This window comes from Helianthus annuus, chromosome 9, assembly GCF_002127325.2.
Source record: "Helianthus annuus cultivar XRQ/B chromosome 9, HanXRQr2.0-SUNRISE, whole genome shotgun sequence".
Taxonomy (NCBI): domain Eukaryota; kingdom Viridiplantae; phylum Streptophyta; class Magnoliopsida; order Asterales; family Asteraceae; genus Helianthus; species Helianthus annuus.
In genome coordinates this window covers 142,944,490-143,016,578 of record NC_035441.2, presented here as the reverse complement: position 1 = coordinate 143,016,578, position 72,089 = coordinate 142,944,490, and the positions used below count along the sequence as shown (strand labels likewise).

Here is a 72,089-nt window from a genome sequence, read left to right as displayed (position 1 = left end):
GTGCTTTGAGTTTGGAATGTAATGCAGGTATAAGATTGTCGGGTTCATGAAGAACTTGTAGGATCGCGTTCGGCCCTGTTTGAGTCGATCAGAGAAATTCCTATCCAAATCAAGAGGCGGAAACTAATGATTTGGTGCTATTCTAGCCGGATTCACTTTAATCTTGCTGTTTTATTGATCAATAACTCGATTGCACATTCAGACAGCACTTCGACAGCACTTCGTGGCTTGTCGGAAGAAAAACACCGTAAACTATGTGTTGTGGTTCGCTTGAAGTGACACCTATTTATAGTTGAGTTGGTTCGCTTACACGTACAAGGACATATAAGCGAACCTACATCATGTATAAACAAGCGAATCTATGATGAACGCACAAGCGAACCTGATTTACTTTGACACAAAAGCGAATCTAGCTTGTGACACATAAGCGAAGCTTATACAAACTCATCCTTCTAGGGCTTTGTGTCACATCTAACCTATACAACATTAAGACTCGATGAAAGACGTAGTCGACAGACGTAAGTGCACCAACAAACTCCCCCTCGGATGTTGACGGAGTCTTCGAGTCTTCACAAATGTCAATCTACAGCCTTTATCAGTCTTCGATCTTCCTCTGAAATATCTGTCATTGCAAGAATCCTCGTTCTCTTTCTTCATCATCAACAAACTCCTCTCTCTCGAATGTTGATCCGGTGTCTTCAGACTCCCCCTCTCAAACAGCTGGGATCGTAGTCTGGAATTCACAGCTTCATTCTCAGATCTTGCATAGGCTTCCATCAGGTTCAAGATCGATACCTGACTCCATTCTCTCTTAGAATTATTATCTGGCAAATGTTCACCTGCACAATCTCTATCCAACCATAAGTTTCTTTAAAGATTAAGTCTTTTCAACAATTTAGAAACTATGCTGGTAAATTCAGTAATGATTTTGCATTTAGGATCTTTTACTCGCTTTTTCAAACAAACTTAACACTTTCAAGTTCACTCTCCCAAACCTGTTCTTCATGTTTAGCACTTTGAACTTTGAAAATCAGCTTTTCAACACCAGTTGTCTAAAATCTTTTTGGATTTTCTGAAAGAAATAAAATGCAGAAATAAACTATTTACAGACAATATTTTTGTGAGTTCGTGCAAGAGGATCATATCAGTTATGAAACATATCACTAACACCGTTAAGCTTTAAACATTTTAAGTTCTAAACAATTTACCTAGATTGTCAGTATGATTGTCCACTGAAATTTTCACACAGACTTCAATTGATTCGAGATACGATATTAATGTTTTAGAAACTAAAACTTAACTGTGTATCACTCCACTTGAATATACTCCTGTATCCAGATCTCAATATTCAGTCTTACAGGTGAGTATACCACAGTTGATATCTGTAAAGGGGTAATGTGCGAGGGCCGTGAGAGCTCAGGTCGATACTTCCGTATACGCAGAGAGATGACGGCTTCGACTTTTGGTGGGTCCCCTTTAGAGGATCTTTTGTTACAACAGCAAAGATTATCAATTTTATTGTTTAATCAGATTGCTGAGGGTGAGCTTATATTTCAAAGCTTTTTGCAGAAAGTATTATTCGGGGACTAGGTCAGTATTTCCATACAGCAGAAGTCCGGGAATAATACCCCAGATATCACTGAGTATAAAGACCTAGTATCTCAAAATACGGGACCTTTCAAACAAGATTTCGGGGGTTACCCATATATCCAAGAATAGTTACCCACGAATTAAGCAAGTTCGAATCTAGGTTTATATCTCGTTTCAATTTACTAAATGTGCGAAAACCTACTGACACATCCACAGTAAGATTATTTATCACATTTTAACTTTACATTTCTTTAGCATGTTGTGATAGTCCACTGATGTACTATCATTTCCTCTTTTATGCAACAAGAACTCATTTTTCATTATATCATGTTTTTGTCTTTTTCAAATTTTCTGATGTTTTTGGATTTTCTAAAAAATTCTTACTCCCCCTAAAATTCAAATACATCTAAGAAAAATTGAAAACACACTGTACAAAACATGACAACTGGTATCGAATCGCTTCAATTCTCCATCCGTTTGGCTTAAACAATCAGAACTCCCCCTTACAACAAACTATTTTCCCATAATGATTTCAAAACACTTAAGTTTGTTTTAATCAAAATGGTTTTTCCGGAAAATAAGTTTGTAAAATTGGGGTACAAATCATCACATTGTTTTACCAATCTTGTGAATAATAGTTAATTCAAGTTCAATTCAATGACCCTGATTTAACCACATGTAGAAACAACTGGTTCACCTTCTGAATCACTAAGCATTTCAAACCTGTTTTTCAACCAATTACCATCTGTTGGTTGAATTCTCAAAGTGCCGATTCCTACTCCTCGCTTACAAACCTGGGAGTTCCGGCAAGTCCTGTAAAATCTCAAACACAGATTAAGAAGGATGCCGATTCATGATCCACGATTACCAACTTGGGATCTCCGGCAAGTCAGGTTTTATTCTTTGAAAAATATATCCACCCAAGCCTGACCTTCCTTGGGTGTAACAACATCTTCATCTTTTCTTTCAACAGACTTGTAAACACGTCCTTTGGAAGCATAAAAATCTTTGATGCTTTTGGCCTTACCGTTGACCATTTGTCCAAAGATACGTTTTACATTTCCGTTGAAAGTTTTTTCAACATCGAATTTTTTCTTGTCAGAATAAAATTGATTTGAAATATCAACTTTTCCAACTTTCTTCATAAAATTTTCAGCACGCAACGGTGGAAAATTTTCATCGTTCATGGTTGGAACTTTCCTTTCAATCTTTTTCTCAACACGTGGCTCCTCTGATTTTATGGAATCAGATTCATCACCAGAACTAGTACCTGAACCTTTCACAACCCATTTTTGATTTGGCACATTAACTTTTCTTCTTGAAGCATTCTTTGAACATTCTCCTTTCTCAAAAGTTGAATTTTCAAAACCAGTAAACTTCCGGGTTGACAGTTCAGTCTTCTCGACAACTTTCTCTTTCATTTTACTAGAGACTTCCTGTTTAGGCTTGAATGTCTTTGGACAATCCTTCGCCACATGACCAGCAATCTTGCACTGAAAACAAGTTCTCTTCTCAATCTTCTTCGGAACTTCATTCTTCTTCAGTTCTTCTTGCTTCTTGGCAAGGAATTCCTGATTAGACTGCTTTCTGAATGATTGTTCTTTTTCAGCTTCTGACGTTTTTCCTGAAACAAACACAGTTTTTGGTTTATACATTTTTTCATTTTTATAGTTTTTCGGTGGAACAAAACCTAATCCTTTCTTTTTAAAATTACGATTATGGTTTGGTTTCTTTTGGAAACTATAACCACAATTGTAACCCATTTTCTTGTTGATTCTTTGTTAATCTCTTGAAGTGTATTGTTTAGGTTTTCCGATAAGATTTAAATCTTTTATTTCAGAAATATTAATTTCTGTGATTTTGAAAACCTTTTGAATCATTTCTAATCTGACACTTCTTATTGGAAAACTCTCATCAGAATATAATTTGTCAGAACCTTTCAAAGTATATGCCACTTTGACCGATTCATCATTCAAATTAGATTTTGAAAGTAAAAACTCTTTATCATAAACTCGTTTGTCCTTTTTATTTGTCGGCTTTGACGAATCAGACACAGACTTTGACTCTGGTTTGGACTCCGGATTTGACTCCTCACTGTCATCTTTATCCAACACTTGATCGACCACACTTTTTATCAACTTTGACTCATGATCAGTGTCAGATGACGTGTACGTGACATCAATATTTTCTGGAAAGTTATCCGATGGCCCTGACTCCCATTGTAAATTGATTGCTTTATTGACTCTTTCGGAATTTGGATTTCGAGGTGAATATCCATTTTCGACCGGGGGCGGACATCTATTATAGACCACACTTGATTTCTTACCAGAAGTTTTCACTTTTTCTTCATCTTTTGTCACAGATTTCTCTTCTTCAGACGTCTTCACTTCTTCAAACGTCTTCAAATTCTCCACGACTGGATAAATCCTGTCAACAACAAAAGAAGAACATGAGTAGCTATCTAATAACTTTTTAACTTTCTCAGTTTCTATCTTTTGCGTTGCTAACTCCAACTCGAGATCAACACATTTCTTGATATGAAAATTCGCATCATCAAGCTGTCTAAGATACGCTATTTTCAATGTGTTCATAGCCACAGCTTGTTCAACACTCGAATCTGTATACTTGTTGATTTCTCTGTTCATTGTATCATACGATTCTTTCAACTTGTGAATATTGTGCAACAACTCATTGTTCTGCTTAATAAGCGAATCACAGTTCATGCACTTTTCTGGAACTTCACTTGGTTCTGCATCCACTTTAACATCAAATTCAGGAACCTCTTTGACTGTCCTGTTTGGTTGTAAGAATTCAGCTCTTCTCTTTTTCTCAGCTTTAGCTTCAGCTTTTAATCGCTCTTCCTCTTCCTCCTCTTCTTCAAGCTTCCTTCGTCTTGCTTCAGCAGCTTCCATGACTTTCCTGTTTCGTTCTGCACATTTCAAATCATAACCATTAGCAAAGAAAACATTTAAAGTGTTTTTGGACATCTCTTTGGCCATGAGATCTTTATCTGGGCAAAAATCATCCCAATTGAAGCCTTCAGCCAATTTTTCGTCATCTTGTTCTGCTAGACACACTTTGCTGTTTGTTGGAAGATACTTATCCCATGTAAAATTTTCATATTTGCCTAGACATGCTCTTTTTGAACTATCTATCACATCTCTTCCATGAGCAGTTTGTGCCTGATGTTGTGCTGGTGGTGTGACTTGGTGATAAATCGCCTTTTTGTGATAATCGTTGTTACCAAAAGGATTTTGGGCTTCGGTAGCTTCACGATTTTTGCACTCCCTCTTGAAATGCCCCTTTTCCCTGCAACAAAAACACGTAACTTTAGATTTATCAAAGCCTAAAGTTGAAACATTTGCATCAAGGAAATCATCTCTTCCCGTAATTTGTTTAAACTTTTCAGCTCGTCTTAGCACGCTAGCCATACACCATTTTATATCCATTAATTCCATTTCTTCAGCATCGATTTGATCGTAATCCTCTTTCGTGAGCATTGGATTACCAATCTTTCCGGCCACAAAACTACTATAAGACTCAAGAACCATTCCCAACAAAGACATTTGATTTTTAGCTATCTCTTCAGTGTAATCTTCATCATTTTCAATACTAAGAACAATGTTGCACTGAAGTTTTCTTCTATTCTTTGTTACAGATATGTTAGGATCGAAAGATGAAAATCTTGTGCTGCTTGATCCTTGGGATGACTTCTTTTCAGGAGAATCTTTAACACTAAAAGCAGTTTCGATCTTTGGAGAATGATTTGTCGATCCAGTAGCACCACTCTTGTAGTACAAGCTGATATCCTGTTCTCAATCATAATTTTTCATCCTGGCAATCTTTCTCTGCTCCATCTCCTGAGCTTCCAGATGCTTGATGAAATCTCCCAATGTCATAGCCTTGTAGTCTTTTCTATTAGATTTCAGCATCATCAAGAATGTTCCCCATGTTTCATGTGGAAGCGCATCTGCAAGTTTTTCAATCAATTCATCAGTATCTTTCTTATCTCCAAGTTTTGACATGTTTCTCACCAAATTACAATATCTATCAATTATCTGCTTGGTACTTTCATTTTTCAATCCCCGAAATAAGTCAAATTCTTTCTTCATGAGAGACATCTTATTCTTGAGCATATCATCACTTCCCGTAAACTTTGCTTCCAATTCTGTCCAAATTGAATACGCAGTTCCATCATGTTGAAGCAGTATCAAGATATCTTCTTTTATCGTTTGCTGAAGCAGACTCACCATCAATTTCTCATCTCGATATTTCTTTTTATCTTCAGTACTCATCTCTCTAAGTGTTAACGGAGCACCATTTGCAACGTTGTTTTTTGTGGGCCTAACATATTGTTCCTCAGTGTGTTCCCATGCATCAAGATGATAAGCCTCGACCTAATTTCCAAAACGTTCAGACCACACGTTATAATCATCAATATCCATGAGTTTAGGCGGTTTCTGAGACGTTCCCGTTTCATTTTCAATCAAAGCGCTTTGAGTCATTGAGATCGGAGTTGCAAAAGCGTTATAGAATTCAGTGTCCATTGTTCAGATTTTACAAAATTACACAACTTTCAAGCTTAGGCAAATTGTTCACTAAAACAAATCTGTCACTATGAGCAAGATTACAACTGTCCAAATAAGCGAACCAATCAAGTGTCGTATAAGCGAAGCTATCACTATATTGTCACTTGGAGCGAACCAGATGAGCGGATCAATGAGCGAATCAGATAAGTGGACCAGTCGAGCGAACCTATTCAAAAGATGTTGTTGGAGCGGACCTATCAGGTAGCTTGGAGCGGACCTGATTGTTTTTGTAGCGAACCTGTTCCTTCGAGCGAACCTGTTTGAATTTTCAAGCGGACCTGAATGTTTTTGGAACGAACCTGTTCCTTCGAGCGAACCTGATTGAATTTTCAAGCGGACCTGAATGTTTTTGGAGCGAACCTGTTCCTTCGAGCGAACCCACTCAGAATCTGTCACTAAAAGCGAACCAATTAAATTGCTGATGTCACTGTTCGAACAAGTACGTACGAGCGAACCCCCTAAAATCTTAACTTCTAGGTTGATTTTATATCTGAAAAGTTCAAGGGTTTACTAGTCCATGATTCCGAGTGCAGTGTGTGATTTTGAGCCGCTTTTACCGTGAAAATTTTTGAAAATATGAAGAAAGTGTAGAGAAATAGATGAAATCGAGCTAAAATGGCAAGAACTCCTCCTCCTGAGCTCTGATACCACTTGTAGGATCGCGTTCGGCCCTGTTTGAGTCGATCAGAGAAATTCCTATCCAAATCAAGAGGCGGAAACTAATGATTTGGTGCTATTCTAGCTGGATTCACTTTAATCTTGCTGTTTTATTGATCAATAACTCGATTACACGTTCAGACAGCACTTCGACAGCACTTCGTGGCTTGTCGGAAGAAAAACACCGTAAACTATGTGTTGTGGTTCGCTTGAAGTGACACCTATTTATAGTTGAGTTGGTTCGCTTATACGTACAAGGACATATAAGCGAACCTACATCATGTACAAACAAGCGAATCTATGATGAACACACAAGCGAACCTGATTTACTTTGACACATAAGCGAATCTAGCTTGTGACACATAAGCGAACCTTATACAAACTCATCCTTCTAGGGCTTTGTGTCACATCTAACCTATACAACATTAAGACTCGATGAAAGACATAGTCGACAGACGTAAGTGCACCAACAGAACTGAGACAGGATTTGGATTAAGGATATTTAAGATATACGCTTGGACAACTCCAAGTTTACTTCATGGAATGCTTTATGAACTTCTATTACATAGTTTGATGTTGTGCGATGTATTAATGACTAACGGTTATGTATGTGGTGTCCATAGGTATCGTACGGGTTTTCTCTACCACTAGCGAAGTGAAGCAGACATAGATCGAGTTGAGAGCAAGGATTGTACGGGAAAGAAAGGTCACACAGTTTGTTTTTAAATAGGTCATGAAGCCTTGATATAATGTAACATTGTGAATCCTTTCTAACGAATTTTTTTACAATTTGTAATTGAGTCTTCATGTAATTAATATGACTTTTTAAAAACGAATTTTTTGGGCTCATATTTTCCGCTGTGTCGTATTTAAGTTCTTACAAGTTGGTCTTACAGGGAATTGTTCATAATACGAACGAGTCATGCCCGAATTTTGTTAAATAATAATATGATAATATTACTTTTTCGGATTAGGAAATCTGGGCGTTACAAAACCTCTTGTGTAACTATAAACATTTTTAAAGATCTTTATTATGTTAATTTTTATATTGGAATGTTCCGAAAAAGAATTAAACAAAGGTATGTATTTAGAATTTATAAAAAAAACCACTAACGAACACAAGTAATTTAAAAAAAACAAACTAAGTTTTAAATAAAATATTGTAATAAAAAATTTAAAAAGAACAAAAAAAAAGAAATGTTTATATGTCGGTAAGTAATTGGTCGTGCTATGTGAGAATTTTGCTCTCACGAGCATGACCAACCCACACATGTCACCGTTCATTGTTCGGTGACGAATGACCGTGGGAGGGGGGGGGGGGAGGGGTACCCATGGCCATGAGCCAACATGGCAGTCTTCTCTCTCACACTCATAGATACTTACAAAAGTGAAGTTGGTACTTGGTACTAATAATATCTTTTCTTTAGATTTTTTTTCCGCTCTTTTTTCCAAACATTATTTATAATACAATATTTTTCTTTCATTTTGGAGGGGATGCAAAAGACGCCAACAACCACAAACACTTAGCGTGCGAGCATACTAGAGATAAATTGTTAGAAAATTAACTCTACGATATAGATTAAAGGTTACGTTACCACTGAGCTCGTGTACCTTTCATTATCTATATATATTAATAAATGAGATGATTTGGGCCATTTGTCATTGAATGGTGGAGCAATTTTGCTGATTTGGCATTCTATGGTTGAGTAGAGGGTGATTTTGGGAGGGAATCAATATTACATAAACTACACAAATTTGGACACGGGATCCGGAAGACTACGGGTTGGGTCGGGCTTTTAATTTTGGATCCTTTATATTGCTTCTTACTCCCATTTTCTTTCTCACGCTTCATTCCAAACCCTAAATCATTCTTTCAGCCGCTTCACTCTACATCTAGTTCAAATCAAACTTGGATCCATGGATTATTTTAAATGAAGAATCTAACTGATGTTGGTAATCGTATTCAAAGATTTTCTTTTTCTTTTGCCGAAATATCCATTGATTCTTCTTCCGTCGTCGGCGCCGCTCTCCGGCCTTGTGGATACGCCTCTTGTGAGCCAACAAGAAGGAAACATCGAATCGCTGGTTAAATCCATGTATGAAGGTATTAGTGTTTGGATTTGTTGTAATGATGTGTTTTTGTTTGACCTAATTTTAGTTTATGCGATTGTTGATTGAGTATGATTATGATTAGAGTAGCTCGACCTGTTAACGTTGCGAATGTTTATGAATTATATGTTACAATTTTTAATGTGTGATAATTATTTGATAAATTTGAAGCATTGTGGTTACTGTGTTAGGAGTTCTATGCAATTGTATGTTAATAGTTGTTGATATTGAGTATATAGAGATAAAGAGGGTTTTTTTATGCTGGTTAATGTGTTAGCCTAATATAATTTACCTTTGACTATTAGAATCTATTTTTCATCCAGCTTACATCAGAATTATACTCTATATTCGATTTGAATTCATTATACTGCCTATGGCATTTGCCAAATTTTTTTGTATCCGATTTTCATAACTATTGTATGCTAATAAAATAAAAAGACATGTTTTGAAATATTGTTTTGTTTTATAATTGTTTTGCTGGAATCTCGGTTCATAATTTCAATTTTAGTCTGTTGGATGATGATTTGATGAGTTTAAAGGCTGTGATGATCAACTTGAATGCGTCTGAGTGAAATTGGGCAAAGATGAGATCGTCCGCATCTTGGCAGGGCAACCCGGATGGTCATGTGGTTTCACATGACAAACCGTAAGTATGCAGCCATGGCGGATTTATCCACTCTGTTTGATTGTTTACAAATCTGAGCCTCATAATCGTTTTGTAACATCGACAACAGTACTGGTATACATCTGTTATTTGAGATGACGATGGCGGAGCTGTGGCGTCGTCTTCTCAGTGTCGTTGATTGGTCTACCCCTACCTACAAAACAGAAGACAAGGAATCCGGTGAGACAACGCAAACTAGGGTAAGCCTCGATTCAATTGTACACATTAAATAACTAAAAACTAACACTTTTAAGTGATATATTTAAAACAGGCTCGGTTTTTCCTTCAACAACATGTATCTCGGGTCAGGGATTCTCATTAAACGGTAAAGATTGCTTCTTTAGGATGCTACTTAAGTTTAGTAATTTTGAGCCTTTTTGTATTATTTATGTTTTTTAATCATTGTTTCTTTTGAACTTTAGGAAATTTGTCACAGAGATTTGAAGCTTGAGAACACTCTCTTATCTGCATGGTTTTGTCTGTTCGTGCCGATGATCAAAAACCCGTTTGCCTAATTCGCCATGGCGGCTTCTTCAGGTATGAATTTCTTGATTTAACTATGGCTTAGCAGCAAGATTGACCCTACATTTTAGGCTTTCAAAGCAGCAGATTCCCCAAATTCAAGGTCAAGTAGATCTTGAATCCGCCGGGAAAGTTTGATGTGAAGTATGGTAAATACGCTGGTATATTCGGGCTGTTATATGTAGGTATTGACAGCGGGATGATTGATGATTGCAGCTGATCATTAGAGCTCATTGTATAAGTGCTTTTTTTTATTTTGCAATGTTGTAGTTCGCTTCAGATTACTCTATTATAAATAATCATAGTCTGAGTTGTGATTTAAAATTGTTATTATAAGGATGTGTGTGGATGTTCTTTGTGTTAGTTTTTTGCATATCTTTTGTTTTTAGTGGTCTTTTGAGAACAAAAGAATGCCTTTAATGTTTTATCCCATTCGCTCTCTGTTCGTTTCACACAAACGCCGCTGGTAAACCCCCTTCTATTGTTGCTCGCCGTTGTTATTTGAGTTGGAGACTACCGCCGCCTCCGATCCGCCCTCTGTCGTCGATTAACAGATCATGGACCCCACAAAATCTTTGAAATCAATCGCAAGGTATGTATTTTTTATTCGAAACAATCATTGGTAGCAAAATTTTTATAGTGTCTCATTCATTTTATTAAATTAATTCGATCATTTAGTCTAATTCACAGGGTGTTTCACCTGTTAAAGCCACATATTCGTCGAGACGAAGTTGAAATGCAACAATTTGTCCTCACTCCAGTGTATACTTCATGTGGTAAACTCTGCATTTCATTATTTTATTTTCTTTCATACAGCTTCTGAATCATCTACCCCATGTCACCATAGTTTATAACAGATTATGTGGGTAGCCCATTTGCTGATGAATATAGCTTATTTATAACAGATTATGTGGGTTCCCCACGATTGAGTTAAGTTCCGATCTTTTATTTTGTTTGTTTGCTGCCTTTTCTAAGTATTAAGGTTTCTGATTTTTAGTTTCATCTGAATCGTTGGTGGTTAAAATTTATTTAATTGTCAAAGTCAACTAAGTAAAGGGGTTTAGTATATGTAAATCTTTGAATGATATGCTTTTTAAACTAATATGTGCCATTAAGATTTTTTTTTCGGGGTTGTGATGAATATATCTAATTTTCCTAAAGGCTATGACTAACCATGATAAACTTGCGCATACTTGGTTCAAGATTATTGATAAAGTGAAACTATATTTGTAATAATTATGTATACGGGTTATAAGTGACTAGCCTATATTTAATCATCAATCTCTTTTATAAAGTTTTAACCTTTATCTCCAAATCGTTCACATTTCACAGGAAATTATTGAAACAAAAATAAGCTAAAGGGTTGTTATTGTATTCTAATGCAGGGAAGCCACCATCTACTTACCACATGTTGGAGCATGTTTATTTAAGCAAAAAAGGCTTAAAGCTGGCGATTCTGTTTTGTTTGTCAGGTATTTTCTTTTCAAAAGATTCAAAATATGGATTCAAATTCATGCAGCAAGTTTGATTTTACATGTAATTTAATATACTTTTTTTTCTAAATATTATACAAATATCTAACATGTTTATCTATGAACACAAGGGGCAAAATGGTAATATTAGATTTAAACAAAAGAGTTATGATGTACTGCAAGATATGATAATAATAGGTTTATAGCATTTTTATACTTAATACTTTTATTAGAAAAGTAAAATGATGCAACATTCATAGACAAGAAACTAAGATGACTAAGATCATGTGTTCTATCTTATTACTGGCTGAGTTATTTAATCACTAAATAATTTTCTTTATATTGTTTATAGATAAGTGAATCAGATTAGATCAATGTAGGTCGTTTTCAGTTTTAAGCGGTTAGAAAATATTTATTTCAACCCGTTTACGTAAGAATGAGCAGGGCCGTCTTCGAAATTCTTCGAAAATATATGGGCCCTGTACGGAAATAAAATATGGGCCCCAAAAGTATAAAATTTTTAAAAAGAATACACAAAAAAGTTTTAAATATATGAAAATGAATTCAAATTTTGTGGAATCACACGCACATGTGGACAACGAAACGTAGAAAGAAAACACGTTGTGGGGGTAAATTAAGAAAATACAGAATAGTTATGTCGTAACTTTAAAAATCGTTATTTACGATCATGTAAAATAATCGTAACCTATCCAAATTTATTTTCGTACAGGGCCCACTTATTTTCATAGAAAAATGAAACTCACAAAACTAATTGCAAATTGAATAATATTTTAAGAAATTAACATAAATAATCATTTTTAAACTAGATTTGAGAACTATGATTCCTATTTTGATTTAATGTAACACAAAATTAGACAATTAATGTCATTTGCATTTAATATATAGGTATCAAACATAAAGAAAAAAAATCAACTAAAAATGAAGCTATCAAGATTAGCACCCAAGATCTACTTGCTAATAAAGTGACATGGGAACCACTAGACCATGCACCTTATCATGTCATTTTCCAATTCGTTACTTATATATTCTACGTTTTACAGCGTAACTTTATTAAAAAAAATAAATTTGTTGGCCCCCGGAGAGTTTGGGCCCTGAGCCATCGCCTATCCCGCACCTCCTCCGAGCCGGCCCTGAGAATGAGTCAATTTGGGTTATGTTACGCGCAACGGGTCAAATTGGTAGATTTATAAAAAAAAAAATAGCTAAAAATGTAACGAGTCAAATGGGACTGGGTCACATGGGTAAACTCTAAAACTTAGCTAAATACTGATATGGGTCACATGGGTAAACAGTGGTTAGCCTCTATAAAATCCTTTTAGAATGGCTTTTGGTATGTTATTAATGTTTTTTCTCATGATTATTTGCAGAGATGCAAACATTTTGAGATTAGTGGACACAAGAAGGGCAAGGAAACTTTATTATTTTTTTTTTTTACTTGGACACCCACTGTTTAGTGTTTACCCGTGTAAGGAGTGAGGTGATGCCCTACAAATAAAAACTCACTCTTTTACTTTATTTGTTTCTCTTTTGCTTTGTTAGGTGTAATATTTTTCCATGTTTTTAATAAGTTTTGTGGTTTATGAATGCTGGTCTTTTTGGAGAAATGTCGGTTTTTATCTAAAAGAAAGAAAAACTACACTTTCATTTTGAGCATATGTCACTCTCCACATGTGGTTGGTCAAATAGAAACTCACTCGGTGATTTCATTTAGTATTTTTAATCTAGAAATAAGACTCAAAATAGTTTTTAACTTATTGAAATGAATATGTGAGAGAGAATTTTATATACTATTAGACGATGCACAATCCAACCATGGATCAACAATTGAAACTGATTGATTTGTAACATATTTGCATAATCTGTTTATAGATTGGGAGATCCAAAAGGAAGTCCCTTTGAGGTTAAAAGTGTTATTTTATACTTTAATTGTTTGTAAATTAAATTTTCCTACTCAGAAAATTTCCGGGTGATAACCTAGTGTTCTATATGTTTAAACATGAATTTATAATCCTCAACTCATTTTAGGTCATTTCATGATTGTTCCTTTAAAATTTCACTTTGACGAAACTGAAATTTGTGAAAGAAATTTGAACTTTTGATATATTTAATTGATTATACTCATATTTGGTTTGTAAATTTATTAAAGAAATTGAAATGTAGTGTGGCACAGATGGTAATGATGTTGGTAGTAGTGGTGGAGGCGATGAAGATGACAACAATTGAGGCAGTTGTAGGGGTTGGTAGCAATGGGGACGACAACCATAGTCGTGTCGTGCCGATGGTTAGAAAGTGAAAATTTTGAATTTATTTGGTCAAATTTATTAATTATTTGAAAGCGATATTGAATTCATAAGTGATGTATTTCAATTCGTTTTGTTACGTTCATTTATTATTCAAAAGGGATATTGAATTCCCAAGTGAAATATTTCAATTCATTTGGCTAAATTCATTAATTATTTGAAAGCGATAATACAAGATATTCACTTCGTCACTTCAAGGAATAAGAGGAAATTTATTTTTGGTTACTTTTATTTTACACTATGTTATAACCCCGTGTATTACACGGGTTGAGTGAATAAATTTATATATTAAATAATAAAATATTATATCTTTAAAAACTTCCTTTATTGCACTGGTTGAATAAATATAATTTTATATATTAAATAATAAAAAGTTATATATATATAAGAACCATATTGTACGGGTTGAATTAATGTAATTTTATATACCAAATAAAAAAAATTATATCTTTAAAACCACATGTATTACACGGATTGAATAAATGTAATATTGTTTACCAAATAATAAAATAATACATCTTTAAAAAACCTCATTTATTACACGAGTTAAATGAATGTAATTTTATATACCAAATAATAAAAAAGTTAGTAAATGTAATTTTGTATAGTGAAAATAAAAATATTTAATATATTAATACAAAGTTTGGTTTTCATGATAAATAATTTGTTTTATTTAAAATGTTTTAAATTAACAATTTACAATTTCCTACCTTTGGATTAAAAATATGCCTCCGTTATCTTTCGTGGAAAGATTGGGTTGGTTTCAATTTATAAGTCTATACTTTGTTTTTTCTAGCTTCTTGCTAGTTTTTGTTCTATGATAGTTGCTGTTAAAAAAAACAATTTACAATTTCGGATAATATTTTATTAGAAAAATGGAAGAATGGTATCCGAAATTTAAAGTAGGATAAAATTTAATATTAGCTCATTATTCATTCATTTATTTAAATAATATAAGATAAGTTTGGAAGTGAGGCGAGAAAATCATAAAATAAATACCTACAATGAACGACATGTGTCACACATTAATGTTTTATTATATAGTATAGTATAGATAAAAGTTTATATTGATATAAATAGATTATTTTGTTGTAGCAAAATTTGTTAACGAAGTCTCAATAAATTTAACTCATTATTTAAAACTCCGTAAATGTATAAATGATAAATAATATTAGTTAGAGTAAATTACGATTTTGGCCCCTGTGGTTATATCACTTTTACCCTTTTGGCCCAAATTTTTTTTAACATCTGAGCTCTCAAAGTCTTTTTTTCTAACCCTTTTGGCCCCTAACACTAACCCCATCCATTAATTGTTAGGGGCCAAAAGGGTTAGAAAAAATACGTTAGGGACCAAAAAGATTAGAAAAAAAGACGTTGGGGGCTCAGATGTTAAAAATTCTTTTTGGGCTAAAAGAGTAAAAGTGATATAACCACAGGGGCCTAAATCGTAATTTACTCTAATAAATAATATTATAAATGAGAAGTAGATTAAACTATATAACAAATATCCATAAGAATTTAAACTAAATAATATTTAGTAGGAGGATTATCTATAATTAATTAGAAAAGATTAAACTAAAATAATACTTATCTATAAAACATGGCCTAATATGATGATAAGTGTCACAAGATGGTTTCTTTTTATTTTACTATATAATAAAAGAAACCATATTAGGACACTTGTCATCATATTAGGTCATCTCTTATAGATAATTATTATTTTAATTAATCTCTTCTAATTAATTATAGATAACCCTTCTATTAAATATTATTTAATTTAATATCATATATTATAGATAACCTTGCTACTAAATATTATTAGTTTAATATCTTATGGATAATTATTATTTAGTTTAATCTCCTTCTCATTTATAATATTATTTATTTGAATTAATTATATTTAAACGTTTTATTTAGTTTGGTATCAAATAAATTTTACGAAACTTAAAATAAAATTAACTAATATTATTTATCATTTATACATTTACGGAGTTTTAAATAAAGGGTTAAATTTATTGAGACTTCGTTAACAAATTTTGCAACGATAGAATAATCTATTTTTATCACGAAAACCAAACTTTGTATTAATATATTAAATATTTTATTTTTACTATACAAAATTACATTTACTCAAACCATGTAACACATGATGTTTTTTAAGATATAACTTTTTATTATTTGATATATAAATTTAGATTTATTCAATTCGTACAATACACAGGGTTTTTTAAGGATATATATTTTTTATTATTTAGTACAGAAAATTATATTTATTCAAACCGTGTAATGCGCATAATTTTAAAGATGTAATTTTTTATTGTTTGATATATAAAATTACATTTATTCAACCCGTGTAATAAATGAGGTTATTTAAAGATGTATTATTTTATTATTTCGTAAACAATATTACATTTATTCAACCCATGTTATACACGTGGTTTTAAAGATATATTTTTTATTTGATATATAAAATTACATTTATTCAACCCATACAATATGGTTCTTATAGATATAACCTTTTTATTATTTAATATATAAAATTATATTTATTCAACACGTAAATTATACAATAGGTTTTAAAGATATATTGTTTTATTTATATAAATTTTTGTTCAACCCCGTGTAATACGCGGGGTTATAACCTAGTTATATAGTATAGATTCACGCATTTCATAAAGTTCCTATTAACCATTAACCAAACTAATAAAAACAAAAGTTAAACTACAGTTTTAACGATGGAGTAAATCCAATTAACCAAACACTAAGCAATAGATCTTAATTTCTTATTTTATTTTATCATAGATGCATTATACATAAAAAAATATTTTTTGATCACACTTTAAAAAAATTATACTTATAATCTATACACTATCGATCATTCTTTACGGAATAAAATCAGAATCAGATAGAAGTGAATTAAGTTAAATTAATATTATTAGAAGGTGGAGTGAAGGTTGGAATAATAGATCTCCGATTGGATTTTTACCATAACTAGTATGAGTAGATGTAAAGATAGCAGCGGCGGCATCCACGGCGGTCCTACTGCCGTTGATACTCAGACTGCCGATGCCGGCCACCCCTTTTCTTATTAAATTAATTTAATTTGTTTTCTTCAAACCGACCATTTTTTGTTATTTTTTAAGACAAGGAGGCATGAGGCAGTGGGCGTGTCAATTGTTTCAGATTTTCAAACCAAAACCTAGTATAATAATTAAACCAAACATTTTTTTAAATATATTTTACTGTTGTCAAATTAACAATGTACATTTGTTGCCACTAGTAGACATCAAAATCTTTTGTTCACATGTTCTAGTCTTCCAATGTTCCATCATACAAAAGAATAAACTCCTAATGAGTTTTGACCAGGAAGATTCCATGGTTTTATAATGTTACTATATATTTAGATAACAACTAGTTAAATTCCACTCGCGCGTTGCGGCGGGGACCTAATGACTGCAAAATGCGTGTTAGCAACGGCAAACAGATACCGAATACCGAATATCAAAACATAAATAAATTTGTCGTGAAAAGGATAGTCAATCAGTCCTAAAAGAAGCGATTTTAAATAACCTAATATATAATAATAGGGCCCACACGTCCTACACGTTGGAAATTCGGTTGTTTTCAGTTCAGTTATTACGGTGCTAACACGTTAAAATATGGATGAGCTCGGTATCGGTAACGGCGCCGAAAGTACCGATCCGAAAAATCATCGAAATAAGGTACCGGCACCGAAAATGCTCGGTACAATACGGTATGGTATTTGAAGGTAAAAATCAATAAATATAGGTATGGTGCTAGACTGGTGTCGAATCGAAAATAACGATTCTGAAAATGTCAAAATGTGGGTACCAAATTGGTACAAAAAATGATTTGGTATAGTAAATTTGGTACCGATACGATATCGGTTTGATTACAGGATTTGATACGATTTGCTCATCAATAATCTAAATATCAAGTTAATTTTACATGCTACAATTCATTAATTACGTAAAAAGACAAAAAATAAAGCAAAATAAGTTGTTGTGTATATAAAACCTCATTCAAACGAAATACAGTTTACTTACTGTGTGTATGAAAAGTAATCTAAACTGTGCAATTACTTGCATTGCTACGTTGCTACAGGATTTGATGAGTTCGGTACCAACCGGTACCGAAAATACCGTTACCGAAATCCCCAAAAGTGGGTATCGGTACCCAATATACCTGGTACAGTACGGCTTGATACGGTCGGTACTGGTATGGCACCGGTATTTGAGGGTAAAACCCGATAAATACCGGTGTCGAACGGATACCGAAAATACACTCAGTTTGATAAATTTGATATCGGTACCAGTACCCGATACTATTAATTCATTTCTATTTTTATTATTGTTAATTAGTTTCTTTTTTTTAATATTTATTTATTTTTATTATTGTTAAAACCCGATAAATACCGGTGTCGAACGGATACCGAAAATACACTCAGTTTGATAAATTTGATATCGGTACCAGTACCCGATACTATTAATTCATTTCTATTTTTATTATTGTTAATTAGTTTCTTTTTTTTAATATTTATTTATTTATTACTGTTCATTGAGTTCGTTTTTTATTATATAGGTAAATTATGTTAGCTTAAATGGATAAGTAAAAATATATACATAGTTTATGAATATGAGGTAAATATCCGTATTAAGTTTGTAAATCATTCCTACACGATTCTTACATTTAAGAAAATCAATTCAAAAAGTAACGGACTCTCTATCTTTTTTCAATGAAATACGATTTTCTAAACTAGAAAGATATTGTATGTGCAACCATAAACTAACAAGTCTCTTTGATATATAGTTTTACTACCTATTTCGGAGCTTGTCACGTCGACAATTTATATTAATATCCTTTAGTACAGCCCATGGCTTTATAGCCTAGTGGCATATTAGAGGTGGGATAAAACTTTGGGACCAATAGTTCTTGGGTTCGATTCCCACAAGGGGGGTTTTCTCATATTTATTGGGTTTCCTACTGAATTGGTGTATAGGCATTGCCTAGTGGAGATGAATATGATCAGGTAGTTCTGCTGGTGACACTATGATACTCCAGTAGTCCGTCAGTGATTCAAATTTGCGGTTAAAAAAAATCCTTTAGTACACTGTAATTAGGATAACTGAACACGACAAAAAAAAAATTGGCAAATGAATAAAAGAAACACAAAATTTAACTATTTGTATTGATATCAAAGTTGTTACAAAGGGAAAAGTTTTTATTTTTCGTAACATTTGTTTTCCCTAAAATTATCAGAGATTTGGCAATTTATTCTTGCTTTAATGTCCCTAGCTTAACTTAAAGCACCCGTAACGATTAAATCTTTATGGAGCTCGTAATGTTATTTTTCCTAGAGTAAGAATTTGTTTAAAGAGTTAAAACATCAAAATTTGTAATCCATAAGTTTTTGTTGTGAAAAATGGGTTTATAGAAGATGCCTTTAGACTATGGGGTATGGGGCTTGGGTTGGGGCGTGGGTTGGGGGAAAACGCTCAAGTCACCATCCCGGGTGGGCTTGGGTTGGGGCATGGTCCTTGGGGCTTGGGTTTGAAGCCGGGCATGTGGCGGGTCTAGCAAAGTGACATGGCGGGCTCTTAATGGCCAAACCAAACTAGCCGTTGGCCAACGGCTATGTTAAAAAAAAATATTTTTTCACTATAAATATCACACTTCAATTCCTATTTTTACCACATTCAACCACAATACACTCCACATCTTCTATAATCATCTTCAATTCTCCTTCTACAAAACGAAAAAATACATCCTCATAACTGTGGTTATGACCCGAACAACCCGTTTGCATTCCAAGAAAATAATCCTAGCCCACCACCCAATCGTCCAATGCCTCGTCCATTTTTCATACACTCCCCTATGCCCCTTGAAGCGAGTTATGCATCGTATCTCGGGAATCGTGTGTTTACTAACTTCCCACACACCGACGATTCGATACCTACCCCGTTTACACAAACGCCCATCAACCTTTCACCAACCTCCATCGACCTATCAAAAGGCGCGCTCAAAAATCAAGATCGGGTACGGCATCGCTTTCAGCTGAGAGTTCGGGCTCGCGTAGGGGAATATACAGCGATCAGTTGGATGACATTGCATGCAAATTAGATACATTCAACGTATTCCAACAACAAAGGGCCGAACTTCGAAAGAGCAAAGATGCTAGAGATGCCCTGAAACAAAAACGGGATGATTTGAAATTTTTATTCCAGCCCATTGATCACCTAGAGGGTGACGAGTTGCAACTAGTCTTGGAGACGAGAGAAGAAATAAAGAACAAATATAAACGTTAGGAATTTTTTTATGTAATTTTCTTTATTTAAAAATATTAAAAAAAATAAATTTGTTGTTTTAAAAAATATTCAAATAGCCTAGTGGTTTGGGTCAGTCCAGCGAAGCCCACCAAACCCACGCCCCAAACCCCCGCTCCACCATACCGTCTTCAATGTGGGTCAGCCCAGCGAAGCTCCCAAGCCACGTGTCAACCCATGCTCCAAACCCCCGCCCCACCATACCCCACGGTATTAATTTTATCTTATTTACGAAACATTAATAAGATTCTTTTATTGTTAGATTTTTATAACCATTAGAAAATATATATATATTTTTAAGGAAATATTTATGTAATAGTAACCTTTAATTGTAAGCTAGTTTAGTGGCTAAAAAAGTTACCAGCGCCGTCTTCGAAATTCTTTGAAAATATGTGGGCCCTGTACGAAAATAAAATATGGGCCCCAAAAGTATAAACTTTTTAAAAAGAATATACAAAAAAGTTTTAAATATATGAAAATGAATTCAAAATTTGTGGAATCACACGCACACGTGGACAACGAAACATAGAAAGAAAACACGTTGTGGGGGTAAATTAAGAAAATACAGAATAGTTATGTCGTAACTTTAAAAATCGTTATTTACGATCATGTAAAACAATCGTAACCTATCCAAATTTATTTTCGTACAGGGCCCACATATTTTCATCGAAAAATGAAACACACAAAACTAATTGCAGATTGAATAATATTTTAAGAAATTAACATAAATAATCATTTTTAAACTAGATTTGAGAACTATGATTTCTATTTTGATTTAATGTAACACAAAATTAGACAATTAATGTCATTTGCATTTAATATATAGGTATCAAACATAAAGAAAAAAAATCAACTAAAAATGAAGCTATTAAGATTAGCACCCAAGATCTATTTGCTAATAAAGTGACATGGGAACCACCAGACCATGCACCTTATCATGTCATTTTCCAATTCGTTACTTATATATTCTACGTTTTACAGCGTAACTTTATTAAAAAAAAATAAATTTATTGGCCCCCGGAGAGTTTGGGCCCTGAGCCATCGCCCATCCCGCATCTCCTCCGAGCCGGCCCTAAAAGTTACCGATATAAACAATTACTTATATTTAAATCTCTAAAATAGCAACCGCAATGCAAAGGGCCATGGACCCATATTGCTACATCACTTGTTCGGAAAACTACAAAAACAAAATTGGCTTTCGCAACGCAAGAGGTCATAGTCTCATATACCACCCTTTCTTCTCTCTCCTCCCCTCAAATAAAACCTACAACCTTGGGCTATGCATGGTCCGTGAGCATGAACCAGATTCACCCTCTTTCTTCCACATCCACAACTTTCTTCCACATTAGAGTTCTTAGGGTCAAAGGCCCGATTATTGCAGAAGCTCTTACTTTTTGTAACACTATGCACCTTTTAAATGGACATAACCCCGAAACCTTTCGTTTTCACCTCTTTAACTTCATGTTTTTTAGTTTTACAAGAATATGACTCTAAAAAAATATTTATGTTGAAAATCTTAAACTAAATGTCGTGTACGTTTGAGAATTAGTTTCACCTACCTTTAATTTAAAGAAATCGAATAATAACTAATATTCCTTTTACCTTTGACTTAGTAGTTTAGTGGTATAGTGTTTGTCCTCACACAAATAATAACTAGGTGTAAATAATGTTGCTAAATAGAATGCTGCTAGTGTTTCCTTTATCTTTATCAACAAATTTTAAACTGTTGATATGGATAAGTGAGATAACTTCAGCAAGTGAAGATATTTAAATACGTTAAATATCTAATTTTAAACTGTTGATATGGATAACCTCATAATCCTTATTGCTATAAAGGTTGTAAGAGTGTCTTCCTAAAGTATATGGTAGCCTAACTCGAAAAATTAAAAACCTATACGAGTCTACAAATTTAAATTGTCATTAGATTGTCATGTTACGATACTTCTAAATTAAGTAACAGATTGTCACAATACCCTAAAGTTCAAAATGGATTTGTGCAAATCTTAAAAATCTATTTAGCCCATAATTTTAAAATAAATGTTCACTAACTTTACCTTCTACGTATTTCACAACATAAATAATACAACTACAAGCCATATATAACACCAAAACAGCATCCATCAAAATCCCCCCCCCCCCCCCCCCCAACTGGATATGATGTTCCTCTAATTTGTAATAAAAAATTTAGCTAAATATAATGCTGCGCCAATTTTTACCAAAATAATAACAATAATAATTAAAAGTAACAGTATAATATACCTTATTCATATTTGTTTTCATTTGGGCTGTTATGACTACCCAATGCATTTGGGCCAAGTAATGGGATGTATATTCGGATATGCGATCATGTATGACTAGGATTATAAATAAGTCTAGGGACTCAAGAGTTACTGTTAAAACAATGGTATTATGATGATCCAATAACAGAAACAATGTTAAAACAATGGTATTATGATGATCCAATAACAGAAACAACAAGAACAACACAAAATAGCGACAAAACAAGGTGACAAAATCTTATTTAACCCAAACCAAAAAAGTGCCCCCCAAACCCTAAGATCTTACAATCGTAAGATCAATACAAAGAGGAACGATACAACCAGTCTTGATGATCATCCACAGATGATCATCTATACCAACAGTACAGAAGATCTCTCAAACAGATGAGAGCAACAGCCAAGATACAACAGAGATCTTGATGAACAAACCCTAGATCTAAACACAAAGTGAAAGTGGAAAAACTGAGCAGCGATACAACTGAAGAGAGAGAAAGCCTTTATATACTCCAGCTCAGGACAAGTTCAACTTTGCACCTATAGATCATCCAGTTGACAATAACAACCCCTGAAGTTACAACAAACCACCTTCAAAATATCTGGCCCATCAATCTGTTGTAACAACTTCAACAAACATAACAATCAGTAAGACCCGGCCCATACATTTGGCCCAATAAATAATATAGCATAACCCAATATGAATGAACAGTCCAGTGTCTTTCAACAGTTACTCTTGGTTAAAAGTTTAAACGAGTCAAGTTTTAACGAGTTCAAGCTCGAGCCTAGAATAGAGCTCGTTTAGTTATCGAGCCCGAGCCTAAATTACAAAGCTTCTTTAGGTCCACGAGCCCAATTTTTTATTCTTTTTATATATAATATACTAATGATGATAACCTTAGCGAGCCGAGCTTTGGCTCGTTTAAGCGATATTAAAGCGAGATCGAGCCGACCTTTTAGCTCATTTGAGCTTGTTCTCAAAATAGTTCGAGTCGAGCTTTGTGTTTTTCTCGCGAGCCGAACTTGAGCTCAAATAAGTAGGCTCGAGCCGAGCTCGAGCTTCATAAAAAATGACGAGTCTGTGTAGCTAATGCTAGGTGGGTGTGGTTTAAAGCCCTATGGGCTTTATTGTGCCAACTCAGTAGTCAGCACCACTCATATGAGGGCTTTAAAGCCACTTCCTTTAATATCCTTATAATAGGATAAATCCTCTTTAAAGCCCCCTATTAAATCGACTGAGGAAATGGAAGAGGTTATGGAAACTAGGGGGTTATCGGAAAGTGAAGAATGGTCTTACGTGGAGAACAAAAAAGTTATTTTGGAAGTTGATAGAAGAAAAAACCTAGACATGAAGCAACGGTCGGGGAAGAAATGGGCGCTTGATGGTGACGAGAACACAAAATTTTTTCCTCTATATTATATAGAATGTCCACATATATAGGCTCCAATGTAGTAGCATTTTTGTTGTTTCTTCTACATCTATGCGATCCGTATAGACCCCCTAATTTATCAGTTAACCACTTGTTTTTTTTAAGAATTATGGGGGTCTATACGGATCGTATAAGTCTATTACCAGTCATATAATGGTACCAAGGGCAGAGCTTTTAAGCGGCAAGGGGTGCACCCGCCCCCGCCAAAATTTCAGTTAGTAATGTAATTTTTCTGATTTTTTTGTCCAAAATTTTTAAAATTATATAGGTCCACCTCCGCTAATTATTTTGCCTAAAAATTCCCTGCCTCTATCAAGTTTATTGTCCAAAAAGTTATACATATTTTCGTATTGAGTTACAAAAAACATGAAGAATGGGGCTATTAGTATTTTTTTTATAGTTGTTTTTAAACTTGAAGTGACTTTAAATAAAGTCTGAAACTAGCTTTTATATAAATGAAACTTGAGGGTTCAAATTTAGTTTCTTTTATGTGTAAGAACGGGTGAATGAAGGTTATTTAGTTTTATTTGGAGTTATTGTTGTTTGACCCGACCCGACCCGAATCGAACAGTCGACCGAACATATAACCCGAAACATAGCGAAAAGAATTTTTTTTGGGTCCCATGACTTTCCGTCCCCACGAAATTTTTGTTCAAGCCCCGCCACTGAATGGTATTATACGACCCAGTTTTGACCTATACGATGCGTATATGGGTAAAATCAAAATTTCATAATTTTAGGTTTTGCCTATTTTGACGTATTTTGTCATTGCATGTCGTTTTTTGAAGTATATGCTCTATACGTGTCGTATTGGTGACGTTCGGTTATGTGTGGTACCGTATTCTATGATTACATGTCATTTTGTTTTGAATCCACTTGTACTCTTACGTGTTGTGTTGTATCTATACGTGTTGTACGTACCGTATCATTACTATAGGTGTAATATAGGTCTTGTATAGCCTATATTGTATATGCTAATACTTTTAGTATAATATAGTATATGTGTAGTATAATATAGTATAATAAACTATAGTATAAGTGTAGTATATAATACGGTTATAACATATGTAGTATAATAAACTATAGTATAAGTGTGGTATATAATACGGTTATAACATAAATAGCATAGTATAATAAACATGTACCAAACCTATACTACGTGATAAATTTTAAAAAATGTTTTTTGTTTAAAAAATAAAAAATATTCTTTTATTAAACTTTGTTAAAACTATGATTAAATGTATAAAAAATTGTAAAAAAAAAAAACAATACAATACGATCCGTATAGACCCATTCAGTTGCCAGACAAGAACTGACACATGCATATTTAACTTTTAAACCTATACAACCCGTATTAAAAAAATAAACTGTTCGAATAAATTTGCTTATGTGAAAATCGAATTCCAATAAGTTGGCTTATGTGCAAATAGAATTCCCCTTCAAATAAATGATGTGAATAGGGCGAGAAGAGCATGAGAGGTGTGACATGGTCATCACATGCAAGGGAACACCAACACATGCCCATACTTGCAAATATGGGCTCCACAAACATCCACTCATTCATATGCATATAATTATCGATGGTTCTGTTTCCTTCAAAAGACTCATCTTTGTTGGCAAATTGAAAGTTTCAACTGCACTCACTATTATTTTTTTCTTTGTTAGATCTGATCAACTTTCAGGTTATAATAAGGAATGTATTGTTCGGTATCTGATAATAAAACTCGAGGAAAAACAAGATACATGAAAGTTGAAACATCAAGCATTTCAATACCTTAAAACCCGCTCACTTTTACTTGTTCAAATCCTTTTTGTAATTTAAAAAAAAAAAAAGAACTTGTCTTCTACCATACATCCACATTGAATTTGGATTCAAAATATCTAATTCTCAAGAATGAACCCAAAACATCTATATCTATACCTATACTATATATTAAAAAAAAACCATTGATGGAATACTTGTCATCTTTACATTATCTCTTGGTGATTGAGTCGGTGGACTCCGATAAGCAAACGAGTCAAAAGAGTTTTAGGCATCCGTATGATATTCATACACACCGGGTGCAACCATCGTGGGACCTTGTGGTTGTGAAAAAAATGTGGTGGATAATTGGGTTGGGGTTTGGTGTTGTAAAAACCCGGTTGTGTAGTTTGGGCATAAAAATATAGAGGTTGAGAGTGTGGGGAATAACCGAGTTGTGATTGAAATGACACACTTGAACCATTCGATCTGCCTCGTCTCTTCGAACCGGAACCCGAAACGTTTTTCTTGCCATCACCCTTGTTTTGTCTATCTATAGTATGAGAATTTTGAGATTTAAGTAAGAGTATGTGAATTGGGTGAAAAATAAGATGGAAAAAGGTATTATTTATAATGTATTTATTTGTTTTTTTTTTAATTAAAACGACACATAGCCGTTGTCACATGCTCAACGGTTGGAAAAAAAGAAGCAACGATCACATGCCCATTCGGTGAACATTCACCGATTTTCAAGTTAATCGTCGGGGGAGGGTCGGCAGCGGTGTTGTCGCGCGGTAAAAGGGGTCACGCACCCTTCCCCACACCCACCCTGTTCACCCTTAAAACACAAAATTTTCTATGGGTTACAAAATAATAATTACAGTTAGAATAGTGATTTCTTTCTTCCAAAGGATCCGGTGACAATATGCCAATTATAAGGCTAAAGGGTAAGGTCATGACCATACCACACGCTTAGAGTAGTGGTTTTTTACTAGTTTTAATACAACAGAGGAAAAATTTATGGCGTTGACGGATGAACGTCGAGAGGCGGTGAGATCACTTATTTTGATAAGGATTTGGAGACGTTTAACAGGCCACACGACAATGTTCCACCGGAGATGTTGAAAATCACACTAACCCGAAAACGCGAGATCGGAAAATAATATAATTGGCCATGTAATTTCTAAATTTTTTATGGTTTTAATTTATTTTACTACTTTAATTTTATGGGTTGTCTTTTTCAATTTAGTTTAATGTAAAAAATATAATGTCTTTATTTAATTGATGTTTTATGTTTTATTTATTCTGTTTAAATATGTAATTTTAAATTAAAAAAATAGCTACCTCTACCCAAAAGTTTACCTCTTCCCATGAGATGACCACCCCTTTCACCCTAATCCATAAGATGACCACCCCTTTCACCCTAATCGTTAACTGTTACCTTGCCGGTAACTTGTTGTAAACCAACAAACAGTAAACTAGTAAAGTCCCTTGAACATTCAAACACAGAACAAGATCCAAACAATCAAAAGAACATTACATCTGTAAATTTATTCCAACGGTTAAAAGATTGCGAATCGATTGACAAGAAAAAAAACAATATTAAAACCAAAGAATGTCATCCATATCACACAAAATATAGTTAAACAAGCAGGCAACACCAGTGATCAGCTGACCATAGCTAAAATCCAAATATAAGCCAGCCTTAGCAAACCATTTACAACTCCCAACCAAAAACCTTAAGTCGTTAATAAGACCGACTATTCGGGAAAGAAATCAACACCCGAAAACAAGGTTAAGAGAAACCCTCCTCTAAACCCTACAGGTATATCTGTCTACCTTAGAATATCAAACAAGAAGAGAAAACATTAGCACCTAAAAAACCCTAAAATATATATATCTTATATATATATGCATCACAAATCACACCACTTCACCCTTCAACTAGACCCTTCAGCTTTTGGTTCTCCAACTTATCCTTATGTTCGAGTTCATGTTTGTCCTCCTATTCGAAGAATGAACAAAATACAGCAAGTTAGAATGTACAAATGCAGATGGTGAATTTCAGCGTTTTACTTTTAAATAACATCAATGGTTTACCAGAGTCTTTTCAGTCGTAACAGATGTCACTTCTCGAACTGTGATAATCTTGTCTATGTATACAGTCGTCTCCTTGGTACCACCTACTACACTGGCTCCATTTTCATCCTCCACATTGTTTAATAGTGAAGATAAACCACTGCATATAGATAAAGAAAACATATTATACTCCAAAACCACATGAAACCATATTAGAATGTTCAATTAACAACCCATAGTTAAAGTGAGAAGTCGAAAACTCCTTATTAATGAAGAAAATGGGACTTTTGATGGAGGGGCATAATTGGAAAAAAATATATATATAACTTTTCAAACATTTCTATCTTCTTCATACGTTATTATTATTTTTTTCCGTAGTGTTGCACATGTGTAATACTAATTTATTTTTTTTTTCAAAAAAAAGTTTTTTCGTCTCTTAAAAATGCTAGATTCATAGGCAAAAAATGTTATAAAAAAATTTGTGTGGTTTTCTAGGTTTTGTTGGGTGTTTTCGAGTTCTCGCAATAAAAGGAGTTTTCGCTTGAACCCTCCTCTATATATAAACAAGAAAACTGATTTACTGTACCGAGGGGTGATAGTTTCATCCGTTTGGTTTGCTTCCTTTTGCTGTTTTCTCCTCTTGTTGCTATGTGTTTGTTCCAACAAGCTACTAGCACATCTTTTAAGCCAGCCGAAAGGAGTAGAAACAGGAGGGGACCCACCATTACTCGTTTCTTTTTTAGTAGAGGCACCCATTTCATCATGACCCGAGTTCAAATTACTAACCCGGTTCTTCACAACATGTCTTTTTGAGTGTTTGATATGCTTTGGATTGCGTTCTTCAATCTCAGTCGCAGCAATACGATAAGGCACAGCTTTTACGTCTTCTAACTTCTTCAACTCTTCGATCTGACTAGTAATTTCTTCTCTATCACCGTGCAAAAGTTGCCGCTGTTTTTCTAATTTTTCGCGTTGAATTTTAAGTTCTTGTATGGAGTTATTTAGTTCCGCCCATTCTTTGTCACGTCTTTCATGGTCGAGATTAATTTCTTTTCTCTCGACTTCAAGTCTTTGCATCTCGATTTTAACCTGTTCGGCCTCTTTTGCGGCTATTTCTTTCAAAGATGAAATATATTCAAGTTCTTTCTTCTTCTCTTGCTCAAAAGCCTTTTCTTTTTCTCTTAAATATAATTCCATTTCTTCACGCTTTTTCTCAATGCAATTCTCTATCTCCTTCTTCTGCAACTCAATATCCGACACAAAATCAGTGCGTTCTTTCTGAATTTTACTGAACCAATCAGATCGTTCTTGTTCAATTTCTCTCATGAAGGTTTCCCGATCCCGTGAAAGTGATTCAGTATCTTTTTTATATTGCTCGCGAAATACAGCTTTCTCCTTCTTTAAAGCATCACGTTCGTCTTTTAAAAACTTTGAAATTATAACTCTCTCCTCTGCAATACGTTCTGCTTCTAATCTTAGTTCTTCTCGTTTTTCGTCAATTGTTTCCCACTCCGCTTCAAATTCGGCTTTTTCTGCTTTCAAACGGTCTGCTTCATCTTCAAGTTCATGTTTGTGAGCTCTTATTAGATCAATTTCTTCTTTTAATTTGCTTTCCAAGATCATTAATTCGTTTGTTTCATTTCTCATAGCCTCAACTTTCTCCTCCGCTTGAGAAATCTCTCGACGTTTTTCATCCAATAATCTCAATGACTCATTGGTGTCAATTTTCATGTGATTTAACTCTTCTTTTTCTTTTTGCAATATAGCTTTCTGTAATTCTACCTCTTTTTCTACAAAAATAATTTTTTTCTCCTTCTCCTCTACAGCATTCAGTTTTTCTAAAAGATCATTTTCTTTGTCACGTATGGCGCTTGCCTTGACCTCCAAGTCATGTTCTTTTTCTGAAATAAAATCCTCACGCTGACTCAGCTCAACTTCCCTTAACTCAGCAGCCCGCCTCTTGCTCTCGATCTTGTCCTCCATTAATTTGAGTTTTGTTTCCAACTCCGCATCACACTGAGCACTTTTTTCTTTCAAAGCTGCTTCATGAATAGCCAACGCTTGTTTAATTCGGTCCTACAAAATTATTTAACTATGTCAGAAACTTGAAGTATCGATTATCCAAATTCAAACATAATGATATATCAATTTGAGTAATGGTGACTTACGGATTCTTTGCTTGCAATTTCCTCCTGTTCCTTACACAACTCTTCATACTTCTTTTTTAAATTGTTTTCCTTCTTGGTGATATCCTGCAAACACTCATAAACATAAAGTTTTAGTAATATACTTGATATTTTTTAACTAATAAAGTAATTGAAGAGTATAACTATGAACCTCATCTCTCGCATCCAACGCAGCTTCTTTTAACTCCAAATTGTATTTTTCATCTTTAAGGGCTTTACGCTCGTTCTCAAGGTCTAATCTTGAAGCTTGCAGCTCTTTCTCAACACGACTTATTTCCTGAGTTCTGCTTAAAATGTGTTCCTCCCGTTGATTTAACAAAGCTTGACCATCAAGTAATCTTTCTTGTGACTGTTGAAGAGATTTTTGCCTTTCAGACAAAGATTGTCTTTCAACGAGAATTTCTTTTTCTTTTGCATCACACCTAACATATTCAGAACACCAAAAATCTCATAAGTTACCAAAACTTAATCAAAATCATCAATGTAATGAGCTTGAGTTATGTGTTTGATAAGGTAAAAAGAGAAAAATTAATGAATATTATCAATATTCTATATGAATAACCATGATGCATTACAAACGTTCAACCATCAATGCAAACAATTAGATATGCTAACGATGCGACATAATAATAACATTTAGCAAAAATTAAATCATAATAACATACTCAGATTTGAAAGAATTCATCTGCCTTCTAAGATCATCTTCACGTGCTTCAACCTCGTGTAATTTCCTTTCAGCAGCACGACGGGACCGACTAGCATCAGCTTCCAAAGATTCCGCAGCTTGCATCTTTGAATTGGCTTCTGTCATCCTCTTTATGGCATCATCCATCATAGTCCGTGCATCAACTAATTTAACTTCAGCCGCAACCTTTGCCTCTGCACATTCTGCACGCATCTCGTGCAATGCCTTCTCAATCTACAAATATTACAGTTTAAAAATGAAAAGTGGAATTTATAATTTATAAACAAAATATCCCAATAGAACTTTTAACGAAAATACATGCTTACATTGGAAACACATTCCTTTTCAATTCCAAGAGCCTTCTTCAGTTTTTCTTCCCTTAGCTTTGCTTCAGCTAGAGCAGCCGTATGGATAGACTGCTCACGTTTTAGCGTCAGTTCAGCCATTTCTGCAGTGGATTTCATCTGCTCGTAATTGGCAACCCACTCTTTTTTCTCGATGATTAGAATCCCCATTTGGTTTTGAAGGTTGTAAATCTACATTAAATACATAAACAAACACGGACACAAAATAAGATACTCATATCATATAACACAATACACATGCCTAAAACTGCCAAGACAAATCAACCCTTCAGTTTCCCTTAAACTTTAGAGTTTGAAAAGACTCTTACTCTTTAAAACTCATTGAAAAAAAAAAAAAAAAAAAAAAAAAAAAAAAAAAAAAAAAAAAAACATTATATCAGTTTCTATATCTATTTCTCTTTCTTCATAACACCTCCTTCACTGCCCTAACAACTATCAAAACTCCCTATCTGAATCAATAGATTATAAACATTAAAACGGCAATAATCACTATCCATTAATGATTAACGTAATCCATCCCAAAAGAGTAAAAAAAAAAACCTAATTATTAACAAACAATAGCTTATAAAATCAAGATAATTATTGGGGAAAAGAACAAGAACCTCAGCTTCAAGTTTAGCAATATGAGCAATTAGTGAGCCTTTATCCCTTCGTTTAATGGATTCTTCATCAAATCCTGCTTCACGAAGACGCTTCCATATGGTTTCATCGCTCAAAGGGCTTTTGAAACTGGAAACCCTAGATGAAGTTATTGTTGTTGTAGGAGTAGCTGTAAATCGTCCTGATTGAGGACTCGTCATGGTGTGGGTAACGGAAGGAGCAAGAATCGACAATGAGATCGATCCGTTGACGATTTGGGTTATGATTTTGATTTCAAATTTTGGGATCGCTTTACTCTCTTTTAGTTCACAGCTAGCCTTATTCTAACGCTTTTCTTTTCTTTTTCTGTTTTATGTTTTAGAAAAAAGAAAAAGCATTTATTGCGAATGACGACGGTGGAAAAATCCGTTTCTTTTTTGTTTTCGGATCCGGAGTCCGGACTATTCGAGATAAGTAGAGAAATTAGGGTTGTGTTTGTGGGTTGGTGTGTTGAATCTGACACGAATTCGCGTGTCATGTGATTTGTGTTACACATAGGGTTGTTCATCGAGTTTTTTCTTCGGATTTCGGGTTTTTCGGGTCAGGTTATTTGGGTTTTTCTTTGGGAAAAATTGACCAGATAACCAACCCATTTTAAAGTTTGGGTTAGTCGGGTTTGTGTTATTCGGGTTAGTTCGGGTCGGGTTATTCGGTTTTCGTGTGTAGATGTAAAATGAAAATAATTTATTTTTTTACAAAATATCATCGAAAATCATATTGTTACTTAAAACTATCATCAAAGTTCAAATATTAGTTGACAATATGCGTATAATATTTAAAAGTCCCAAAAATTAGTGTTCCGTCTGTTAAAGACTCTAAATCTAAACATTTTATAAGAAAAAAAAAACAATAATTTTTCGGGTTTTTTTTTTCGGGTTTCGTGTTTCGGGGTTTTCGGGTCGGGTTGTTCAGGTTTTTGGCCTAGAAAAATTGACCTGATAACTGAACCATTTAAAGTTCGGGTTCAGTTTTCTCGGGTTCGGATTTTTCGGGTATTCGCTATTTCGGGTTCGTGTGGCTTTAAATTTGGGTCGAGTTTCGAGTTTTGGATAAAAATGAACAGCCCTAGTTACACATATGAACCTGATATAATATGTGTATTCAGGGTTGATACAAACTCCACTATTTAACTTGAGAAAAGTTATTTAGTTTTTTCACAAGTGAGTAATTTAAAATTTTGGAATCTACATATTATTTTTATTGTTTTAGCCATTATCTTTAAACTTGTAAGAATATTTGTGCTACGCAGCGGAATCAGTTTGATTCTGTAGGGCACCGACACTTAGGCATAACAACCTAAAGAAATATGTCTATGAGTATGTCAACACGTTTTTTTTTTTTTTTTACATCAATGTCCATGAGGATGGCAACACGTTTTTTTACATCAATCGAAAATCATAAAAAAAGTACATTAGAGATGCGGTTCGTTAAACCGCTATTATTTTAGAACCGTAGAAGGACGAGAGGCGCGTGAAGACTAAAGACGGTGGTGGGAAAAACAACAAAAGGTGAATCCATGATTGATTGCGATGGTGGTTTGGTATTGGGTTCATGGTGAAATGGAATTTTTTTTAAATGAATAAAAATAAAAACTCAAAACGTGATCCTATAACGCCACATGGTCCAATCAGACGAATACATTGTTCAGTGTTCAGAAAACTCGCATAATATATCCATAAAGATGTCAACATGTGCTTTACATAATTCAAAATCATAAAAAATTACATGAGACGGTATCGTTATGATTCGTTAAACCGCTATAGTTTTAGAACGGTAGAAGGATGAGAAGCGAATGAAGACTAAAGACGGTAGTGGAAAAAAAAAGCAATAGTTAAATCCATGATTGATTGCGGCGGTGGTTTGGTGTTGGGTTTGTGGTCAAATGGGTTCTTTAAAAAAATTAAGAAAAATAAAAACTCCAAATGTGGACCTATAGTATAACGTCATGTGGCCCAATCAAAAGAATACACTATTCATAAAACTCGCAAATATTATTAGTATATTAGTAAAGTAATAGTAATAATAATAGATTAATAGTAATGGTAATAGTAATATGCTAATATATTTTCAGGTTTTTATGTTTTTAAATTAAAAAGTACCCAAGTAGTTTTTAAGTTATTATATATAAAACATAATTTAAAAAACTAAAAAAAAACATAAATGGGTTATACTGGTTAACATGTGAACGCATAAGTTGAAACGAATACAATACATTTAGCTTAACATGTTAGCGGGTTCGGCCTGAAACTTACCCACCATGTTTAGACTAAATCCAAACTTCTGAATTTTATGTTAGGTTTATGTCATAAACTCACACCCCAATGATACTATTTATTTTGTAACATAAGGACCAAAAATAGTAGATCTCAAAGTTCATAAATAATATCGTTTAGGATATCTTTCATAAATAGTTGTTAGGGAAAAAGTTGCATCACCCAACTTTGTAAAAGATTTAAACCTCAAGATTTATGTGGAAAATATGGCCTTAACTTTTTCGTTTTATAAAAGTAGACGTGATAAGTTTTATACAAGCAAGTTAATCGGTTAAATTCAAAATTAACCATTTTTAGTTCTGAATGTAGTGTATAAGTCACCAAATAGTTCTATTTAAGATTATCTAATCAAATACAAAAGACCTATCATTAACAAAAGTTGTGTTTAATTCTTGCTTTTCATCATCTTGATCATGATTGACCTCTGATTACTTGTTTCATACCTAAAATACATACATAACATACAAATTAGCAAGTGCTGACAAACGCACACTATCAAACCAAGCCATAACACCTCAAACATTGAAGTAAAACCGCACAAAAATCAACCAATGTATAATACGTCGGTCGACATATTATGCGTCGGCCCACTTCTTCCTCGAGCATATTTGATTGGCCTAGGCAGTAGAGAGTGGCGTCTTTCACCTGCATGCCAATGCATAATACGCCATTGGGTGTATTATACCCCCGCACCAAGTCCCCTAGCTGAAATTTTAACTTCTTGCATGCATTTAACTTGATAGTCAACATCCATTTTGTTCAAACTATATGGACTTAGAAACAACTTCAAATACATATAAAAATCATCCGTTCCAAAAAAAAAATACAAAAATCATAGGTTGTTGAACGTTTTCTTGGTATGAAGTATGTTCGAAAAGACTTACTAGTTCTACCGTTCTACCCTAATTGACAAAGCATCATGTTTTAATGACTACAAAATATTTTATATATCTACAAACGCCATGGAGGGGAATAGTAGGCAGTTGCCTAGCACTTCCCTATCGGTCCAGCCAAATTACAATTTTGCCCCGTTTAAATTTATAGTTTTGCCATTGGTTTTGTTTTTCTCCACTCTCAGTCAAATGACAAATTTACCCTCAGTTCAAATTTACAGTTTTGCCATCATTTTTTTCCTATGAAATTACGATTTTGCCCCCAGTGTAAAATTATAGTTATACCATCGTTTTAGTTGTTTTTTTTTTGACAAAACTATGGTAGTGTTTTGTTTTGTTTTTTGTTTTTGCAAAACTATGGTAGTGTTTTGTTTTAATTAATTGACTCGGTATAATTTTTATTCGTGTCAGGCAGCTACCGCTCATTTTTCCTGAAAAGTACAATTTTGCCTCGGTTTAAAATTATAGTTTTTCTATTGTTTTAGTTTTTTTAGCAAAAGTATGGTAGTGTTTTGTTTTAATTGGTTGACTGGATGTAATTTTTTTTGAGAACGTGTTATGAGTAATATGTACAAGTAACAGAAACACGTACATGTTATGACAAAAAAAATATTCGGTTTAGTGCCCGCAACGCGGGCGGGGCAAAAACTAGTTAAATACAAGTCACAAAACAATATATTTGTAAAAAAAAAAATATAAGAGAAATAAGTATTGTACTTTAGCATAACCGCCTAGTAAGTAGTTAACACATGTAGAAGCGCCAAAACGACATTGTTTTGATCAATATGAAACACATGACGGTTATGTAACCACCTTTGTTTTTAATCTCTCTCAGCTACTGAAGGGGTATGGTCCCAAAAAGTCGCGCAACCCTCATAACAGGTTGCACGTGAGACCATACTCCTTAGCATAACAACTTGAGAATAACAACCTCGCGCAGCTCACATCACATTATGACTTACCCCCGCGCGAGGAAGAGCACATAATAAACTCAGATAGCAACACTTAGCATAAAAACAATGGTATAAGTGAGCACACTAGCCCCGCGCGGGTTAGTTGCCATTAAACAAAATCCTCTCCATAGGAAGACGCGCTGTTACCTACAGAGGTACACAGGGTACAAGTGGCAGTAAAAAGAGCCAATGAGCGTCCAGCAGGCTCTGTTCAATCGTGCGCCACGATCTTCTGACGATAAGTACACAAGGACGCCTACATGGCACCAATCAAGAGACGGGGACAACTGTCCCACGATCTCCACTTGTCTGCTGATGACAGAAGGACAACAAGGCCGACAACAATGACACGTGGCTCCAATCAAGGTGCGCCAGCGCCGACGAGCATCTAGAAGCCACTAAGCAGTCGAGGCCAGCGAGGCAAAGAGCATATTCGTTGTTGTCCGTTTCTGGCCCAAGGCCCATCAGCCCACAACCTCTTACACCTCTCCGGCTATAAATAGAGACCTTCATTCCTCAGGTTATTCATTCTATTCCCTTGGCTCTCACTCCTTACACTTAATTACTCTCAAAGCAGTCGCTTATTCTCACGCCGGAGCCCGGTTAAGAGGGAAACCCCCACATTCCCCTCTTAACGAGTAACGGTGTTCTGTTTTGCAGGTTGATTTACCGGTCGGAGCTCAAATACCTCAAAGAAGATTAACCTCTATGATAGGAACATAAACCCTTCTAATTAATACCATAATTAGATTAGTGTTTCTTCATTGGCGCCCACCGATTTTTTCTATAACCACCCTCATCTTCTTTTATTTGAGCTTTTGACAACTTTTCCTTCGACTATGACTGGTCAAGGAATCACCCCAGAGTTCGGTTTCGGAACCAACTCTAACACGGCGTTGGGTGAAGGAGTCCAAACCTTCCAAGCCCAACAAATCGAAGAAATCGGCGAAGTTGAAATCAACAATACTGGGGGTCCGCGCGGGAGCTTCACCCGCATCACACAAGTGGTCACCCCAGGAAACGGAGAGGGACCATCGAACACAGCGCCACCTCAAAATGTATCTGCATTACTTGGCTTACCAGAGGGCGAAACCCCAGCCTCGTGGTATGCCAAGAACATCGCCACTATCAATGCAGCATACCAATCGCTCATCGCGCAGCAGGCAGTTTTGACGGCAGAACCGTCCTTGGTCACCCCTCCGAGTCAGGGGATGCGCCAAATGCCACCACCAGCCAATATACAAGGCAGAACCAACAGGCCTCCCCCTACAAGACGTTTAAGCGTACAAGACACGCGCGATACAAGAGGGAAAACGGATAGTTACTATGAATATCCGTCGAACCTTCAACGAGGCCCTGTCCACAGCCGGCTCACGCCGCGCAACATGAACAATGAATGGGAAGAAACCGACCCATATGATCCTACATGGGAAGGTGATGAAGAGTCATCAGTCTTTAATCGTTTACCAAAAAACCATGAGTACTATAAGCCAAGACAACACATTGGCTATACAGAAGAGGCTGAACGAGATTTCCGCCTGGCATACAGACCAGCGGAAGCTGCGGAACACTCCAAGTTTATCCCGAAAATCGCACTCGCACCACTCTCACGAGAGAAGCTACCCCCAACCGTTGGGAAATTCAATGGGTTGACTGACCCAGACGACCACGTCAGAACATTCACGAGTGTGGGCTGCATGGGAGGTTGGAACATGCCCATGTGGTGCCACCTGTTCATTCAAACTCTTACCGGAGCGGCTCGCGCCTGGTTTGACAGCCTTCCGCCCGGAAAGATTAAGTCATGGACAGATTTCAAGACGCAGTTCTTAAGCTACTTTAGCCAACAACGTCGCTACCAACGTGACACAGCCGAAGTAGAAGATATTTGGAGAAGAGATGGTGAAGGTCTGGAGGACTTCATCACGCGTTTTAACAAAGAGTGCCTGGAAATAGGCGGCGTCAGTGAGCAACTCATGCGCTGTCACTTTAAAAAGGCTATACGCTGCGATAGTCTCATTAGAACCATCACAGGCAAAGATGGAATGCCGGAGGAGTGGGATAAACTGATGGAAGCCGCAAAAATCGTCGCGCAAACTGAGGAGTCCCTTGCTGGTGGAAAGGGCTACTACCCAGAAGATCGATTTTCAAGAGGAAGTACGCGCGACAACAACAACAAGCGCAACAAGTACAAGAGTCATGACTGGAAGTCTGAGAGACCCAGAGGCCGTGACGACAGGCCACGTTACAGAGAAGATGCGCGAGATACGATTGACCGAATCGGTTACAAGAAAGCAGTCAGAGACGACAACCGTGACAAACACTGGACTCCGCTCACAAAAACTCCAAAGGAGGTATTGATGACGGAGAATGTCGATTTCAAGGCGCCAAGGCCAATGACAAACAAGAAAGGGCAAGACCCTAACTTGTACTGCGATTTTCACAAAGATTCAGGGCACCTAACCGACGACTGTTACAGCTTGCGCCAAGAAATTGAGAGAGCGCTCAAAAGCGGCAAACTAAGCCATTTAGTGAAGAATGTACGCAAGGAAACCCGTCAACTCCAGCGCCATGATGAAGGTAACCACAAAAAGGTCCGACGACTAGAGACTCATATGGTCAACGGACCCAGGTACAGCGCGAAAGAGAAAGGCAAACGCCCTTATGAACCTTCGTGGCAAGAGCAGCAAGTTGTATTTCCAGTAGTTCGCGGCGGACCTCGCGCCACACGTCCTGTGGTCATCACCGGCATACTCGGGCATTATGAAACCGACTACATATTCATAGACCCGGGAAGTACTGCCGACATCATTTATGAGCAATGTTTCAATCAGCTGGATGAAGAAGACAAAGCGCGACTCGAGCCTGTCGATTATCCTTTGTCTGGATTTTGCAACGAGATGGTTTTTCCTCTCGGACAGATCAGTTTCCCCGTCACGCTCTCTGACGGGAAACACTCAAGAACAACAAATGTGAACTTTATGGTCATGCCAGTGAAATCGAGGCATGATGTGCTTCTTGGGAGGGAAACACAAGGCGAGCTAAACATGGTGACGTCAACGCCTCATTCTGCAATAGGTTTCCCAACCAAAACAGGAGTAGCAATCATATACGCCAAGAAGGAAGTAATGTCAACTGACGAGCTGCGCCCAACAAAGGCGGCAAAGGTCTCCACGACTGAGCCGGAGAAATGGGTTTTAAACCGAAAATACCCCGAGCAGACCGTGACAATTGGCCACGCCATTACGTCAGACATCAGAACACGTCTCAAGCAACTGCTGTTTCGAAACATGGATATATTTGCCTGGACGCCGGCAGACATGACCGGTGTCCCGCGCAACATCACCGAGCATTGCTTAAACACGTACCCATCTGTCGAGCCAAAGGTCCAAAGAAGGCGCAGCCTAGGGTCAGACAAGACAAAAGCAATGAACGAGCAGGTATGTGAGCTGCTCAAAGCCGGGATCTTGCGAGAGGTAAGATATCAGAGTTGGGTGGCGAACCCTGTGATGGTAGAAAAATCAAATGGCGGATGGCGCATGTGCGTAGACTACACTGATCTCAACAAGGCGTGCCCAAAGGATTGCTATTCCTTGCCTGAGATCGATAAAAAAATCGATTCTCTCGCGCCATACCGATGGAAATGCTTTCTGGATTGCTATAAAGGATACCATCAAGTGCAGATGAAGCTAGAAGATGAAGACAAGACAGCATTCAGAACAGACCTTGGAATCTTCTGCTACACAAAGATGCCTTTTGGTCTGAAGAACGCAGGCGCGACATATCAACGCTTGATGGACAAAACCTTCGCAGGCGACATCGGAAAGCATATTGAGGTTTATATCGATGATCTAGTGGTGAAAAGTCCCGAGGAGGACCAAATGTTAAAAGACATCGAAAAAACGTTCAACTCATTGCGCAGCGTCAATATGAAGCTAAATCCAGCCAAGTGTTCCTTTGGCATGGAAGAAGGGAAGTTTCTGGGTTTCATTGTCACAAACGGCGGTTTCAAGGTGAATCCAGAGAAGGTACAAGCTATAGAACGAATGCCATCACCGAGAAACATCAAGGAAATGCAACGACTAGCCGGCCGGCTGGCCGCGCTAAATCGTTTTCTCTCAAATCACGCCGCAAAGTCGTATCCCTTCATTAGCACGTTGCGCAATTGTGTAAAGAAGCAAGAGTTCAAATGGACCCCGGAAGCCGAAACAGCTTTTCAACAAATGAAAGCGTGTCTGATCGAACTCCCTACCCTGACGGCACCATTTGAAAAAGAGCCCCTTGTGCTGTACTTGTCCTCCTCGGATAAGGCAGTAGGGTCAGTATTGTTGGTAGACAGGAACGGAGTGCAAACCCCGATCTATTACGTCAGCAGGGTACTCACAGACCCAGAAACAAGATATTCCACAATGGAAAAGCTGGTTCTTGCGCTACTACACGCCTCCCGAAGATTGCGCCGATACTTCACAGGCCATGTGATAACTGTGCTTACAAATTTCCACATTGGCACTATACTACAGAAGCCGGAGACATCAGGCAGATTGGCGAAATGGGCCATTGAACTGGGCGGCCATAACATCTTGTATAGGCCGCGCCCAGCCATTAAGGGGCAGGTCCTCGCCGACTTCATCACAGAAGTGCCGGCCGATAAAGTCAAGGAGTGCGAGCTGGTAGAGACTCCCGAAGAAAATACAACAGAGACTTGGATGCTTTACACTGACGGGGCATCAAATGAAGATGGCGCGGGAGCAGGTTTACGTCTAGTGAGCCCAGAAAAGCACGAGTTTACTTACGCCATTAAGCTCGACTTCAAAAACACCAACAATGAAGCTGAGTACGAGGCTTTTCTGGCAGGCTTACGCCTCGCCATCAAGATGGGAGCAAGAAACTTGCGCGCACATGTCGATTCACTCCTGATAGCCAGTCAAGTAAATGGCATATACGACGCGAAGGGAGAAGTCATGGCTTTATATCTGGAACAAGCGAAAGAATTGCTCCAACAATTCAAAACCCACGAAGTCGTACATATCAATCGCTCAGAAAACAAGCCCGCAGATGCCCTGAGCAAACTCGCCTCGACTTCCTTTCAACATCTCGCCAAGGATGTAAGGATAGAGGTACTCAAGAACCCGTCAGTATTGCTGCGACAGGTAAATGTGATCGAAACAGGGCAAACATCGTGGATGACCCCCATCATCCAATACTTGCAAGAAGGGGTGCTTCCCGAAAACAAAGCGGAAGCAAGAAAGATTCAAAACAAAGCCCTACAGTACGAAATGAACAGCGGTATCTTATACCGAAAATCCTTCCTGGGACCACTACTGCGCTGTGTGGACCCCCAGGACGCGAATTATTTGATAAGGGAAATCCACGAAGGGATTTGCGGCATCCACTCCGGACCAAGGATGGTTGTCGCGAAGATCATGAGCGCCGGTTACTACTGGCCTGGTATGCATGTTGACGCAATGAAGGAGATCCGCAAGTGTGACTCTTGCCAGAGGCACTCTCCAAAAACGCTGCGTCCTAAAAACGATCTTATCCCCGTATCCACCGCATGGCCCTTTCAGCAATGGGGAATTGACATGGTGGGACCCTTCCCGGATGCCCCCGGCGCCGTAAAGTTCATCATAGTAGCTGTCGACTACTTCACGAAGTGGGTAGAAGCCAAAGCCCTTGCATCCACCACAGCTATAATTGTGCGCAAGTTCATATGGGAGCACATCATATGCAGATTTGGCCTCCCGCTCAAGATCGTGACAGACAATGGCACCAACTTTGCTTCGGACGATCTTAAGAACTGGATGAAGGAGATGAACATTGAACACACTTTCACCTCTGTTGCACACCCACAAGGCAACGGACAAGTGCATCGTCGAAGGGATAAAGGCCAGATTAGGAACAAGGCGGCGCGGATGGGTTGATGAGCTCCCAAGCATTTTATGGGCTCATCGGACCATGCCAAAGACGAGTACCGGCGAGACCCCTTTCAGTCTGGTTTATGGCTCAGAGGCGGTAATCCCGGCGGAGATTGGCCTGCCCTCGCCACGCATGACAACGGTCAACACGGTTGACAATGAAGCAGAAAGGCGCCTAGACTTGGACCTGTTAGAAGAAAGACGCGAAATCGCGAGAATCAGAGAGGCCAAGTACAAAACCCAGCTGGAAAAGTACTACAACACAAGGGTTCGCATTTGTACCTTCAATCCAGGGGAGTACGTCTTTCGCGACAACGAAGCATCAAATGCGGAACGCCCAAGGAAATTAGCACCTAAATGGGAAGGCCCATATCTGATTCATGAGGTCCTGGGCAAAGGGGCCTACAAATTACGCACCTTAGATGGCCACATCTTACCAAGAACTTGGAATGCGCAACAATTGCGCAAATGCTATATGTAATCTTTTCGGCCTTACGCCATCGTTCAATTAACTACGCCGGCTACGAGCCACTGGCAAATATGTATGAAGGCCTAAGAGCCAAATTCTGACTTGAATGAAAACATACATGTTTTTTCTATTACATTTTTTCGTTACAAATGCATGTTAAACTTTTGATTAGCGCGAAAACACTACAGCATTTCAAGACGGTTCAAACCACCTCCAAGGTCCTCCGCAAACAAAGCGCGAGACCGGACGATCACCTAAATACTTACAAAACGCTTCCATTTATTCGAGCTAATTTAGCATAAAGTTTTATAACAATGCAATAATTGCAACGGAAAAAACAAAATGTTTCATTAACAACTTGCGCAACCGCGCAGCATCATACATAAGAATATTCAAAGAAATTACAAAGGCACAAATGCCTATCAACTACCTACTCAACAAACTCTCCTACTCTTCGCGACGATCATCACCATCATCTCCGTCATCTTCACCATCATCATCGTTGCCATCATCATCACCATCACCGCCATCATCACCAACTGGCTCTTCGTCGGACAACTCGACGGTAACCGGTGGATCGAGGATTGCCTTAAGACGCTGGCACCAGTCGTCTTTCTTTAACGATTCGACAACCAACTCCATGATAGGCAAGGAGAGGTTGTCATAAGAATTTTCAGCACTTGCCAGCGCAGCATCGGCATGTTCTGTTACTGAGCAATGGCTTGTGTCAAATTCTTGCCCAAGCATTTGCTCAACATGATCAGCACACTCCAGGTAGCCTCCCCGGTGACCCACCGCACGCGCCGCATCTGTCAGAGCCGCTACGGCGCGATCTAGCTCGTTCGCATTCAGGATGGAGTTGGCAACCTTCAACAAAAGATAAGCATTAAAGAAAAAACTCTTCAAATCAACTTAAGAAAAAAGCATAAGGCACTTACCAACACTACTCCACGAGTGCGCATCCACTCCGCTTCTGAGACAAGTGTATCGACGATACCTTGAGCCTCAGAGTAGTTGGTTTGGGCCACATTCAGCGCGGCAGTGCTCACAGCACGCGCCTGCTCAGCATCAGCAGCCTTGACCTTCTCAGCCTCAAGGTCAATCTCCAAAGACTCACATCTGTCGATTTGCTCATTCAAGCGACGTTTGAGTTCCGCTATCTCAACGTCCTTGGCATGGAGATCCTTGTCCTTGTTGGACAATTGCACCTTGGCTGCAGTCAGCTCAACCTAAAAATTGGCAAACGCCTTGAGAATTGACTTAAAGAAATCTCATAAACAAAAAAGGAAGAGCGAGAATCAGTAGAACTAACCTCCATCTGCTGCTTGGCAGCTTTTTCACCCTGCGCTTCCTCCACCTTTGAGGTCAAGTCCGCAACTTTAGCCTCAAGATCAACGATCTTCTGTCGTAGAGCATAAGCACGATCGTTGTCTTGGGCGCATATACGCTTGAACTCGGCCTTCTCCTTGGCCAGTTGCTCCTCAACATTGTGGAGTTTTTTCTGCAGCCCCTCGCGGCCCCACTCCTCCGCCTTCTTGTCAGCCTCAAACTTGGCTCTTTCTTCGTCGAACGCAGCTTTCGACTTCTCAAACTCCGCAATTCGCTTCAGAGTACGCTCGCGGTAAACTTCCCAATCGGCACGCTCTCTGACCATCGTCCGCCATTCGCGAACGATCTGATGGTTGGCAGCGCGGGCATTGGCCTCCCCAAGAATATAAGTACGATATAACATCTCATGGGGTTTTGCCCTTTGCCGATTGACCTCACCAGGGGGGAAGGAATTCAAAAACCATTCACGCGAAGCGCCAAACTCAACAAATGTATCCTTCTGTTTTAAGCTCCAGGGGGCTTGATGGAGGGCATCACCGCGCTCTTCTTCAGTATATGTCTTATAGTAGATATCTCCAACGGTATCTTTCGCCCCTATCACGTTAGGGTTATAACCCCCGGCTCCACCGGAGCTCGCGCCGCTAGAAGAGTAGCGGCCGGACCCTTTCGAAGTGATAACAGGGCCGGTGCTGGTTGGCCTGGTGACCTCAGGACCTTGAGACTTCAAAGGCTGATCCATAGCCTTTTTCGCCGCTACCTCCTTCTCCAAGGCCTGCTTCCTAGCCACCTCAGCCAGCCTCTCCTGCTCCGCCCTGCGCTTCCTTTCCTCTTCTTCCTTCTTTTTTCTTTCCTCCTCCCTCTTCTCTTCTTCCTCCTTTTTCTTCTCAGCAATCTTCTTCTCTTCTTCTTTCTTACGCGCCTCCTCCACCTTTCGCTGCGCCTCAGCCGCCTTCGCGGCGTCCTGGGCTGCAGTGTCAGTGGGCTTGACGGTTATCTTGGGTCTTTTTACTCCCGCCTCACTGAATGTAACCGCCTTTTCAGGGGTCTTCTTCTTGATCTCTGCAAAATAAGGCAAGTGTAAGCAAAGAAGTTTTTTAGAGAAGAAAAGAGAAGAAAAGAACATACCAGGAGAAAATTGATACAACGAGCGCAGCCTGCTCGTCTTCCCTATCGCAGGGATCACAACAGATTGAGGCGCGGAAGCCACACCAGTTGTAGCCTCGCTCCTACCCCTTTTCCGCCCAATAAGTTGAGCAGCAGCATCTTCCTCTTCCACTTCTTCATCCTCTGGGAAAGACGGAGTCGCGCCAGCTTCAGGTTTGCGAGAACCCGCGCTCCCGGAACTCTTCGACCCACCAGCACCAGCTTTTCCCTTAGCTACATGTGATAAACCTTCATATGAGTCACTGAGGATCACATAATCATCCAAGTCACGTTGACGAAGGCGAAGAGTACCTTTGCCAGCAGCAGTTGTTGTGCGACTAGGGCCGGTGCCCTTGCTGGTCACCTCCGGCTCCGCTTTCTTCTTCTTCTTCACCGGTTTCTTCTTTTTCTCCTCTGGGTCAATCCCCAGGTCGCGCAACACACCTGCAAATATTTTAGACCAAGAGCTTAGCTCGCCGCTGGAAGATCCTACGGACTCCTCGCTGGAAAGATAGAAAGTCTCTTTCCCAGCGAGAGTCACAGAGCGCAATGGACGAGGTTTAGGGTATTGCGCACCTTCAGTAGCATCTGGCGGCGAGGCGAAAGCATCAGCAGTAGGAAACATGAAGTTTCCTTTAATCTGGTCATACCAGCTTTCTTCGTCGTCGCGCAATGGGCGAACGCCCATGGAGCCTCCAAAAGTAGAAAAAGCAGCTTGGTAGAGTTGCGCCTCTATAAACGGAGATACGTAAGTAATAATTACAGAAATCCCACTTAAAAAGAAGACAGAGAAACAACTAACCTTGATCGCCAAGCTTCAACACGGGAACATCCCTGCTGCTAGGTGACCACTGATCACTCATCTTTGCTGCAACTAGAACACTTTCCCCAAACACCCGGTTCGGGGTTGGGGTCAGCTGCTGATACCACAAAGCCGTTTTTGGGATCGTCAGGTCTTCCTTGGGTATGGCCTCAGTCCATTCCCTAAAGGTCATAGCAACCGGCACAACTTCTTCCCTGATGAAGAAGAACTTGGGTTTCCAATCATGGAAACTCTTGGGTGGATTCAACAAGATCTTCTTCGCCGCACCCCGGCTCGCAAACGAAAAAAACCCCATCGTCCTTTGCAGTTGGTAAAAGGATCGAAACTTGTCTACGGATGGCTCGATGCCATGAGACTGACATAAGAACTCGAAATGTCTCACCCTCACCATCCCAGGTGGACTCATCTGAGATATGTGGAACTTGTAGTAAGAAAGGATACTACCCAGAAAATTGGTCGCCGGCAGCCGGAAATTACCCTGAAGAAAGAAATCTTCATAAAGGGTAATATAGCCGGGTGGGGCATCAGCCGCGGTTTGGCCTTGAGCCGGATACCGGGCGTCCCACTCCGGTGGGAATCTGAAGCTTCGAACAATCTGTTCGAACAGACCTAAGTCCCATCTAAGGACTGGAACCGGTCCTTCCTCACTAGCAGGAACCTCTTGGTGCCCCTCACTCATATTTTAGAAGGATCTGGAAAAAAGAACGAAGAAAAGTTTGAAGATTTGAAGAAATCTTGAAGAAGATGAAGAACACTTTGAAGATTCAAAGACCTTTTGAGAGGAAATTGGAGAAGAAACGAAGAGAAAGTGAATCTCTCACCTTTCTCTTCGGATATTTATACCCATCGCATTTAATGCGATGGGTAACCGTGCCGCACTCGCCGCAAGGGCAACCAACGAGAAGTTGCCACGTCGAGCGGAAAAGCAGGGACGACGGTTACCACGCGCGCGTGGCACCCACTCTCCTGACATGAAGTGCAACCGCCGCAGGCGGCATGATGACATCCGTGCCAGGGGTCAACTCAAGCGTCGCTCTCAGCGACTTATCTCACCAACCTGTCAGAAGTTCAAATTTCGAAGTTTCCCGCTATACAACACACAAGTAACTTCATATAGAAGTTACAGGAGCCGCGCCAGATACATATAACCTACTATAATCTCGCGCGCCTAAAGGGCACAATAACAAATCACCCAACACCTGCCTTGGGCCTGCGCATGAAGAACATCAATATTCTACATGCGCCATACAAGTCAGGACCAAAAGGACTACTTCCCCTTCTCTTATTTTTATTAAGTCCAGAGCTCCAACCACTTGCGTTGCGCATGGTGCAGCACTGGACTGGGGGGACTTGAAGGGGTATGGTCCCAAAAAGTCGCGCAACCCTCATAACAGGTTGCACGTGAGACCATACTCCTTAGCATAACAACTTGAGAATAACAACCTCGCGCAGCTCACATCACATTATGACTTACCCCCGCGCGAGGAAGAGCACATAATAAACTCAGATAGCAACACTTAGCATAAAAACAATGGTATAAGTGAGCACACTAGCCCCGCGCGGGTTAGTTGCCATCAAACAAAATCCTCTCCATAGGAAGACGCGCTGTTACCTACAGAGGTACACAGGGTACAAGTGGCAGTAAAAAGAGCCAATGAGCGTCCAGCAGGCTCTGTTCAATCGTGCGCCACGATCTTCTGACGATAAGTACACAAGGACGCCTACATGGCACCAATCAAGAGACGGGGACAACTGTCCCACGATCTCCACTTGTCTGCTGATGACAGAAGGACAACAAGGCCGACAACAATGACACGTGGCTCCAATCAAGGTGCGCCAGCGCCGACGAGCATCTAGAAGCCACTAAGCAGTCGAGGCCAGCGAGGCAAAGAGCATATTCGTTGTTGTCCGTTTCTGGCCCAAGGCCCATCAGCCCACAACCTCTTACACCTCTCCGGCTATAAATAGAGACCTTCATTCCTCAGGTTATTCATTCTATTCCCTTGGCTCTCACTCCTTACACTTAATTACTCTCAAAGCAGTCGCTTATTCTCACGCCGGAGCCCGGTTAAGAGGGAAACCCCCACATTCCCCTCTTAACGAGTAACGGTGTTCTGTTTTGCAGGTTGATTTACCGGTCGGAGCTCAAATACCTCAAAGAAGATTAACCTCTATGATAGGAACATAAACCCTTCTAATTAATACCATAATTAGATTAGTGTTTCTTCAGCTACTTTTAATTATACTTTATGCACTATGTACGAGTGCATTATCAAGAATGTTAGTTCCGAAACGAATGTCTCCCTATTCAATATTCAATGTGCATACACTTGATCAACTAATGATCAAAAAATCTGAAATTTATTGATGCCAATCCTTGAACAAAAGTCGTGTCAGGAGTTCTAGACTGACTCAAATGCACCACAAGTATCAAACGATCTTTACATGTTAAAAGCTGCTTTCTTTGTCGTGTAATAATCATCAAGCCACCCCTTGATAAGCTGCACCTCGGACGCCCTTTGCGCCACCAACCAATCCGGATCATCATCCCTAGCTGCTCTCAGATCCAAGTGATGGGCACCTGTTCACCCATCATTAATATATCGCGCTCTTTGACCAAAACAAAGTCAACACATATCAAACGGATATGTTATGTTAAAGGTTACCTTTTTCCGTCACAAGAGCCACTACACTGTCTGATACGTTCGCCAAAACACTACAAAATGCACCAGTTCATATGGTTTTGTTCATCACAAATAGGATAAATGGTGGTTAGAGAAGTTACCTGCCGCCACTCCAAGGATCTAGGAGACCGTTTGAAAAGATAATGTTGCTTCCGAATGTTTTGAGGACAGACTTATAATCCTACACACAAATAAAAAACGATAATGTTCATATATCTTTTTCAAACGGTTAAAGCGACAACAAAAGTCTTACATGTCCACCGAATTCTGTAGTGATCCAAGTGGGCCTAGGTGTCACACCAAATTCATTCAAGCACTCCTCCGCATAAGAAGTGTAGTTAAAATCCCATTCCGGAAACATGCTAGAGTTCTTGTCACTAGACATTGGCATAACCATTTCAGTACATGCCTGTAACATACAAAACATAAGTGAATATTAATAAATATAATTTTACATATAGTCCTATGATAAAACTCGCATACCTGCCAATCCCAACCGCTCATGCCATGTGGGTCATCGTCCAAGTCAAAGCAATCGACTGTTCCAGTGTAGTTGTAGTACACACTTACACCTTTAAAGATTCGGTCCAAAACATTAGTCCCGTCAGCATAATTGTCTATCGCTTTGCACACCTGTCAAATGAACATTTTTAGTTTCAAAAGATATATAACTACGGAGATATAATGTAACATAACTACCAACTAACCTCTTTTATTGGGTATGCAGGCAAAGGCATCAGGAATTCCGATTGGTATGGGTAGTCTACCATTGCTAAAAAACTATACGCCGAGTCCAACCAGTTATAAAGATCATCGGTGCTTTTTAGTTTCCTGCCATTTATATTTGGAGTTAATAAACACGGACAATATAATGAAAGAACATTAACTAACTAACGAACTAACTGACTAACCCGCATAAGTGGAACGTCTTGGTAAGCTGATCAAGCCCGTTTACTTTCCGACCGACAGAAGTTATCACATCCCAAGATTTCTTTATGGTGTCGAAACAGCTTGTGCTTTCTCGCTATGGTAAAATAATAAAAACAAAAAGTAAACTTAATGTTTGGAACTTTACCACAAGAATATGAAGCATAATTAGTGAAAATAAGTATGGACAAACTCTGAAATCATTGGAGACAATATTGTAAAATGTTTCGAGTGGCACGATATCCTCAAACTGAAGAATGGGTGCTGATGCAGCAAGTGCACCTATTGCAATATGAGGATACTTGAGCCTCATCCATGCTGCCAACACTACAAACATCATATATATATAAACATAAATTCAGCTGATTTTTATCAATCAAATTGTACAAAAGTTTAGAATTAATTCTTACTTCCACCATATGATCCACCAAACAAGATTACAGGTGAAGCTTGTGCAGACAAATTTCTTTTCAAATCCGTTATCAGAACCGCATAATCCGCAAGTGCTTGTTCGGCTGTTAGACGGGCTAAAGTAGAAGCATTCTTGTATGCTTCTTCCCGGCTCCCATACGGCATTGATTCACCATAATATCGATGCTGCAATCATGAAACTTGCACAACTCACAATTGTTGAACGATGTGGAACACTTAACAAAACACCTTGATACACAATAATACCATGTTGTATTTCATAACTCAATTACACAAAAGCAGTATAACAATCAGGGTTTACCTCAGGAAAGATAACCATGGCGCCAAAACGAGGAGCAAGTTCCCAAACAAAGCCGGAGTTAGCGGCGAACCATTCGATGTCGCCTTCGTTGCCACAGTAAAGAAAGATCGGGCCCATACGAGAAGGGCCAGCCCAGTGATCGGTGTTGATGAGATACCGTTGACTAAAATTGGGAAGATCATCGAAGCTAAAATGATCAAGAGTCTGCTCATAATATCTTATCTCGTAAGTATAGTTATCGGCAACAAGATTGTTTGGGGGTTTTTGAACCAATGATTGTTTCCCGAGAAACGGGATGCGGCGAGATTCTGGAGACCATGGGAGTAACGCAATGATTGGTACGATGAATACGAGAATGTGGAATAGTTGTTTTGTCATGTTGACGATGAAGAAGTGAAGAACACAGTGGTGGTCAAACTGAATTTGAGGACTGTTCAGTATTTCAATGTGTAAATCTATCCTTTTTCTATTATATCTTTTTTCCACTTTAGAGTCCACTTATTTAAAAGTTAAAAGTGGCTTTATTTTTATCAAAAGTTTACTACATTATTTCTAAGAAAATGAAGATATTCGAGAAGATAAAAGAATACTTTATTCATTATCTGATAAAAAGCATTAAAAGGTAGATATACTTGTACATATTTTTAAATCAATGTTAAACAAGGTGAACTATACTATACTGTTAGATCACACTTGGGAGGGTCATATGTTTTCACACCGGTATGTTTGAACTTTGAAGCTTATCTCACGAACTGCTACACTTCTTTCTCATCTTCCGTGGACATCTTTTCTCTATCCCCCTATTCATAAATGACTTGGAAGATTGCAAAACCATGTGTTATGATTAATGAATATGAATGTGAAAGCAATACCACGTGCTCACGTAGGCTGAATTATTTTTACTTTTACATATTCAGTTATTCACTATTTCACTTGGGAAAAAAATTATGGTGTGTTAATGTGAAATAAGGATGACAATGGGCCATACCTACTTATAAAATCGTATCACATGCCAGTCCAATACTCGTTGTGTATATATCGGGTGATTACCTATTTGATATTCGGCATACATGTGAATTTCTTAAATAATACCCGCTCGGCTTTTCCAATACATTTTTTTTTCATATTATTCTAATTTTTTATATAAATATAAAAATAATCTTAATTATGCAAGTTTCGATAATGATATAAATCTCAATGATACATTCATACTCAATAGAGCATAAAAAATATAACTTATACTATCAAATACATGTTCCAAAATAAAACTTTATTTTTTCACATAACATAACTAGTATACTGAACCAAGACTAGGGTACAAGTTACAAATACAAATACAAAAATCAGGCAATGTTTCAGGTATATAGTCAGGTAAATGAGCATATGATTTTGGGTTACCGGGTAATATATTGCCTAATCATGTCCTAATCCCAAATCCACTATTTTTTTTTAAACTAATCTCATACCTGGAGAATGGTCCCAGTTTTTTTGGGTTTGGCGATTTGAATTAATTATTTTAAGCAACTAACATTACTTATCTTATTTATAAATAACCAATTAAACACTAATATTGAAAACTAAATTAAACATTGACCAAACAAACAAATCTAGTCTACTCATAAGTCTCGGGTCAGTGGTGAATTTAGGAATTTTTTCATGGGGGTGCAGAACATTTTTAAAAATTTTAGGCCCCTAGGTATATAAGTAAAAAAATCGGTTCGTATCGGGTCGGTTTGGGTCGGGTTGGGTCGGGTCAAAGGATCCGAAGGAAGAGTATCCACATCAACAAATTCGGAAGATGTATCAACTTTCCTCTTGAGAAATTACGACATAACGTCCCTACTTATGGTTCCTATCACAAACAAATTGATCCATAAGTTCATCGCTCCATAACATAATGTTTCAATTTTAATTTTCAACTATTCAAGCCCTAGAAATCGTGTGTAATCTGTAAGACCTGGTCTTTCTTAACTAAAAATTTATAAAATTTTGTATTTTATATATAAATAATGCAAATACACTTCCATATAAAATTACGAGTTTCACAAAAACTTCATAAGTGTTTCTAAACATTTCAACATGTTAACGAAGTTTGATTCGATAATCAAAAGAACAAAATGCAAAGCTTGACGTTTGGTTTTGTTATGTTCTTCCTTTAGCTTGATCTTCATCCGTTACATCATAGCAATCACCTAAATATTAAATATCATCTCAAAGGGTAGTTATATAATGCATAAAACATAGTTAAATAGCCCAAGTGCCCCTAAACAAAAATAAAACATAATTTTGTAAAAGGGCCCGTCGTAAGTTGCGGTTGGGCTGCCATAGCTTACGGCACATGTCAACAAAATGGGCAGAAGTCGTCTGCCGTAGCCGACGGCTGGCAGCCCATAACCCGGATTTGTAACTTTATGTTCTACGTGACCGTAAAACATTTGCCCACATTCTTAACTTGTAAACCCATAACCCGGATTTATAACTTTATGTTTTACGCTATCGGTTCATAAGTTGTATGTTTATTTATTTGACTCATTTTCTTGTTTATGCATTTGAGCTCATGAAATTCACCTCTTTTTCACGAGTATATCCTTTTTTACTACTTTACCCCATTACCCGGGTTATTTACTTTGTGTCTCACGCTTTCGTTACCCGGTTTGCGTTTACACATATTCGACTCGTTCAACCATCTAGTGATCGAACTTAATTAATTCGAATTCATATCATGAATGCACAATCTTCCAATTATGACCCATTACCCGGGTTCATTGATTCATGAATTGCGTTCCCATTACCCGGTTTACGCTCGCCTTCGCAACTTAACCCGTTATCCGGGTTTATGCCGAAGTCATTACCCACGCACCCGTTACCCGGTTTATGTCGCAACCCCCGTCCCCTTATTACCCGGGAACGGGCGGCCGCGGCCAGTATCAGTGGTATCGGTATTTATCAATTTGGCAGCGGAAATTACATCAGGACCGTAGTTAGGAAATATGTTATCAGAGTAAAATACCATATTTTTATAATATTAAACAAATGGGAAATTCCCAAGTTTCTATTACAAACATTTTATAGGGGTAAACCCTATTTTATTAAATAAAAACATCTTCTTTATTTAGGTAACTTTTTATAGCCACTTTTCCAAGCCTTCGGTGCTGTCCAGCTGGCTTCTATTTGGCTTTCATATTTTGTTACCTGAAACGCGTTTAAAACATTTTGTCAGTGGGAAATACTGGTGAGTGAATCCCAATTTAATAAAGACAGGTTTTATCAGTTTACAGTTATTGAGGGCGATCTCGCAATTACATTTGTTTATGTTTCTACTTTAATTACCACCCACGGTACTGTCAACCCAACTTGTGGTCATGTTACTACTCACAGTGTAGTAACAAATTTTGTATACAAAACCCCAACATACCGACGATAATTGTAGAATACAAATACTCAATCATTGTTTAATATAATGTAAATTATTTGAGGTTATGTAAAAATAGTTTGCAAAAAGGTTTACAAAAAGGAGATTACTCACTTTGCAACTTTAGGGTTTTCCTTTGTGATTTCCTGGTTATTATCTATTAATTACACAATGCACACATGTTAGTATAATAACCCAATATTTACATTAGTTATACCCTCCCTGAGACAGAACTCCAACGAATACGTTGGGCAGAGCCTCGACAGCCGTTACGGAGCACTAGATCAATCGGGCAGCGTATCTAATACGTAACCGCAGGTTATGATACTTAAAACGAGGAAGAACTTCGTTAATTAGGGGGGGTATAATGCCCGGGTATAGTGTCTACTATTCAGAAATTGAGAGAGAATCGAGGGAATGAGCGACGGAAAATGAAATCCGATCGATCCTATTTATAGGGTCTGATCTTGGTTTCCTCGCGGCACGCGCAAGGTTCAGCAAAGGGCTTCGCGGCCCGCGACGTAAGGGTGTAGGGTCTAGCTTGGATTAGTCACACGTGTAGCCTGGCCGGGTGTCGTGCCACATGGCACACCAGGGTTTGCCTGAGGGTTGATCTGTCGCTCCCCCCGTAAGCCGAAGGCTATGCCTTCGCGGCCCGCGAGCGCCACATAAATTTTGTTTTTATTTTATTTTTAATTATATAAAGGTATTTAGGGCCATTATTTGTATAGGGGTGTATTTTAAGGCGTATAGGGATCTTATAAATATTTTAGTGGTGTCGGAAATATTTTAGGAGGGTTGTTATAGTTTACGTTATAACTTCACTTCACCCAATTTCCGGGCTTGTTCAAAAATCATTATTTACGCTCCCGTTACCCGGTTTGGGTTTTACCTTATTTTGACCCGTTGGTTTGTCCATGAGAATACTATCACTTATGAGCAAACCAACTTATCGTCATCCTCATTTATCCATTCGGTTCATTCGTGTGAAATCCATCACTTATAAATGAAACGAATTTAATGAGTATTACTTCCTTGTTCAACATATATCAATAAAGATATTAACAAAATTTTACGAAGCATAAAGTCACGTACCTTATAGCTTTTCCTTCAACCTTGTGTTTGCTCCGGCTTGACTTCCCGATGTTTCACTTGTATTGCCTTAAGTGTACAAGCCAAATGCCATTAGAACCACTCGACCCAAAACTAAGGCATGTATATTTGCCAAACACACTACTTCGTGTTTCCATCAACATTTTCCGTTCATAATTAAAATTGGCAATTCATTTAGGTGTTTTGTCAAGCACCTTGTGTGCATACATTTTAGTTTAATTAAACCTTGGCTAACCAAGAATCTCGAGTTAACAAGTTCAATTACTCATCATAATTCATATTAACATGCAATTTCAACAAACCCATGTCATTACATTCATTATTTACACAAGGACATGGGGCTTTTCATACTAGAATCAAAACCCACTTCTTCATACATAACATAATAACTTCAACACATAGTTTTTATAACTCCATCAACTATTTTCAATTAGGATTATGATCCTACACTTAGATTACACCTTCCATAGGTCACAATATCAATCAATTGTTCAAGAACTTTAATTATCCAAATTTCACCCAAAAATCATGTATCACCAAAACTGAATTTACAACTTACCTTGTGTTAGACAAGTATGGATGACTAATATTCTTGATTCAAGCACGAATTTTAGACCGAATTAGCCTTTTAATTTGTTCAATTTGGGTGAATGAGGGTTTTGGTGTTCTTCCCCTTTTCTTGTCCCGCACACACACACATACGCTCATATAAGTGTGCTGTGTTTTATAAAATTTCTTTTAATAAAACCAATTTTCCTCAGTGCCCCACTTTAGTCCCTCAAGTTTGTTTCATTTAACAATACATGTTTACCATCCATGTTTTCTTTATAAGTTTACTAATTACTAGTAGTTACAACAACTTAACCAAGTTACATTATCTTAGTTATTATGTCAATATTATTTACCATCAAAGTAAACATGAAACACCAATATAAAATATTTTCGGAGTGTTACAAGTTCACCCCCCTTAAAAAGGGTTTCGTCCCCAAAACGCGTATATGTATCGAAAAGTGAAGGGCAGAGTCGCATCATTTCTTCTTTAGACTCCCAAGTGGTGTCTTATCCCTTCTGGTGCTCCCATTTCACCTTAACTTGGTCAATTTTCTTTCCGATCCCTTCCGGTGCTCCCATTTCAGCTTAACTTGGTCAATTTCCTTGTTCCTCAAGCCTTTGACTTTTCGGTCAAGGATTGCAATAGGCTTTGCTGCTATATAGCTAAGTTTATTATCAATCTCTATATCCTCGAGGGGCATGTAAGCTGCCTCATCCGCCAAACATTTCCGTAGATGAGAGACATGAAATGGATTGTGTATGCCGTTTAATTCTTCAGGTAGTTCTAAGCGGTATGCTACCTTGCCACCTTATCAATTATTCTGAAAGGCCCAATAAATCGGGGGCTTAGCTTCCCTCTTTTTCTAAATCGGATGATCCACTTCCACGGAGAAACTTTAAGCATTACTCTATCACCAATTTGAAACTCGATAGGCCTCCGCCTTCTGTCTGTATAAGACTTTTGCCGATCTTGGGCCGCTTTTAAATGGGCCCAGACCGCATCGATTTTCTCATTTGTGGCTCTAACCACATCCTTGTGGGCGAGTTCACAAGGGCCCACTTCACCCCAACATACCGGGGTTCGGCAATTCCTACCATAGAGCATTTCATACGGGGCCATACCAATACTTGAATGGTAACTACTGTTGTATGAAAATTCGACCAACGGTAGGTAAGCATCCCAACTACCGCCAAAATCAATAATACATGCCCGAATCATATCTTCTAATGTTTGAATTGTTCGCTCGCTTTTCCCATCGGTTTGAGGGTAATACGCCGTACTGATAAACATTTTAGTACCCATTTGTTCTTGAAAACCGTGCCAGAAATTTGAAGTGAACCGGGTATCTCTATCGGACACGATGGATACTGGCACTCCATGGCGCGCTACAATCTCGTTCATATACACATCCGACATCTTTCAGAAGTATACGTCTCACGGATAGGAATAAAGTGAGCGCTTTTTATCAGTCTATCCACAACCACCCAAATGGCATCGAATCCCCGAGCCGTTCTCGGCAATTTAGTTAACAGATCCACGGTAACATGTTCCCACTTCCAAACTGGTATGTCTAATGGTTGGAGCTTGACATAAGGCTTTTGATGTTCCGCTTTTACTTGCAAACAAGTTAAGCATTTTTCGACATACTTCGTCACATCTCTTTCGATCTTGGGCCACCAATAATTTTGTTTCAAATACCGGTACATCTTGGTCGCCCCCGGGTGAATTGAATTGCGCGATTTATGAGCTTCATCAAGTAAGAGGTCTTTAACACCACATGTGTTTGGAACCATATTCTACCAAACCGAGATTTCAACCCGTTATCGTCATCTATTATATCCTTCACTTGGCCTTTCACTCGTTCCTTTCCCCAATTTTCTTCATTCACCGCTTCAATTTATGCTTCTCGGATTCGTTCAAGTAAACTCGAGGTTACCACAAGTTGCATCGACCGCACTCGAATGGGTGTGTATCCCTCTTTTTGGCTTAGCGAATCAGCTCATACATTGGCTTTTCTTGGATGATAATGTATTTCGCAATCATAATCTTTCACCATTTCTAGCCAACATCTTTGTCTCATATTTAACTCCTTTTGATCATAAAAGTATTTCAAACTCTTATAGTCAATGAAAATAGTTCACTTCACCCCATACAAGTAGTGCCTTCAAATCTTTAAGGCAAATACCACCGCCCCCAATTCAAGGTTGTGAGTTGGATATTTGTTTTCGTGAACTTTCAATTGTCTCGAGGCATAGGCAATCACCTTGCCCCGTTGCATAAGTACACACCCAAGGCCTAGGTGTGACGCGCTAGAGTACACTACCATGTCCTCGGTGCCATCTGGTAAAGTTGATGTGTGCAAAATGCAACATATAAATTACATCAAATGTGGCATAAAACTAACCCTTTTTTAGTACTAATGTTGGAAAAAGTGTGTTTTTGTCTTCTTTTTGTATTTTCAGGATTAAATGAGCTCAAATGAATAAAAGAAGCAAAAAGGCAGCTAAATCTAACATAAATACAAGAAAAGGAATAAACGTGGCATGCCCGACCCCTCGACAGCATCTCCCCAAGCAAGAACAAGAGAACAGAAGGCTGAACACGCCCCATGCTCACTGAGCACGGGGGCGTGCCCAAGTGTCTGCAGAAAAGACAAAGTTGTAGAAGCTTCTATCGCCCACCACGGGGGCGTGCCCAGCAGACACATGGCCATGGTCAACGCAAAGATTCGCAGAATCTAGGCAAATCTTGATAGTACAGATACGCTTCTGAACACGGGGTTGTGCCCAGCGGACACGGGGGCGTAGTCAACTAATGCAGACAAACTGCATTTAATGAAGAAAAAGAAGAGGGATGGACACGGGGCCGTGTCCGGGCTTTTGTGCAGGCTATAAATAGGAGTGCTTGGCTCACTTGTAACTCATCCCTTGGCACACCACCTCTCTCACACTTCACCCACCCACCACCACCATCACAACCCACATCCACCACCATCATCCATCTCCATCATAGAGTGTGTGAGTAGTCTTGGGATCCAAGATTGATCCTAAGAGTTCTTGACAATCGAAGGCCATGTTTGCCTAAGTCTCTTACATCACTTGGTGAAGACAAGCATTTAGTGTAATACTTTTTATTTTTAATCTTTTTGCACTTTTTATTTGGTTATGTATTAATGACTTTAATAACTAGTTTCTTATGTTAAAGGTGAATCTTCCTTATCATTTGTCCGTGGTGTCTTGGCATTATTTTACTGTCTATATAAGATAAAAGATTTTCACCATTCATATCTCCACGGTCTATATGGAGATATGTTGGCTACCTGGTCGGGGGTTAAGGGAATGGTTTGGTAAGAGTCTTGCCTTGTTCAGTGTATAGATCCTGAAAGGACCTGGGTCAAGTTTAGTAGGACCTCCTTTAATACCCACTGGTATTGGATGGCGGGGGTCCGAACTCCTTGACCCCCTCATATGTAAACTACTATTAAAACTTTAACCCGACTATTTAGGATTGTATCCCTACTGACTCAAACTACTTAGCCGAGGGTAACGTCACCTTCAAAAGAGGGGCCTACCACATTACGCATTAATAACTTAATTAATTATCTTTCAATAATCCAACCCTTTAGGATTGTATCTTTGCTGACTCAAACTACTGGGTTGAGGGTAACATCACCTTCAAAAGAGGGGCCTACTACTATAACTAAGATAATCTCTTAAAAAGTGCTAAAGTGCGGAAATAATCAAAGGTTACACTAAAGGCGAGTCGGATCCAAGTGATTCATCTTGTCTATCTGTTTTTATTTTTGTTTTTCAGCATTTTTAGTTTTTATTTTCTAGTTTAAAACCTTTCTCTAACTTTTGATTTGATTAGACGTTGAGAATAAACCGGTATTAAAAGCTCTTGTGTCCTTGGACGACCTCGGTATCTTACCAACACTATACTACGCTCACGATGGGTGCACTTGCCCATATGTGTGTTTGGTGTTAGTAAATATCGTGTTTTATTAATTTAAAACTTGACTAATGTGTTAAAAAGGGCTAAAAATATACACAAAAAATATATAACACACGACACGCATCAAAAGTCAATACCAGAACATGGGTCAACTTTTCTTTAAGCGTTTGGAACGCCCCCTCTTGTTCGTCATTCCGGACAAACTTTTCATCATTACGAGTTAGCTTAGTTAACGGTGAGACAATTTTGGAGAAATCCTGAATGAATCTCCTATAATATCCCGCAAGCCCCAAAAAGCTTCTGATCTCAGACGGATTCTTCGGATGGCTCCATTTTGACACCGCTTCTATTTTGGATGGATCTACAAATATTCCATCGGCACTGATGATGTGCCCGAGGAATTGCACCTCTCGAAGCCAAAAGGCGCAATTCGAGAATTTAGCGTAAAGCTTTTCTCTCCTAAGCGTTTCTAGCACTTCTTGCAAATGACAAGTGTGACCCGCCTCGTTTTTTGAGTATACAAGAATATCATCGATGAACACTATCACCGACTTATCCAACATTGTCTTGCAGACCCGATTCATGAGATCTAAGAATGCCGCGAGTGCATTTGTTAGCCCAAAGGACATTACGAGGAATTCATAATGCATGTACCGTGTACGGAAAGCTGTTTTGGGTATATGTTCCTCCTTTACTCTCAATTGATGGTATCCCGACCTCAGGTCAATTTTCGAAAACCAACTCGCACCTTATAGTTGGTCGAATAGGTCATCGATTCTCGGAAGCGGGTATCGATTCTTTACCGAAAGTTTGTTTAACTCCCAATAGTCAATACACATGCACATACTTCTGTCTTTCTTCTTCACGAATAATATCGATTCTCGGAAGCTGTTTTGGGTAGAGAACCAAAGTTTATGGAGGGAGGTGGTGGAAGCATGTCATTTTAAAAATAATCATTGGGAGTTCCTCCCGCTAAACGAAAACATTTTAGGGTGTTGGAAAAACATAGTTCTTTTGGAGTTAAATTTAAAATCAATGGGAAAGGTTTATACAGTTTTATTATGGTTAAGGTGGGGAATGGGAGGGATATCCGGTTCTGGGTCGACACATGGGTAGCCAGTTAACCATTTATGGTTAGATGGCCTCACCTTTTTGGTCTAGAATCGTTTAAATCATGCAGAGTGATAGACAGGATCGCTTTGGGACATGAAAATGATGGTTACAATTGGAATTGGATCAGAGCGTCAGAAGCGGAAGTTGAGATAAGGGAGTGGCATGAATGCCAAGACACGCTTGATTTGGTGGTTCTGTCCAATGAGAAAGATACATGGAAATGGTTGGGTGATGATAATGGCAGTTTCTCGGTTAAATCAGTTAAAAAGTTGAAGGAAAAGACAGGGGAGAGATCCAGTTGTCGTCCTTCCATTGGTGCAAATGGGTACCTCTTAAATGCAACATTATGGCGTGGAGAGTGAACCTTGATAGATTAGCGACGAGAAAGAGTTTAAGAAGAAGGAATGTAAATATTCCGACAGTTATGTGCCGAGCAGAAGGAATAAGTGGAACATCTCTTTACGACGTGTATATCCTCGAATAGAATCTGGACGAGTATCAGTGCTTGGTGCAACATTCCTCCGAATTTCGATTTTGATTTCAAATATCTTATGAAAGCTCACGTTTTTTTTTTTTTGCAAATGGGAAAGAAAACTAAGAAGATTATTCAAGGTCTCTTTATAATCACATGTTGGTGCATATGGAAAGGTAGAAATGATGTGGTTTTTCGTAATATTAAGCGTGGTCCTTAGGATATCTTAGGGGAGATCAAATCGAGAGGTTTGGTTGGTTAAAAAATAGGTCGTCTTATAACTCTATTCGGTGGGAGGATTGGTGTAAATATCCGCCTTACATATTGTAATTTTGTTGCCTTTTTCCCGTTTGAGTTGGAGGTGTGTTGTTTTGTTGGCCTTTTGCCCTTTTAGGTCGGATGTATGTTTTAATGAAGTTTACTTGTAAAAAAAACTAGTTCATTATGGTCGGGATTTGGTCCAGGTCAACGGAAAGTTGAAAACATTAGTTCACCTTGATCCTTGGGTTTTCTTATTTCTCAATACGCAAAATAAAAAGATTAATATGTTTTATCAATTTTTGTAAAGTATTTTTTTTTAACAACATATTAAGGTGTTCAAAAAGCTCGTGTCTCGGAATTCGCTCAGATTTAACCCGGAAAAAGCTTGCTTGATATGGTTTGGTTTGAAACTGATCGGCTCAGCTTGGTTAGAAAGTGAGCTTAGCTCGGCTCATCTCATAATGAGCCGGATTGGCTCGCTTGGTAGCTTGGTTCAGCTTAGCTTAGATTATTGTACTTGTAATATATTACAAAAACTTATTATTATTCACATGTATTTAGGAGTGTAATTTGATATCTATGCCATATTTGTAGGTTGATTACCATTCTAATGAACTAATATTGTATTTCGTTAAAATTTAAAACTTATTTTGTATTGTTGAACTTGATTTTGACTTGTAACATATTAGGTTGAATTTATTGTGAACTACTGAATAATATTTTAGAGAATTGAATTTTAAGAGTTATGTACTTATTTTTCTTTTTAAAATCGAGCCAAATTAAGCCTAGACGAGCTAGCTCGGTTAAAAGCCAAACTGAACCCGAGCTTAGATTTTCAGCTCGATTTCAAATCCGAACCGAGTTAGCTCGACTTATAATCAAACAGGGGCGGACCCACCTTTTGGCTAAGATGGGTGACCGCACCCCTTGAAAACAAAATTTAGTTTATATTTTAGGAAAAAAAAACTAAACCACACTCGTTGAAAATATGATTGAATACCTCATCCGCACCCACGACAAATAATTCTTGAGTCCACTATAATTAAGCCGAGTCCGAGTCTGAGTCCGAGGTTGCCTTTGCTCGGCTCGGCTTATGAAGAATACAACATTATAGATATCTTTCTTAGCTACACCAAATAAAAATGAACAATCGTCAAATGAAATTTGACCACAATGACAAAACGACTCTCATTCTTCTTAATAATCCTTACCCTCCTCCCATCCTCACCGGAGTCTCACCGCATCCCGTTTCCCGGCAAACACTCACGCCTTCATAAACCCCCCAACACTCTTCTTACCACTTATGAGACAAGATACTTCCAGCAGACTCTCGACCATTTTAGCTTCAATGATCCTCCCAAATTCCCTCAACGTTATCTCATCAACACCCACCACTGGGCTCGTATGGGCCCCATCTTCCTTTACTGTGGCAACGAAGGCGACATCGAATGGTTCGCTGCTAACTCCGGCTTTGTTAGGGAACTCGTTCCTCGTTTCGGTGCGATGGTCATATTCCCCGAAGTAAGCAACCTCTGATTCTTATTTTCAATAGCAGCACAACTTCTATATAGAAACGGACAGTTGGTCAACGCTTATTTGTGGTTGACTTTATGATTGCAGCATCGATATTTGAAGACTCAAGAACCAGTTGATACGACCTGGCCCGAGTAGAGCTTCAGATGATCAAACAATGAACCTGCAAGACCACAGAAAAACAACACACCGTTAGCCTCGTCACAGGGAGGGGGGCCTCTCTGTGACCAAGCTCGGGCGTGAGAATAAGTATTAGTGAGGAGAAAATAGGTCAGGGAGAGAGAAAGGAGAGTTTAGAGCGAGAGAGTAGCAGTTACCGTTTTTTGGAGGTTTGAGCAAAGTATTTATAGTCTTTGGATGTGCTGATGTGGCGAGTTAGTTAAGGTCGGACCAGTCATTATCATGGCGGTTATGCCCGTGGGGCCCAGTTTGTTAGGGCGTGCCATTGCACTCGCTCGTTCCATTTGTAGCTTTGGGATCGGTCCGACATGGTGTACCGCGGCTCGGCTTTAAGCCTCAAGATGATTCGGTCCGACTAGGGACGTATCCTCATCAAGTCCCCCTAGTTCGTAGTGTTTGTTTAGCAAAAGCTTCGAACTTTTTGTCGGAGTTTGTTCAAGCTCACGGTTTCTATTGGCGGTTTTTTTATTAATTTTCAAAGTTTTGAAATTTGGGCGGTGACCTAGGCTTGGTGACCGCTAGTTAACTTTAACTTTTCTCTCCTGACACGACGTTTGATTTACGTCAGCTATCATGACGTGGCCTTTTCTTATTGGATCTCTTTGAGGCGGTGCCTCTTCCCTATAAAAAAGGGGGGGTGAGAAGTAATACCTTTTCACTTTTACCCTTTTACTCCATCTTCTTTTTCTTCCTTCTTCTTCATTTTCGTCGGCGAAATCGACTTACCTTACTCAGGTTAGTAAATTCCTTTCTTGTTATGGCGAATAAGAGTAATTTGTCCGGCTGTTTTAATATTTTGACTCAAAAAGCCTTGGACTGGTATGTAGAAAGTTATGCGATTCCTACGTCGCTACACCCTGTTCTTCCGGAAAAGAACACGCCCATTTATCCCTTTGTTCCGGGGAAGATAGGGATTTACACCCGCTTTTTTTACTACTGTAACTGCCGTCTTCCTTTGACGAAATTCTTAGTCGGGGTTTTGTTGTTTCATGAGGTCCACCTGACTCAGGTGAACCCTTTTGGCCTTGCCAAGGTGTGCCACTTTGAGTTGGCTTGTCGTGGTTTAGGGTCCGAACCGGATTTGGATGTGTTCCGGGCTTTTTACAAGTTGAACCGGTCCGGTAATTGGTATACTTTTGAAGTCAGGGATAAGAACTCTTGCTGCTACACATGGATTACCACGAGTATAAAAGACTGGAAAGATCATTTTTTTCTAGTTGACGATCGGTGCGTTCCGGAGTTCATGACGTGGAGGCTAAAAAAGTCGAAACTTCCACCTCCTCTTCCTGAAGACTTTGCATTCAATAAGAAGCTATATGCTGATTTGATAAAGGAAGCCGGTCGTATACAGAAATATCCGGAACACATCCTCGTCATGGGGCGGATTAGCACGATGTGGTCCGAACCGGAGTGGTACCCTACCCTCCGATGGAACAAAGAGCGTCAGTTGTGCGGTGCTCCCTGCATTTATTATTTATTATTATTATATATATATTTTTTTATTGGTTCGGCCTTCTCGTTCGGTGATAGATATTACTTATCATTTGTCTTCTTGTGCAGTTATGGGTTTAAAGGAAGCATTACGGCTGAGGTCTTTTGATTCTAAGGAGCTAGACATTCGAGCCACCAAAACTCCGAAAGGCGATCCCCCGTACCTAGACCTTGTACATGCAAATCTTTACCCCATTCGTGCGCCCGATGCTCCTGGCGGTCAAGGTGGTTCAGCGATTCAAACAGACTTAGCAGCTCAAGGCGGTTCTGGTTCTGCCCCCGCGGGAGAGGGGTTACATGCTGCTCCGATTCAGGCGGTAGCTACGGTTGATGTTACTGAAGGTCGAAAAGGTGGTTCGACTGGCACGAAAGGTTCCGGCTCTAAGTTTGTGATTGAGGACGAAGGGATTCATCTTTCTGTTGGGGAAACTGAGGTACGTGCCGGCGGAGAAAAAGGGGGGAGTGGCCAGAATGAAGACGAAGATGATGCAGAAGATGAGGAAGGGCAGCCCCAAATTAGTTTGAAAAGAAAACGAGCTGCTTCGACCAAAAATGACCCGAAGCTTAAACAGCTGAAAAGAAAGAAACCAGGGTTTAAAGCAATTACTCTCGATGACGATGACCAGGTTACCGAGTTTTCTACTGCCGGAGGGGTATTGGAGAATTTAGACGCTCATCTTCATGGGGGTCGTACCCCTCGGGATCATTTAAAAACTCCGTTAAGCCCGTTGTCCTTTGGCGGAGGTGGTGTTAAGGTCGTTACCGACTTGCGTACATCCGACCTCAAGAAAGCTGAGCCTTCTCCTTCGGGTAAGTTCACTACGGGGGTCGCGTCTAATGTTTCTAGGCCGAGCCCTTCGCCGTTTGATGGTGGGGATAGTGCCTCTTCTTCTCCCTTATGGTATGACACTGAAGCCGTGTGCTTGTCCCGGGAGTTAGGTTCGGGTGGTTTTGAAGATATGGATGCAGCTCATGCTTTGGAGAAGTATGTGCCGGAATGGTTATTGGTGAACAAAGACAGGATCGTGGATGCTCTTACAGCCAAGATGTCTTTATTTCATCTAGGGACCCCTGCTGAACATTCTCATTATCGCAAGATGAGCGGACCAGAGCTTGGGAATGCCTTGATGCTGAATCAAGCTCAGTCGAACTCTCTGGTGGTGGAGACGTACAAGCGTTGGGTTGAATCGGAGTCATCATGTCATAAGCTTAAACGTGAAATTGCTAACCTGAAGAACGAAGGTGACGTCCGATCAAAGACGAAGCAAGAGCTGGTATCCCTGCGGTCCCAGGTTGATCGATTGAAGGGGCAGGTGTCGGAAGCCAAAGAGGTCAACAAGTCTTCTCAGGCTTCGGCTGCAGCTGCTCACGAAGCTCGAGACAAGGCTCTCCAGGACTTGGAAGCTTTTAAGGAAAAATTTGCTGTCCTGGAGAAAAGACAAGTTAGCTTGGAGGAAAGGCACGCAGCGGAATTAAAGGAGATGCAGAAGTCGTACGATCAACTCTTGGCCGACTACCATCATATGATAACTGGTATGCCTTTTTGATTATCCTTTGTGTGTATATTTTTCTCTACCTTACTGACTTTTATTTTTCTTCAGCAAAAGGTGAACTCGAGAGGGCTCGTGACAGGGCCGTCGAGTCTCACAACGCGTTGATTGACGAAGCAAAAGGTATGCTATCCCGTTGGGATACTGAGATGGTTGAGCTTTACGCCCAAACGTCGGAGCTGATGCTTATGAAACAATGGTTCCTTACGGGGGAGGGGGGTTGCTTGGGTCGTAAAGCTGGTTCAGCAAAGCCCTGAGTTGGAGAAAGTCGTTGCTGATTTAGTCAACAGTGTTAATGCGGTGGGGGCGAATGAAGGGATAAAGCAGGGTTTTAAGGCCGCTCATGACTCGGTTCGTTCTGCGGAAGAGGTTCCGGGCTATGATGTGGGGGCTCAAGACGCATTGGATGCTGCGGTAAAGGCCTTTGATGAACTTCAGATCTCCGTGCTTGACAAAGTGGCAGACTTAATAGATAAACCTTTATCAGTTATTCAACAAAGGAGCATGCTGCCTATCGTTGGAAATGATGATGATGTAGTTCAAATCTGACATTTTCCCTTTGTAATCGTACAATATATTTGACAATATGTTTGCTTGAAACAATTATGCATGGTTTTGTGATTTTTTGTTAAATCAATTGTTTAATCCTAACTACTTAGCACTTGGTTTGCGTCCAAACCTTTACTGTTCACTTAGAGAGTTGTTTTCTCAATTTGGCGGTCGCACCGAATGGGAGGTGTTTCGCCTGCTTAATAGATTTTTATATTTTTTAAAACTATTTAAGCCTTCTCGATCGGCGCGAGGCATGGGTCAAGGCCCGTTTGTGCACGTTTGAAAAAATCGTTCGAACTTATACATATGTTATTTTATATAGACCGCTTTATTCATTAACTTGTAAGTTGTTGGTCCGGGGAAAAACCCTCCCGGTTACAAAGAGAATGGAAAAATACCGGGGCATTACCCTCCCAGATTACATGCGGAAATTGGAAAATAATAAAAAAGAGATAGCGATCTTTTTTAGCCGTGGTAGGCTGTTCACATGAAGCATTTCTTTAAATGTACCCCGTTCCACATCCGGGGTACTGGCGTTCCATCAATCTTCTCCAACACGTACGAGCCCTTATCGCTGGCCTCTTTGACTCGGTACGGTCCCTCCCATTTGGGAGTTAGCTTGCCGGGGGCTTCGACTCGGCTTGCATCGTTGTTTCGGAGCACGTAGTCTCCGACCTTGAATTTGTAGAGTTTAGCCCGGGCGTTATAATATTTCTCAATCTTCTTCTTGTATCGAGCTTCCTTGATTGCCGCAATGTTCCGGCGTTCTTCTAACAAATCAAGATTAGACCGGAGTTCATATTCGTTTTCCTCCCAATTTTTGTGCCTCTGGTTTGGGAGCCCGATTTCAGCGGGAATCACTGCTTCGGTACCGTAGGTAAGACTAAACGGTGTTTCTCCGTTGCTAGTCTTGTGCAGTGTTCGGTGTGCCCATAAAACGTTCGGCAATTCGTCCGCCCAGCCTTTTCCCTCGTAACTAAGCCTCCTTTTTATCCCATCAACGATTCGTCGATTTATCTGTTCGACCTGCCCGTTACCCTGAGGGTGAGCTACCGAGGAGAAGACTTGGTTAATTTTCAGGTTTTCGCACCAGCGCTTGAAAGGATTTTCGGCGAACTGCTTTGCATTGTCGCTTATGATATAGAGTGGAAAACCGAATCGGCACACTATTTGTTCCCAGAAGAAACGTGTCACGTTGTAGCCGGAGATGACTGTAAACGGTCGAGCTTCCACCCATTTAGTGAAATAATCCACCGCGACTAGCAGATATTGTGCACTTCCGCTCGATCTTGGAAAAGGCCCGACGATATCAACGCCCCATTTTTGGAAGGGCCATGCAGCAGTTACCGGTATCATCTCGTTCTTGGCTCGGAGGCTGACGGGTGCGTGCCTTTGGCATTCGTCACACTGTTGGAGCTCTTTTACGGCGCTTTTATGCATCCCGGGCCAGTAATACCCTGCATTTTTTACTTTTGTCACAATCAATGCCGTAGTGTATTTCCCTGATAATATAACTGGATTGCTCCGGATCCAGACATTTTAGCAATGGTCCGAGAAAAGTTTTTCGGTATAAACCACCTTCTTGCATCTGGTATTGAAGAGAATTGATTTGAATCTTCCTTGCTTCCGCTTTATCGGTCGGCAAAACGTCATGTACCAAATAGTTAATTATTGGCGTCATCCACGTTTGCGACGGTGCTTCGACCTGCATAACTTGCGGAGCCGTGATTGAAGGCGTGGTTAAAACTTCTACTCTTACTTCTTTGGCCAGGTGACTGAACGATACCGACGCCAACTTGCTCAAAGCATCGGCCTTCTTGTTCTTGCTGCGGGGAATATGTGACGTGATGTCGTAGGTACACGCAAATTTAATCCCAAAAACAACTATAGATAGTGGTAATAGGGTATCGAACTCAGGGAGTATGTGGAAAGTATGTCGATTGTATAGCTTTGCACTTAAACTAAAATTAAACTAAAATGCAGAAATTAAAATTCAAGAGTTGATTTGTTTTGGTTTTAATAACTAAAATTAACTAATTAAATTGTAAATCAAAGACCGTAGTTTGTAAACAGATTAGAAACAAGCGACCATCCTAAATTTCCGGTTTGCTTTGGACAATTGTGTTTAAATTCACTAGAAAGAATCACATAGACATGATTCGTGTGTAAGTGTTTGTTGTGATAAAAGGGAACTAAGTACTCGGATTATGACAATGCGAGGTTGTTACCCGATAACCAATTGACTAATATACAACCCTAACCCCTCCCGTGATATCTCGATTGTCAACGACACCAAGAACGTACGGTTTAGAATATGAGTATAACATCAATCAACAATTTACAATCAAACATTCACACACCATAATAAACAAACAAACATTGCAAGTCTATTATTCTAGAAATACGAATCCAAACACAAAAGTCTTAGACAAACCTTCAATTCAGGATGATCACCATGAGTTTAGCCACACATAGCTTGGTGAATCATCATAGCATAAAGTTTAATGTTCATACGGATCGAAAACACAAACAAAATGTTTAGATAATGTTTACAACCAAGCAAAATCACCAAAATCGCCCCTAGCAAGCTCCCAAAAACGTCCAATCATGAGAATGATGAAAAGACACCATCAAAACTCACTTAATGTGGCAGTTACACAAATTCCATCAGTTCCACCGTAAATTACGGTATCACCGTAATTTACGGTGAGTTTCAAATTGTTACGGTATGAAGAGACTGCTTTACGGTGGAAGCCAAATGAATTTCAGGTCCACCGTAAATTACGGTGGGACCGTAATTTACGGTGGAAGCCTGAGTTTTATGTTTTGTTCTTCTTTTGCTCCGCATCTCAACCCGTTCGACTTGAAAGCTTCCAAAGCTGCACTTTTCCTTCATTTGAGCCGCTAAACCGTACCTGAGACATAGACAAAGTAGTTATCTAATTCAAGATAATTACGTACATAAATGAGGGATAAACTTGTCTTTTAGCATTACAAAGGGTCGTCCAATGGACCACCCGTCAATATGCTTGACCTTACATGCTTCAAATGATGCCATAGCTTGCTTTACCTGTTCGAGATATTCAACCATGTTTGCTTCCCTCGCCTCGTATTCATCGTTTACTTGATTTTCCACGAGCAACAAATCTACATGGGCTATGACATTTTTTGCTCCGACTTTTAGCGCTAGGCGTAGGCCAGCTAGGAGGGCCTCATACTCAGCTTCGTTATTTGAACTCTTGAATTCTAGCCGGAGCGCATACGTCATATCCGCTCCATCCAGATCGGTGAGAATTAGGCCTGCTCCTGCTCCTTCGGCACTAGAAGCTCCGTCGGTATACAAGGACCACGGTTTTTCTGGAGCTTTTTCAACCTCTTCCGTTCTTTTATCTTCCGGTATCTCAACTAAGAAATCCGCTATTACCTGTCCTTTCAACGGACCTTTGGTTCGGAAGGTGATGTTGAATGCGCCCAATTCAATCGCCCATTTTGCCATTCGACCCGAAACTTCAGGTCGCCGGAGAACGTGCTGGATTTTCTGATTGGTTCGTACCTCAATTGGATGGGCTTGAAAGTACCGACGAAGTCTTCTTGAAGCATGGACTAGAGCCAGAGCTAATTTTTCCAAGTTTGAGTATCTTGTTTCGTAGTCTTTTAGCGTTCGGCTTAGGTAATAGATGTGGATTTGTTTTCCCGTACGGTGAGCAACTAACACTGCACTGATGGCTCCGAACGATGCAGCCAAGTATACCGTTAACACCTCATCTTCTTCCGGTACGGTAAGAGTTGGCAGAGTGCCTAAACAAGTTTTAAGCTCTTCGAAAGCTCGTGCAGCTTCTGCCGTCCATTTAAACTCTGATCTAAAGCTTTTTCTAAGGACATCCATGAATGGGAGTGACCGATCTGCTGCTTTTGATAAGAACCGATGGAGAGCAGCCAACCGTCCGTTTAAGGACTGAATTTCTTTAACCGACGTCGGAGGCTTCATTGTAAGAACAACATCAATCTTGTCTGGATTGGCTCGCAAGCCTTTTGAACCCACCAAGACTCCCAGAAATTTACCTTCCTCTACTCCGAACGTACATTTTTTTGGATTTAGCTTCATGTTGATGCTTCGGAGTCGGGTAAACGTTTCGAATATGTCTTTTAGCATGGCGACCTCATCGTGACTTTTGATCACAATATCATCGACGTATACCTCTACGTTTCGCTCGATCTGATTTTTAAAAGCTTTGTTCATCAGACGCTGGTACGTAGCACCGGCGTTTTTCAAACCGAACGGCATTTTAGTAAAACAATACACTCCTTCATTTGTGACAAACGCCGTCTTATCCTCATCTTCGACCGCCATTTGTATCTGATGGTATCCCTTGTAAGCATCCAAAAAACATTTTAGCCTGAACGTAGTGACGGAATCAATCTTCTCATCAATCTCCGGTAGAGGGAAACAATCTTTTGGGCACGCATTGTTTAAATCGGTGAAATCGATGCACATTCTCCATGAATTATCTTTCTTCCGTACCATAACGGGGTTTGATACCCATGTTTGATACCGAACCTCCCGGATGATTCCTACGTCTAGGAGGCTTTTTACATCTTTTGCAATGGCTTTGGCTCGATCCGGCGCCATGTGCCTTTTCCTTTGCGCTATCGGTTTGATTGATTCTTTTACGTTCAGGTGATGTTGTGCCATAGATCTGGGGACTCCCTGCATATCGGAGTGCTTCCATGCGAAGACGTCTATCGAGTTGCTTAACAATTCCCATAAAAGCTTCTTCGTTCGTTTTGGGAGTTGGGCACCAATAGCTACTTGTTGTTCGGGAAAATCCGGGTTGATTGCCCAAAGTTCCGTGGGTACTTCGGACTTTTTGGAGCTCGTTTCTGTTGCATGTTTCACTTCGGCGACAAACGAATTTGATCCTGAGAAAATAGTAGCAACTCCAGCCTCGGTAGGGAATTTAATAGCTCCATGTATTGTCGAACTAATTGCCCCGAGGGCTCTCAATCCGGGCCGTCCGAGTATTACATTATGTGAAGAATGAGTGCCAACAACCAGGTAGGTTAGCTGGACAGTCCTGCTTTTATCACCCTCTTTGAATGTAGTCGGAAGGGTAATCTGTCCTATCGGACGAACCACCTCCCCGGAGAAGCTGATCAGAGGGGTGGAGACTTCAATTAGAGCTTTTTTTACTTGGGGGTTCAACTGCTGGAAACATTGCAAATACATGATCTCGAATGCGCTTCCTCCGTCCACGTAAATTCGTCGGACGAGGTGTCCAGCGATAACAGCTGAGATTGTAATTGGTCCATCCCTAGCATCATCGGGGTCGACCGGAGGAAAGTACGTTGGCTGATGCATCCATGCTGCCATATGCTGGTTTGATCGCTTTACCCCCTTGGTTCGGCTGACCGGACCATATTGATTCCAGGCTCGGTGTTCGGATTATCAACTGCCGTTGCTGACTTCTTCCCATCTTTTACTTCTTTCACAAGGTGCGAGAGTTTTCCGGATCGCACAGCCTTCTCAATTTCTTGCTTCAGAGCCCAACATTCATCAGTTGTATGACCCTTGTCTCGGTGATATTCACAATATTTCTTGGAGTTTCTGTCCGAGCTGGGTCGTTGCTTCGACGGTGTAGGGAACCGAGTAGTCTCCGTACTAAGGATTTCGCTTGGTGATTTGGTGAGGTCAGAAAAAGTGTTGAAACGCACATTTCCTGTTCGGAAACTGCTTCGATCCGACTTCTGATACGGGCCGCGATTTCTATTACAACCATTGCTTCTATCTTTTGGTGGCGACGCATTGCGTTTCCATGAAGTGGTCCGAGCTTTAGCGTTTCTGGCTGTAGTTTCATTCGGTTGGCCGCAAGCGCTCTTTCCCCGAACGAATTCCCGAGCTCTCTCCATAAGTGTCTCCATAGTTTTTGGGAGATCTTCATGAAGCTTCTCTACAAGCTGATTGTTCCGAACTCCGTGGCAGAATCCTGAGACTCGGAGCTGGTCAACCGCCCCACTTATTTGCATGCTTTCTCGATTGAAGCGATCGATAAAATCTTCTACAGACTCACCATCGCGGCGCTTTATATGGTGAACCTCGGTA

At 38.9% G+C, this 72,089-nt stretch overlaps 4 protein-coding genes across 26 annotated transcripts; 1 reads left to right on the top strand and 3 right to left on the bottom strand.

Moving 5' to 3' along the window:
- Positions 1–8,665: 8,665 nt before the first annotated feature.
- On the top strand, positions 8,666–13,277 carry LOC118482143. 23 transcript variants are annotated; one of them, XR_004867456.1, is made up of 8 exons: positions 8,668–8,932; positions 9,485–9,591; positions 9,680–9,789; positions 9,881–9,934; positions 10,032–10,723; positions 10,810–10,907; positions 11,517–11,603; positions 12,992–13,228. XR_004867456.1 is itself a non-coding variant. In XM_035977662.1 (7 exons), exons 3-7 carry the CDS (start codon positions 10,689–10,691, stop codon positions 13,098–13,100), a joined length of 375 nt encoding a protein of 124 aa, XP_035833555.1. In that variant the 5' UTR covers positions 8,666–9,809; positions 9,881–9,934; positions 10,032–10,688; the 3' UTR covers positions 13,101–13,277. The 23 variants fall into 23 exon arrangements, 5 of the variants coding, with proteins under 5 accessions (XP_035833555.1, XP_035833557.1, XP_035833559.1 ...); XR_004867454.1 differs by having other exon boundaries at positions 8,669–8,940; XM_035977662.1 differs by adding an exon at positions 11,002–11,061 and having other exon boundaries at positions 8,666–9,809; positions 10,810–10,893; positions 12,992–13,277.
- Positions 13,278–27,293: 14,016 nt separating this feature from the next.
- LOC110923500 (protein CROWDED NUCLEI 4) lies at positions 27,294–31,985 on the bottom strand. Its single transcript, XM_022167583.2, has 8 exons — positions 31,630–31,985; positions 30,989–31,198; positions 30,643–30,896; positions 30,129–30,399; positions 29,960–30,043; positions 28,378–29,867; positions 27,813–27,951; positions 27,294–27,717 (listed from the first exon to the last, which is right to left on the bottom strand). Exons 1-8 carry the CDS (start codon positions 31,825–31,827, stop codon positions 27,646–27,648), a joined length of 2,718 nt encoding a protein of 905 aa, XP_022023275.1. The 5' UTR covers positions 31,828–31,985; the 3' UTR covers positions 27,294–27,645.
- Positions 31,986–43,058: 11,073 nt separating this feature from the next.
- On the bottom strand, positions 43,059–47,657 carry LOC110925346 (nexilin-like). The gene is made up of 2 exons (XM_035977661.1): positions 43,479–47,657; positions 43,059–43,395 (listed from the first exon to the last, which is right to left on the bottom strand). The coding sequence occupies exons 1-2, from the start codon at positions 45,324–45,326 to the stop codon at positions 43,069–43,071; spliced, it is 2,175 nt and encodes a 724-aa protein (XP_035833554.1). The 5' UTR covers positions 45,327–47,657; the 3' UTR covers positions 43,059–43,068.
- Positions 47,658–47,742: 85 nt separating this feature from the next.
- LOC110920900 (lysosomal Pro-X carboxypeptidase) lies at positions 47,743–50,305 on the bottom strand. Its single transcript, XM_022165119.2, has 10 exons — positions 49,806–50,305; positions 49,483–49,669; positions 49,266–49,399; positions 49,057–49,169; positions 48,853–48,976; positions 48,629–48,778; positions 48,399–48,554; positions 48,247–48,326; positions 48,128–48,177; positions 47,743–48,042 (listed from the first exon to the last, which is right to left on the bottom strand). Exons 1-10 carry the CDS (start codon positions 50,181–50,183, stop codon positions 47,903–47,905), a joined length of 1,512 nt encoding a protein of 503 aa, XP_022020811.1. The 5' UTR covers positions 50,184–50,305; the 3' UTR covers positions 47,743–47,902.
- Positions 50,306–72,089: the final 21,784 nt, after the last annotated feature.

Coding starts and splice junctions, on each gene's coding strand:
- LOC110923500 (XM_022167583.2), bottom strand. CDS start 31,827: ATGACGAGTCCTCAATCAGGACGATTTACAGCTACTCCTACAACAACA. Junction 31,199..31,629: donor TTGCTAAACTTGAAGCTGAG/GTTCTTGTTCTT, acceptor TATTTAATGTAG/ATTTACAACCTTCAAAACCA. Junction 30,044..30,128: donor CGTTGGATGCGAGAGATGAG/GTTCATAGTTAT, acceptor GAGTGTTTGCAG/GATATCACCAAGAAGGAAAA.
- LOC118482143 (XM_035977662.1), top strand. CDS start 10,689: ATGGACCCCACAAAATCTTTGAAATCAATCGCAAG. Junction 10,894..11,001: donor CAATTTGTCCTCACTCCAGT/GTATACTTCATG, acceptor TTATGTGGGTAG/CCCATTTGCTGATGAATATA. Junction 11,604..12,991: donor GATTCTGTTTTGTTTGTCAG/GTATTTTCTTTT, acceptor GATTATTTGCAG/AGATGCAAACATTTTGAGAT.
- LOC110920900 (XM_022165119.2), bottom strand. CDS start 50,183: ATGACAAAACAACTATTCCACATTCTCGTATTCATCGTACCAATCATT. Junction 49,670..49,805: donor CCATGGTTATCTTTCCTGAG/GTAAACCCTGAT, acceptor TCATGATTGCAG/CATCGATATTATGGTGAATC. Junction 49,400..49,482: donor TGGTGGATCATATGGTGGAA/GTAAGAATTAAT, acceptor TGATGTTTGTAG/TGTTGGCAGCATGGATGAGG.
- LOC110925346 (XM_035977661.1), bottom strand. CDS start 45,326: ATGGGCGTTCGCCCATTGCGCGACGACGAAGAAAGCTGGTATGACCAG. Junction 43,396..43,478: donor CTGCCAAGCAGCAGATGGAG/GTTAGTTCTACT, acceptor GCCAATTTTTAG/GTTGAGCTGACTGCAGCCAA.